Source organism: Callorhinus ursinus, unplaced genomic scaffold (genome assembly GCF_003265705.2).
Source record: "Callorhinus ursinus isolate GAN/ISIS: 27379988/994484 unplaced genomic scaffold, GSC_fseal_2.0 scaffold8, whole genome shotgun sequence".
Lineage (NCBI taxonomy): Eukaryota > Metazoa > Chordata > Mammalia > Carnivora > Otariidae > Callorhinus > Callorhinus ursinus.
In genome coordinates this window covers 1,429,908-1,501,696 of record NW_027397070.1, presented here as the reverse complement: position 1 = coordinate 1,501,696, position 71,789 = coordinate 1,429,908, and the positions used below count along the sequence as shown (strand labels likewise).

The following is a 71,789-nucleotide window of genomic DNA, read 5'->3' as shown; positions in this document are numbered from 1 at the left end:
TATGCTCGGGTAAACATTTAGAATGTACAGAAGCTCTATTGCTTCTCAAGATTACCTGAAAATGTGATGCCTCTCATTCGTGTTTAGATTAATAAGAGAGAGAGAGAGAGAGAGAGAGAAAATCTATGAGAGAAAAGCACAACTCTTACAAATCAAAAAAGAATAAGTTAAATAATGTGTTCGCAAATAAAAATTCCTAAGAGGGGGTTTGGTAGTCAAGGTTCTTAAGGATCTGTTCTGAAATGGTATACCCGTGTTCTTCTCTCATAACATTTTCTCGTGGGCTCTAGATACAACAGATTCTTTACAATATCTTAGTTCTATTTTATGCATCTGTGCTTCTGCACGTGACATTCTTTCAGTGCGGAATTATCAGCCTTTCAAGTCCTATTTATCCTTTAAGTCTCCCCTCAAGAAGTGCTATCATTTTTATGAAACCTCTTCTGAATGAATGATTCTTTCCTCTGTATCCCTCATAATTTTATTATATCTCGTTTGATTTTTATTGAATTTCATAGTTGTTTTTCATTTGTTGCTCACTAAGTCAAAAATTTCTTTTTTTTTTTTTTAGAGATTTTATTTACTTATTTGACAGAGAAAGAGAGACAGCGAGAGAGGGAACACAAGCAGGGGGAGCTGGAGCCGGAGAAGCAGACTCCCCGCTGAGCAGGGAGCCCGATGCGGGGCTCGATCCCAGGACCCTGGGACCATGACCCGAGAGGAAAGCAGACGCCCAACGACTGAGCCACCCAGGTGCCCCAGAGTCAAAAAATTTCTTTACTAATTTGTATTTTATACAGCACTTAGAACAAGTTTCCTGATGGGACACACGGGGGGCTCAGTCGTTAAGTGTCTGCCTTCGGCTGGGGTCATGATCTCAGGGTCCTGGGATCCAGCCCCGCATCGGGCTCCCTGCTCAGCGGGGAGTCTGCTTCTCCCTCTCCCGCTTGTGTTCCCTCTCTCGCTGTCTCTCTCTCTCTGTCAAATAAATAAATAAAACCTTAAAAAAAAGAACAAGTTTTCTGAGGTAATCAGCTTCAATAAACATTTACTGAATGAGTGATTAACACCTCAAACACCTGAGAAATGGATGGTGGTGGTGTTTGACACAGAAGAGGTTGAGGACATGTCATTTAAGTCATACTTCCTAGGGGCCAGCAACCTTGCAGAGTCATATGCCAAGTAGTCTTAAATTGGCCCATGTGAAGAGAGTTTGCTTTTCCTCATGAGAAGGTGGAGGTGTCTGCCCACAAACATTCTCTAAGGGGACATTCTCCATCTGTGAGATCATCTGGATTTTGAGCTGGTTAAGTAGAGTTCTGGCTGGGTCTGCCAAAGGGCTCCCAGCAGCAAAAGCCCCCAAACCTTAAAAATGTCTCTCTTTTAAAGTCAGCATCCCCGGGATTCCTGGGTGGCTCAGTCGGTTAAGCGTCTGCCTGCAGCTCAGGTCATGATCCCAGGGTTCTGGGATCGAGTCCCACGTCGGGCTCCCTGCTCAGTGGGGAGTCTGCTTCTCCCTCTGCCTGCCGCTCCCCCTGCTTGTGCTCTCTCTCTCTCTCTGACAAATAAATGAATAAAATCTTTAAAGAAAAAAATAAAAAATAAAAGTCAGCATCCCCCAGGGGTGCTTGGCTGGCTCAGTCTGTAGAGTGTGATTTCAGGGTTGTGGGTTTGAGCCCCGTGTTGGGTGTAGAGATTACTTAAAAATAAAAATATTAAAAAAAAAGTCAGCATTCCTGGAAGTTTCCTTCCTTAAACATTATCAATGACAATGAATCATGGAACACTACATCAAAAACTAATGATGTACTATATGGTGACTAACATAACATAAAAAAAAAATTATCAACTACAACCTTAATCATCTTGCAGAGCTGTAGCAAGAATTATTTGCCAGTCACTGGAGAATAAGATTGGGACCCATGTTAGGTACTTGGAATGAAGGAAATGCTAGGGGATACTAATAGAGAGGATGAACTGGTAAACTGTATACACTTTCCTTTTTTTATGGTTTTATCTTCTTTTTAGCACAGGCCACACCATTCATTCTACAAACTACCACTATATCTAACATTTGTTCACAGTTCTTAACAAAAAATAGTTGATCAGCCTCTGGGATATAATGAGGGCAATTCCCCAGTGTTATTCTTACGCTTTACATTGTTTAGATTCTCAGCCACTTGAAAAAGAGGCTTTTGAGGAGCCTGGGTGGCTCAGTTGGTTAAGTGTTCGACTCTCGATCTCAGGGTTGTGCGTTCAAGCCCCGAGTTGGGCTTCATGCTGGATGTGGAGCCTACTTAAAAAAAAGAGAGAGAGAGAGAGGTCTCTGAGGTTCAAAGGTGAACCCAGTAGCTAAGAAACTTACCCAGCTGTTCTGGAATAGAAGCAGGATCCAACATAAATGTGATACCTGGAAACACCATCAGGAGCTAACAGAATGAATGCTTTTTAGGAGAAGTCCTGGTGGGACACAATGGAGGAAAGATGGACTAGAGACTAAGATGAGGAAAAGTTGAATGGGAGTGGGAGGGGAGATCAAAGCCCTGGCTTTATACTGAATCATAATCCTAGCACAGACAAACCATGAAAACACCTGGTGATCAGCCCAAGGATATAGCACATAGATAGCGCTGCTGATAATCTTCTGGCTTTTTTCCTATTTCAAACCAGAAGTCAACATCTGGGGTGGGGGGAGTCCAGATACAAAGGGAAACAGACCACTTCCTGAATTCCAGGCATTTCCCCTGTTATCCTATACGCTTGTTGAATGAAGGGGAGACTTGCCTGGCAGCCTATGAGCCTGAACATGCCTCACCATCTAACTAGACCATTCACTGTTTTAAGCGTCAGTTATGCAGTGCCTAGTGGGGAAGTCTGTGGATGCCCTGGAGGTTTGTCCTGCTATGCTGGAATTGCATCATCTCTGGACAGTTCTGGTTCATTTAGAAGGAGGGTGAGATCCTCTTCTTCTAAGGAAAAGCATTGAAAGTTTCACCCAGACTCCATAATGTCCAGAGCTTTGGGTTTTCCAAGGGCCAGTTACATAGTGTACAAGGTGGGACAAGCAAAATTCCTCAATGCAAATGAGCAACTGAATGAGTAAACATCGGCTTGCCTAGCTTTGACCTGGATGGTGGGGCTAAAGTTACACCATGTGTGTGTTTGATGTGCCAATCTTATAAAGGAATATAAGAACAAAGTGCACGGAATAGGAAGGTTGAAGAAGCCACTCTGTAGTGCCAAGGTGATTACCCCACAGGTCCAGGTCAGGTGTCTAGTAGCCCTCTGGGGAAGTCCCAATCAAGCCATGCCAAGTACACTACTCACAGGATTGTAGAAGATACCTGGTTCTCATAGGTATTTCTTGAGGTTGCAACATTGTCTATGACTCTACATGTAGATCGTATGCTGTTAGTGTGAGATCTTCATCTCTCATGAATTTGATGGCATTCTCTAAGAACACCTACCTTTTCCCAAAGCATCTCAAATGGTCAGCGGGCATTCCCTGGGTAGGAGAATGGTTTCCTTGAACTTTGTCTCCTTTCAGGTCACAGGATCTGCTGAGCACAGAATGTTGAAATCTTTCATTTTCAGCAAGCTCATCCTGGGGGAAGCCTTGGAAAAATATAGTTATCATTTGGTGCATTCCTCCTTCATCCTCCTCTTAGATTAATGGGGGTGATTTTGACTGATAGAGACTTTTATTACATCTTCACATTGGCTCAGTCTCTATGAGATGATATTTCTTCTGTGGACAATGGGGCTCTAGGGATGAGTGGGTGAGCTATTCCTGGAACAAACACATCTCTTTGTGGAGGTGACATCAGGGTTGAAAGATTTGGGTTGCATCTTTGTTTTCCTAAGGGATGTACTCTTCTCCAAAGTTTGATGGGGTTTGGGATCCCCAGATAATTAGTATAATGAGCCTCCCTCAGCCTCTTCCCAACTCTCTTGGCTGTTACTTACCACAACTTTGCAAACAAAAGTTTCTGTTGTTTGTTCAGATCAAGAATAACAGTCACTTTTAGTTAAAGTAATATATCTAATTATACCTCTGAAATTGGGGGCTCCTGTCTAATATGAGGCAGTCCTATTGTTACAGGGATGTAAGGAGCCTACAAAAGTAATATAAAACCTTGGTTAATCCTATCCTGACTCCTACCTTACGGGGGCTGGGAGATGGGGAAGATGGGGTCCTGGAGGGGAGGAACAACAGGGAAGGAAATGAAAAAGTTAGGATTTAAAATTTTCCCCAGGTTTACTGAGGTATAATTAACAAAAAAAAGTGGTATCAATTTAAAGTGTACAATGTGATGATTTGATATACCATACAGTGTGAAATGATTACTACAGTAAGGTTAATTAACATGTCCTCATCTCAAAGAATTACCATTGGTGTGTGTGTTGATAACACTTAAAATTTTACCACTTTGCAGGGAAACTGGATGGCTCAGTCAGTTAAGAGTTTGCCTTCTGCTCAGGTCGCCGAGTTGGGCTCCCTGCTCAGCAGGGAGTCTGCTTCTCCCTCTGCTCCGCAGCACCCCTGTGCTCTCTCTCTCTCTCGCTTGCTCATTCTCTCAAATAAATAAAATCTTAAATTTTTTTTACCACATTGTAATACACAAGTGTTTCAAATCAGCATGTTGTACATCTTAAACTGGCACAAAGTCGTATGTCAGTTATATTTCAATAAAAATATAAAACTTTTCAATTTGGAGAAAGATGATTTATTCTCTCAGCAAATTTCAAGTGTACAATGTAGTATTATTAACTACAGACACCATGCTGTACCTTACAATGAATAAGTACAGAACTTACTCATATTATGGTTAGAAGTTTGTACTCTTTGACCAACATCTCCCCATTTCCTCCACTCTCCAGTCCCTGACAACCACCGTTCTGCCCTCTGTTTCTGAGTTTGACTTTTTATTTGTTTGTTTGTTTAGATTCCACATATAAACGATACCATATAGTATTTGTCTTTGTCTGGCTTATTTCATTTAGCATAATGCCCTCCAGTTTCATCCATGTTGTCGCAAATCGCAAGATTTCCTTCTTTTTTATGGTTGAATTAATTATATTCCATTGTTTACATATATACACCACAACTTCTTTATCCGTTCATCCAATGATAGACCCTTAGGTTGTTTCCATGTCTTAGGTATTGTGAGTAATGCTTCTATGAACATGGGAGTGCAACATTCCTTTGAGACACTGATTTTCTTTCCTTTGAGTATATACCGCAAAGTGGGGCTGCTGGATCATATGGTAGTTTTAGTCTTAAAATTTTTAGAGGAACCTCCATACTCTTTCTGTAATGGCTTTACCAGTTTCCATTCCCACAAACAGTGTACAGGGTTCCCTTTTCTTTTTCTTTTTCTCTCTCTTTTTTTTATTATGTTATGTTTTTTTTTAGTACTATCTTTTTAAAAAAATTTTTTATTGTTATATTAATCACCATGCATTACATCATTAGTTTTGGATGCAGTGTTCCATGATTCATTGTTTGTGCATAACACCCAGTGCTCCACGCAGAACGTGCCCTCTTTAATACCCATCACCAGGCTAACCCATCCCCCCACCCCCTCCCCTCTAGAACCCTCAGTTTGTTTTTCAGAGTCCATTGTCTCCCATGGTTGGTTTCCCCCTCCAATTTCCCCCCCTTCATTCTTCCCCTCCTGCTATCTTCTTCTTCTTCTTTTTTTTCTTAACATATATTGCATTATTTGTTTCAGAGGTACAGAACTGTGATTCAACAGTCTTGCACAATTCACAGCGCTCACCGTAGCACATACCCTCCCCAATGTCTATCACCCAGCCACCCCATCTCTCCCACCCCATGCCCACTCCAGCAACCCTCAGTTTGTTTCCTGAGATTAAGAATTCCTCATATCAGTGAGGTCATATGATACATGTCTTTCTCTGATTGACTTATTTCACTCAGCATAACACCCTCCAGTTCCATCCACGTCGTTGCAAATGGCAAGATTTCATCCCTTTTGATGGCTGCATAATATTCCATTGTGTATATATACCACATCTTCTTTATCCATCCATCTGTCGATGGACATCTTGGCTCTTTCCACAGTTTGGCTCTTGTGGACATTCCTGCTATAAACATTGGGGTGCACGTACCCCTTCGGATCCCTACATTTGTATCCTTGTGGTAAATCAGGGTTCCCTTTTCTTAACATCCTCATGAACACTTGTTATTTCTTGTCTTTTCTCTAATAGCCATTCTAATAGTGTGAAGTGATATCTAATTATGATTTTGATTTGCATTTTCCTGATGATTAATGATGTTGAGCACCTTTCTATATACCTGTCGTCTATTTGCATAGAATAGATGGAAATAGACCTGGAAAAAATGTCTATTCAGGTTCTTTGCCCATTTTTTAATGCACTTATTTGATTTCTTGCTGTTGAGTTGATTTTTCATGAGCCCAGGTGTCTTTCTTGAACTTCAGCACCTTCTATCCAACTATTAACTGAAGATCTCTACATGGATGTCTTAAGGCCAATGTGTTAAAAGTGACTGGAGGAATATACCAGAGCCCAACAAAAGTGATACTTGTTGCAGGTGGTAGTTTGGGGTGGATAGTGATAGGGTTGACAATATGATTGATAACCATGTATCTTGTATATATTAAAAAATTTGAACCAAGTGAATTTTTAAAAGTAAAATGATTGATGAGTGAAAAAATGTGAATGTATCATCTCCCTTTCTCCCCCAATCTACTTCTGCCCAAACTTGCCCTTCTCGTGTATTCCTATTGATTTGAAATGGTATCATCATTTACTTGGTCACCCAACCCAGAATTTGGGGCATTATACTAGACTCTGTCCTCTCCATTACCCTCTTAGCCCATTGTGTGTAATTTTGCCCCCAGCATACCTTGTGAATGAATTTCCTCTTTTTTCGTTCCTACTGCCATTGCCTTTGTTTGGGCTCTTTTATCGGGATTTTAATATCCTTCTCACTTTAGTTCTTTGCTAGAGTGATCTTTTATTTTTTTAAATTTATTTACTTTTTAAATTATTTTTTAAAGATTTTATTTATTTATTTGACAGAGAGAGACAGTGAGAGCAGGAACACAAGCAGGGGGAGTGGGAGAGGGAGAAGCAGGCTTCCCGCAGAGCAGGGAGCCCGATGCGGGGCTGGATCCCAGGACCCTGGGACCATGACCCGAGCCGAAGGCAGACGCTTAACGGCTGAGCCACCCAGGTGCCCCTAGAGTGATATTTTAAAAACGCAAAGGAGATTATAATATTTTCCAGCTTAAAGTCATTTGCTGTCTCCAGATAACCTTCAGAATCAGATGTAAGCTTCCCAGTACAGCATCCTTTTGGTCTTGGGCCTACCTACTGCTCTCATTTTCTTCTCCCATTCTTCTTACATCACTTAATCTCTAAGCAAACCGGCTGCCCCTCTTGAAAGTATCCTGTTCCCTCTGGCCTCTGTGCCTTTGTATATGATGCTCTTCCTACTTGAAATGCCTTTCCAACCTTGGCAAAAATCAGATCCACTTTTCCATGGGAGAACTTTTCTGAATAGTTCCCCTCTTCCCCATGCCCAGCCACATTCCTCTCATCTAGAAATATAAACTCCAATATTGCACAAAATGCAGTATTATCACGGTTGGATTTTTCCTCTGTATCCCCCTACGAACTGTGTGACCCTGGACAAATCCTGATACCAGGCACTGAACTGTATTTTTTTCTTTGTATATCCAGGATCTGGCTCAGTACCCATGGAGAAATATCCCATTTTTCAAATCTTATCTCTTATGTTTTATGTGTATTTCTTATCCCTCCTAGCTACTTATTCTTCTCATTTGGGTAAGGAGACTGGGAAAGAAATGTTATTGCAGAAGGCAGAGTAAAGCCTTTTCAAGTTTAGGACTCAGGGCCTAGAAAAAACCTGATGAGTCAGTGCATGGCTTCTCACTTCGTGAGATTCTGCATCACAGGGGAGAGAGGAGACTGTTGTTGAAGAAAGGACAGCTCAGAGCTGGCTTGTCCATGGGAAGGAACATTGTACTCTGCCCTCCCAACCCCAGACTGAGTCCAAGAGGGGAGATGGCAGAACCCCATATAGGGTTGTGAATCTGCAAACAGAGAGCACTTGCGACTTGCTTTCTGGGAAGGGTTTGGGCCAGTGATAATACCACAGAAAAGAGGCTGCAAAAGGTTTCTAGGAAGGTGGGACCTTCTAGAGCATCAAAAAGTTTCGTACATTCAGAGATGTGCAGAAATAGAGTAATAATGTCAGTGAGCCCGAGGGAGAGCTGCTCAACCCTCGAGGGCGTCACTGGTGGGAATGAGATGTGTCAGCTATCTGTGGATTGGTGACCTGGGGCAGGATGGGAGGGTCCAGAGGACAGATGGGCATGGGGCTGGATGCTTCCTTGCCTCCTCTTATTCTCCTCAAAACTCAGACACAACACTGAAGCATGCTTGTGGGAGAACCCAGAATTGACTGAGATTTAATTTCCACTATCAGGTTAATGGGGCATCTAGGGAAATTAAGCTGAGTTTTAAAAAAATTAAATTTGGTGTACTCATGAGTTTGCCAACTGAGATTAATATTTGCTTTACCTGGCATCAGACAGTCTTATAAATCAGTTAATTAAATATGTATGTAAAATGTACAAAGGAGTAGAAGTACATATATCAAATTGCTCTAAGTAAACTTTGCAATCTAAATAGATTCTTTCTCAGTAAAAATGTGGCAGAGTTCCTCTGCTCTAGGGGCTAGTGACTCTTGGTCTATTAACTATGTGGTAGAGTGAAAAGGTCATTGACCTTAGAGTCAGATAAACATGGATGTAGATTACAGTTCTGCAGTCTGCTAGCAGGTGACACTTATTCTCTGAGTCTCATTTTCCTCATAGGAAATAGGTACTCAATACACATTAGTTTCCTTCCTTTTTTTTTTTTAAAGATTTATTTATTTATCTTAGAGAGGGTGGGGTAGAGGGAGAGGGGGAGAGAGAGAATCCCAAGCGACTCCCCACTGAGCATGGAGCCCAGCAAATAAGTTGATCATTTTTGTTTTAAATTCGTCTATTTTTTATATCTATAACTCCTGAATAACACATTTAACTGCTCTTTTTTTATTTATCCACTTTAAGCAACATTATTTATTCCCTTCTGTGAAAGGTGAATAGTTTTGTTCACTTACAGTAACCCCCTCTATTCTCAAATGTCTCCTCACAATTTTATTCTTAGTTTTAGTTCTTCTATACTTTTATATCTTTAAGTGACATAAATCTCTATTTTTTGACTCATTGTCTCTGGACAGCATTTCTAGGCTTTCCAGGGAGAGGAAGAAATCTTTATCCTCCCTTTTTTCCACCTCTCCAAGATCCCCTCGATGATGAGCTTTAGTGGTATTTTATTGAGACTTCCTTTGTGATTTTACCAGGGATATGGTAATGGAGACCACTGTTTCTCATAAGTCTTATAGGATCTTGTGACTTTTCAGAAATGTGCATATGTATAACTTAAAGAATATAAACTTTTTAAAAACATGATAACTAATAAATTTCTATTTTATTTTTTGTAAAAGCATACTGGATCCCAAGCAGTGTAAATAAAAATAAATCCTCCCCAGGCCTGTCACAGTAAAACTACAAGTCATTAAAAATAAGAGGCACTGGAGGGCGCCTGGGTGGCTCAGTCGTTAAGCGTCTGCCTTCATCTCAGGTCATGATCCCAGGGTCCTCAAAAGGACCCTGCAATCGGGCTCAAAAGCTGAAGGGGCCCTAGCTGTTACTGGCTTCTTGAACTTAGAATATGGGATATTTAGGAAATTTTGTAGTCAGCTTTTTTTTTTCCCACAATTCTGAGACAATAGGAAAGATTTCACTGGACATCCTATTACACAACTAATAACAATCTATTATAAACTAATCTAAGCCAAAAGATTATTCAAAGACTATATATTAGTCACCCATTGCTGCATAACAACCCAAAACTTAGTATCTTAAAACAAATACTTCTCACAGTTTCTGTAGTCAGAAATTCAGGCGTGACTTAACTGGATGGTTCTGGGTCAGGGTGTTTTATGAGGTTGCCGTCAAGATGTTGGCTGTGGCTACCATCATCTGGAAGTCTGACTGGGGCTGGAGGATGTGCTTCCAAGAAGGCTCACTCACATGCCTGGCAAGATGGTGTTGGATGTTGGCAAGTAGCCTCAGTTCCTCTTCAGGGAGGGCTCAAAGCAACTACTTACCCAGTGTGAGTAGTCCTAGAGAGAGCAAGGCAGGAGTTGTAATGACTTTCATGACCTAGCCTCGAAAGTTATATATCATCACTTCTGCAATATTCTATCAATTACAGGGGCAAGCCCTATTCAGTATGGTAGGGGACTGCACAAGGACATGAATACCAGGGGAAAGAAGCACTGGGGGCCTTCTGGGGACTGGCTACCACAAGGTACCAGATAGCTTCTGGATCTCAAGGGTAAGAGGTGTACTTAGTTTCACAAAAGGCCTAAAAACTGGACTCTAGGGGCATAAAAAGCCGGCTTGCCTTCCTGCTTTTTTCCTCTCTGTCTCTACATCTCTGTCTCTCTCTCTCTGTCTTTCTCTCTCCCTCTCTCCATTGATTTCCTGGTCCATTGTCTCAGCATCTGCATTTTCTTTCCTGTATGTGAACTGGTTTTCACTGCCTTGGCTGCATCTCAGCAAACATGGCTGCCCACAATGGCAGCCTCATTCTCTGAGTTTTCAATCCATGTAATGAAGTGAACAGCATGGAATAACTAGAATCAATGAATCCCAATTTCAAATTCTCAGGCGAGAGCATCTGTTGTCTAGATTAACTGGGGGAAGGAGGTCAAGAGGAATAAAATAAAGACATGATCACAGCTTCCCAAAGAATGGGGGATGGATGTGGACTGGCAAACACATCTAGTATCTCTCTCTCTTTTTTTAAAATTTTATTTATTTGACAGAGAGAGAGACAGTGAGAGAGAGGGAACACAAGCAGGGGGAGTGGGAGAGGGAGAAGCGGGCTTCCAGCTGAGCAGGGAGCCCGACGTGGGGCTCGATCCCAGGACGCTGGGATCATGACCTGAGCCAAAGGCAGATGCTTAGCGACTGAGCCACCCAGGCGCCCCACATCTAGTAGCTTTTGTTGTGATCATAGACCACAGTTATATCTTCTTAGAAGAACAAAACTGAATTGCATCATAGTAAACACCTTCAAGGATTCAGCTCTTACCGGGGCTACTTTACTATAAAGTTCTTAAAATCCTGTGTGAAAGGTAGGTCTTTCAAACAAGATTTTTAAAAACACAGAAACTTAGGATTTCACTCATTGCTCAGTTATGTTTTGCATAAATTCTATTTTTCAAACCAACTTCTATAAAATTTGTTTTGTGTTTATCTCTAAAATTCTCCAAGATATTAGTCATATACTTCATGCTTTGAGAACATTCTGAAAGAGTTGACCTCTGAAATGTCAACAGCCTGCTAGAAGTAATTTTAGAGAGAGAGAAATGTTAAGTCGTCTCCTGGGAATATCTCTTATTAGGACACTTGCCTGCTGTAGGTTGGGGCATTCTACCTTGCTGTAACATCATAATTTATAAGAGGTTTTCAATTTTGGTTAACAGATTGATAGATGGAACAGAGAAAACCGCTTAATGACAAAACATCGGAAAATAGACTGCTTTCACTTCAGTGAAGTCCCAGTTTTCCTTCCACAGTGTGTTCTGCTGCTGGGTATGTTGAAATAAACATGTGACTTGAGATGTTTATCTTCTGCATAGTACAAAATTTATTATTCTGACATTTGGCAGCAGGATAAAATGATGGTTAAGACCTGGAGTTAAATCACTCTGTAAGCCTCAATTTCCTCATTTGCAAATGGGGTGTTCTGGTTACAGTTGCTATATATAGCAAACCACCTTAAACTTAGTAGGGTAAAACATGGGTCAGGGTGTCAAAAAGGGCATGGCTGGGAAATTCTCACTTCGAGGGTCTCTCATGCATTTGCAGTCAGATACCAACTGAAACTGCAGTCATCTGAAGGCTCCATGAGGCTGGACGTCCAAGATGGCCCCCTCCCATGGCTGGCAATGAAGGCTGGCACTACTGATTAGAAATACCTACATGTGGCCTCACCGGCATAGCATGACGGCCCACCTGCAATAGGATTTCTTAAGTTGTGTCTGGTTTCCCCCAGAAGGAACATTCCAAAAGAGCTTGATGGAAGTTGCAAAGCCTTTGCTGACCTAGCCTTGGAAGTTATATGACCTAATTCTGCCATACTCAATAGTTCAAATCCTGCCCTGGTTCAAAGAGAGGGTACCTAGGGCCCAAACTGTTGCTGGGAAGATTGGCAAGATTACACGGTAGAAAAGCATTTCAGATGGGAGATACGGTGGTAGCCATATTTAGAAAATATAATCTGCTGCACATAGATAATAATAATTGCAACTTCATAAGGTTTTGTGAGTACTGAATGAAAAGAATATGTAATACAGTACCGAATCAGCACTTAAGTACTGATTTCATTACTTAATTAAGTGCTTAAGTGCTTAACCAACACTTAACCAGTACTTAATATATTGCCTGGCACACTGGAAAATCTCAGGAATTGTTACCATTATTATTACTCCTACATTACCTTTTGGAGAATTTTTCAGTTTGGGGTAAACCCTATTTTGGTTCTCAGATAAATCTGATTGAGATGAGACAGGTCAAGGCCAAAAAATACAAGTGAGATTGGATGGAAATGTATTGTGGTTACCTTTGAAGTGTCTTCTTGTCACTTTATAAAAATTATGAAGTGTACAGCAACCTTTACTTAGAAGTAAAATGTCCCAGATCAGGGGAAAATGCTCTGTGACCCTCTCCCTTTGCTTTTAGATAATGAAAACACTTTGGATGGGAACTTGCACTAGGGCATAAGCACCTTATTTCTTTTGCCTTTGTTTTCTTAACGTTAAATCTGTTGTAATGTTGAAGTCAATGTAAACTTCCTTATCAAGGTTTGCAGGTCTGTTCTTTATGATTGGAAAAGTCACAGATTTTCAGATGTTACAAAATGTAGCAGCACTAACTTTACCTTCCCCAAGTGATTTGAAAAAAGCATCCCAGACAATGAACCCATCTCTGACAAACTCAGCTTGTACTTTGTTGTCAGTTGTGATGATTTAGATTCTCCTCTCCTTGGCTCAGAAATTAATGTCCCAGCTGCGCTAGGTACTGGGCAAATGATGTTAGTTTCATCTGCCGTTAGCAATGAAATTGTGTTCGTCTTATCGCTGTGAGTCGAAGGACATCTTTGTACTTGAACACTTTGACTTGACGGTGATGTCAAACAGATTTTGCCTCAAATAAATATTCGGTTGGGCAAAGAATTACAAAAAGAATCTTGTGACCTTGTTACAATAAGGAGAAATGTGGAATGAATTAAGGAAAAATGTATTAAGAGAACAGTTTTGGATTTTTTTTCTACTACAAAATAATTTATATTCCTCATAGGAAATTTTAGAAAATCCAAGCAAAAAGTGAAAAACAAAAATCACCCACATTCTTATCACTTAGAGGCAATAATTAATTCACATTTTACAACAAACATCTTGTGCATACATACATTCATACACACCAGAAATGTCTTCTAAAGTTTTTATTTACTTCTTTGAGATAGAGAGTAAGAGAGAGAGATCACAAACAGGGCGAAGGGTAGAGGGAGAAACACTCCCTGCTGAGCAGGGAGCCTGATGTGGGACTCGATCCCAGGACCCTGAGATCAAGACCTGAGCCAAAGCCAGATGCTTAACTGACTGAGCCACCCAGGTGCCCCCACGACAAATTTTTTAAAAAATGGATCATGATGTACATGTTATTTAGCACCTGGATTTTTTTAAATTAAAAAACTCGATATAGTGTGGGAATCTTTTCATGTCAGTAAATACATAAAATTGATTTAAATTATTTCAGTCGGTTTCCTATTCATCTCTCTGTAGGTATTTAGATTGTTTCCAGTTCCCACAATTATAGACAACATTAGAAAGAATATCTTTTGCACACATATTTTAAAAACTTCTTTAAAAAATTATAGAAGTAGTGAACAAATAAAAAAATTCAAACATTATAGAAGGTCATAAAATGAAAAGTAAACTTTCTTTCCTCTTCCCCTAGTTCCGTTCACCACAAGCATCTAAAAGTACTTTCTGATTGGGATTATTCTCATGATTATTATTTTATCTTTAATTAATATTCCTTAACTATATATTTAATATTTCTGTCTTTAGTAATATTTCTGCCTTTTTTTTGGTTTATCATCTTTTGACAGTGTCCACGGCTATATTCTGAAAGATGAGGAATTTATTGCTTCTACAGCGCCTCCCACTTTCCCTAATTCCTCCAGCTCCAGATGGTGGTAGTTACATTTTTGTTCAGGTAATTTAAAAAAAAATTTAGTTGAATCTCTATTCTTATTGTCCTAATATTTTTAGCTATATTGTAATTTTATATTGATTGCCAAGATTTATAACATTCCTATTCTGTTCTATAACTCCAATTAAATATTTGTATCTTGTCTGTAGGCTAATTTTAGAAATGGAAAACCAGTAGACATTATTTTTCTATTTATTGGATAAATATTATTATAGTTTGATTCCACCCAAGGAAGGAAATGTAATTCATGTCATTAAATGTTTGTTGCTTAGAGAAAAATCTTCCAAATACTAAGGTCTAATCAAGGATGGATCCAGGTTTTGTAGGTCTTGAATCTTATACAATTTGGGGGGGTCATCTTCAAGAGAAAAAAATACAAAATTACAAATAGAAACGGGTAGAGCTCATCCCTTGGACTTGGAAAGGTCTGAAGTGTGTGAGGAGCCCTGAGGCTTATTTTCATTAGTTTCATAGTCAATCTGCCTCTGGATCTAACAAATCCCCCTCAACTTTTTTTGGTTTCTTTCAACTTCTTATTGGTCACATTCAGCTGCTGCCATGTATCTGGTGTCCTATGTGTTCTCTTTCTTGGTTCCCTTTTCATTTTGCTGAAATCCTTCTCCAGCATTTTATTTTACAAAAACCCCATTGGTACTCTCTACTCTGAGTGCTTGTGTGTGTCATATGCATTGATTTTTCCCAAACTTGATCTATTTGACTTGATTTGAGTTGTTTAGACATCTAATTTCAGGAATGCCTGGGTGGTTCAGTAGGTTAAGTGTCTACTTCGGCTCAGGTCGTGATCCCAGGGTCCTGGGATTGAGTCCCTCTTAAGGGCTCCTTGCTCAGCGGGGAGACTGCTTCTCCCTCTGCCTGATGCTCCCCCTGCTTGAGCTCTCACTCTCTGACAAAACAAACAAACAAACAAACAAAAAACAACTTAAGTTCAGGGGTGCCTGGATGGCTCAGTCGGTTAAGCGTCTGTCTTTGGCTCAGGTCATGATCCCGGGGTCCTGGGATTGAGCCCCGCATAGGGGTCCCCGCTCAGCCAGCAGTCTGCTTCTCCTTCTCGCTCTGCCCCCTCCCCAACTTGTGCTCTCTCTCTCACTTGCTTTCTCAAATAAATAAATAAAATCTTAAAAAAAAGGAAATCTAAGTTCAAAACCATTTTCTTAACTTTGAGAGTAAAGAAGAAACTAATAGAAATGGTTATTCCTTGGCATGAAGGAAATACAAATCAAAACCACAATGAGATACCACCTCACACCAGTCAGAATGGCTAAAATTAACAAGTCAGGAAAAAACAAATGTTGGTGAGGATGCAGAGAAAGGGGAACCCTCTTACACTGTTGGTGGGAATGCAAGTTGGTACAGATACTCTGGAAAACAGTATGGAGATTCCTCAAAAAGTTAAAAATAAAGCTACCCTACGACCCAGCAATTGCACTACCCCAAAGGTACAAATGTCGTGATCCAAAGGGGCATGATGATTGATGTTTAAAGCACCCCAATGTTTATAGCAGCAAGGTCCACAATAGCTAAACTATAGAAAGAGCCTAGATGTCCATCGACAGATGAATGGATAAAGAAGATGTGGTATATATGTATACAGTGGAATATTACTCAGCCATCAAAAAATGAAATCTTGCCATTTGCAATGGCGTGGTTGGAACTAGAGGGTATTATGCTAGATGAAATAAGTCAATCAGAGAAAGACAATTATATGATTTCACCCATATGTGGAATTTAAGAAACAAAACAGAAGATCATAGGGGAAGGGAGGGAAAGATAAAATAAGATGAAATCAGAGAGGGAGACAAACCATAAGAGACTCTTAATCATAGGAAACAAACTGAGGGTTGACGGAGGGGAGGTGGGTGGGGGGATGGGATAACTGGGTGATGGGCATGAAGGAGGGCAGGTGATGTGATGAGCACTCGGTGTTATATGCAACTGATGAATCACTGAACTCTACCTCTGAAACTAATAATATACTATATGTTAATTAACTGAATTTAAATAAAATAAAATTAAAAAAAGAGTGATAAGAACCATTAAAAAAAAGAAATGGTTATTACCTTTGGAGGCAGGTGAGTGGAGAATGGGGCGAATGGGGGAGGGCAGGAGGGATGCTCTGAACATTTTTAATGCAGTTTCATTCTTTTGTCAAGTAAAAGTATTATTATTATTTAAAAATTAATTGGGGCACCTGGCAGGCTCAATTGGTAGAGCCTGTAACTTTAGGTATCTGGGTTGTAAGTTTGAGCCCCATGTTGGGTGTAGAGATTACTTAAAAACACAATCTTTAAGAAAAAATTCTTAAATTAAAAAAATAATTAAATAAGTAAAATTACACAAACCACTTCCTAGGCATAAAAGCTTGAAAATATTGTTCCATTGTTTTTGAGCATGAAACGTTGTTGATGAGAAGTTTGATGCCATTTGTATCCTTGTTTCTCGGGTAACCTGTGTTTCCCTCTCCTTCTCTGGGAGTTTTCAGGATTTTCTCTACCCTGGGGATTCTGAAATTTCATTACATTAAGTCTAGGAGTCAGTCTTTTTAAAATTAATTTTGTTTGCCTCAACCTAGATAACTTCAGAATGAAAACTCATGAGATTTGGGACAATCTTCAGCTATTTCTCTGAATATTTCTTTTCTGCCATTGTCTCAGTTTGGAACTACCTTTTTTTTTTTAAGATTTATTTATTTATTTTAGAGAGAAAGAGAGGTGGGGGAGGGGCAGAGGGGGAGGAAGAGAATCCCAGGCTGACTTTGCACAGAGCCCAATGCAGGGCTTGATCCCACAACCCTGAGATCACGAGCTGAAACCAAGAGTTGGACGCTTAAGTGACTGTGCCACCCAGGCACGCCTGGAACTACTTTTAGACAGATATTTGACTTCTGGATCCATCTTCCATGTGTCTTAAATTTATTTTTATATTTTTGAATTATTTAATTTCCAGTCTCTATTATAGGAGATTAAACTTAATTCTGATTTCTGATTAAGTCTTCATGTTCATTTTATTATTCAGACAGCCAATGCAATTTTTTGACATTTATATTTTTAATGTCCAAGGACATTTTTGTTCTCTGATTGCTTCTTTTTCCTCACAGACTGTATGCTTTTATGCATACCATATCTACTCAATTACTTTGAGTATTGTATACATTTTTTATAAATTTAGTTCCCTGGGGCGCCTGGGTGGCTCAGTTGGTTAAGCATCTGCCTTTGGCTCAGGTCATGATCTTGGGGTCCTGGGATCAAGCCCCATGTCGGGCTCCCTGCTCTGCGGGGAGCCTGCTTCTCCCTCTCCCTCTGCCTGCAGCTCCCCCTTCTTGTGCTCTCTCTCTCTGTTAAATAAATGAATAAAATCTTTAAAAAAGTTTTAGTTCCCTAATCATCTCAGATTTCTGCAATGCTAGTTGCTTATTTATTCATCTTTGTACATCTTCCTTCACACTATTGATTTGTATTTGATAATTTGATGTTACTCAAGTATCCAATTATATTTATGAATAAAGTCTTTGTTAAACAAAGGTAGATGGTATGGATTTTTCTCCCTAATTGGGTAGGTCTAGTTCCTTGAAAGGGCCATCCCCTGAATGAGAGGGCCAGACTTTGGCTCTCTGTTAGTTGGCTGTATTTGTCAAGAGGTAGATTTTTCGCTAGGGTAACAGGATGTGAATTAGGCAGGCCATTGATCTACACATTATGTTTGCCAAAGCGAAGTAGTCTTTATTCTGGTGGTGATATCCTTCTGCACATTTCACCCTCTGAGTGGGCTGCTTCTGTGTTGTCTTAATGTTTTATTGTGTGTTTTGGAACTCAACTGTTACCTAAACAGGATACTGCTCTTCTTTCAGGTCTCAGTATCCTCCCTAGGAGCCCCTTCTAGATCATCCATAGGTGACCCATTCTTTAGAGAACAGGTCTCCACCTTTACTCTGAGAGCAACGGCCCTGGCGATTAGAGCTGTTCCTTGAGGTGAAGGGAGGAATCCACTGCTCCACCTATTCCCAAGGCCCGTTATTTACACATCTACCGAGGATTTAGGGGACTGTGGGCAGGTGGTCTCTCCTACAACAGGGTGTGTTTGGGCAATAGTCAGTTGCCATCACATATAGACAGTGAGAGTAAATATTTTTAATTTGTTTATTGTCCATTTGTATTTCTTTTTTCTATAAATTACCCATGTTTGATCATTGCTCATTTTTATTGTGGTATTCACCTGGTTGAAAAGTATTTTGTTTTAATCCGTATATAAGACTAGGAATCAGAAATAAGATAAAACTACAAATTTAAGATAATTTAAAAGAATTATAAGAGCTTACATGGAATGCTGTGGCAAAAACATAAAGTCATGACTTAAAAAAATTTTTTTTGCACAATATTAATGATGAGTAATGGACACCAAGATGTGCAGCCTAAACAGACCAATTAAATACTGGAGACTGGAGAGGTGACTAAAGATTTAATAATAAAAAGGGAGCAGAGCCAGCTAGATTCACAGCTATATTTTGTTTGATATTTCAAGACCAGACAATTTCAATGTTATTTCAACTATTGTAGGTCATAAAAAAAGATAGAAATCTCCATGATTCCTTTTATGAAGCCAAAATAACTTCAACATAAGACCTAGAAATAGAAGAAAGGCAGATAGGGCGCCTGGGTGGCTCAGTCATTAAGCGTCTGCCTTCGGCTCAGGTCAAGATCTCAGGGTCCTGGGATCGAGTCCCACATCGGGCTCCTTGCTCGACAGGAAGCCTGCTTCTCCCTCTCCCACTCCCCCCCCGCTTGTGTTTCCTCTCTCGCTGCGTCTCTGTCAAATAAATAAAATCTTAAAAAAAAGAAGAAGAAAGGGATATAGAACAAGTCTGCTTTAGCTATAGGAAGAAAATTCTTAAATTAAATATTAGTAAATAAAATCTAGTTTTTATCAAAAGGATAATAAATCATGACCCAGAAAAGTTTATTCCAGGAATACAAGTGTGTTCAATGTCAGGAAATCTACTGACATAATCTATGACAATAACAAATTAAATAAAAAATAATATGATCATATCAACAGATGCTGAAGTCATTTGATAAAATTTAGTAGCCGTTCTTAATTTTAAAACTCTGTAAAAATAGGGATAGAGCAGACTTCTTAAATATAACAAAAACAAATTACCAAACACACCAGTAAAGCTAATTGATATATGATTTCAATTAAAATTAGGAACCAGATAAGGATGCTGCTATGGACATTATTTGATATTATCTTGTAAGCTTTTTAGCAAATACAGTCTTGTGAGATGAAATAGCCGGCTGAGACATTGGGAAAGAAGAGATAAACACATTTCTTCAAGCTGGTAATATGATTGTATAAAACCCAAGAGATTTAGTAAAATATCACTAGAGTTAGGTAGGAATAAGCAAATGGGAAAATAATGTATTCACAACAAAGACTATTAAATGCTGTTTCAAACAAGACACATCTTTGTGAAGAAAATTATTTTATACAAAACCTGAACTAATGGAAAGACATACTGTGCTCTTGGGGAGTCTTAATATTAAAGAAGTTAATTCTTTCCAAAGTAAATTATAATTAGAGTACTAATGTGTGTGTGTGAATAAAACAAACTGAGGGTTTACATAAAAGATTAAGTGTCTCAGAGTAGGCAAGGAACATTTCTTCTGTGGGAACATTAAAAACTGGCAACGATGTGGTTGCCTTCCCACGTATTACAATGTACTTTGAAGCTATATAGCAAATCGGGTTGACAGTGACATAAAAATAGCAAGTAGATTGGTAGAATAGAATGGAGGATCCAAAATAGATTCCGTTATGTATGAGAACTTAATATACATGAAAAGGCGTATTGCAATCAAATGGGAAAATGAGGAGCCTTTTAATTCCACCTGGAATATGTAAATTTCTTTTGTGTAAAACAAGGCTTTGTAGCTCTATTAAGACAGTTTCCCAGGGGCCTGGCTGGCTCAGTTGGTGGAGCATCTGACCCTTCTTGATCTTGGGGCGAGTTTGAGCCCCACGTTGGGTGTAGAGTTTACTTAAATAAATAAGTAAATTTTAAAAGAAAAAAGACAGGTTTTTTTTGTTTTTAGTTGAGACTGTTGGAAATGAGACTTAGTTTTATTTTCTTGTAGCTTTTTATTTTGACATAATGTCCAGTTTACAGAAAAGTTGTAAGGATAGTACAAAGGATTCCCATATATCTTTCACCCAGATTCTCCGTATGTTAACGTTGTAACCACATTTACTTTATCTTTTTCTCTCTTGACATATTTCTCTTAACATAGGTGATTTTCATGTTTTTAACTCCAAAATATAGTTCCTTTAAACATAAATGGGATCATGCTATCCACGCATTTGGCAACTGATATTTTCAATCAACGGTTTACATATGTATGTATACACATATACATATTTTCTTTTTAACATCATAAATGTATATATATTTTTTAATTAAACCATTATTACATGAAATGACATATGAATCTCTTCTGTCTGATAAAATCCTTATCTTGTTTTTTTTTTAAAGATTTTATTTATTTATTTGACAGAGAGAGACACAGCGAGAGAGGGAACACAAGCAGGGGGAGGGGGAGAGGGAGAAGCAGGCTCCCCGTTGAGCAGGGAGCCCGATGAGGGGCTCAATCCTAGGACCCTGGGATCGTGACCTGAGCCGAAGGCAGACGCTTAATGACTGAGCCACCCAGGTGCCCCTCTAAAAGACTTTCTTTTTTTTTTTTAAAGGTTTTATTTATTTATTTATTTATTTATTTATTTGAGACAGAGTGTATGAGTAGGGGGAGGAGCAGAGGGAGAGGGAATCCATGCTGAGCACTGACCCGACATAGGGCTCAATCTCATGACCCTGAGATCCTGACCTGAGCTGAAACCAAGACTCGGATGCTTAACCAACTGAGCCACCCAGGTGCCCCTATATCTGCTATTTTAATATATACTTCTTGGATTACTAGTAAATTTGCGTGTATTTTCATACATTAATTGGTACTTTGTTTTTCTTTTTCTTCGAATTGCCAATTCCCATTTTTTCCCTACCAAGGTGATTAGCATGAAAAATAAATCTTCCTACCATGTTTTCCCCCAGACACCCAGTTCTACTCTCCAGAGACGTTTGCAGTTAGCACTTTTTTTGGTGTGTACTCTAGAGATATTCAATGCTTGTATAAACATACATATTCTTTTTTATTTAGTAAACATTACTGAGGTATGATTTACATTCAATAAAGTCCAACTATTTTAAGCATACAGTTCAATAAGTTTTGACAAATGTATACAGCTGCATAACCACCATGATAATCAATACATAGGATATTTCCATCACTCTGGAAAGTTGTCTCAGGCCCCTTTTCATCAACCCCATGGCTTCTCCCTTTTCCTCTCCCTGCCCCCACCCCATACCTGTCCATCCCTGGGCCCAGGCAACCAGGGATCTGCTTCTCTTCCCTGTGGATTACCTTTGCCTATTCTAGAATATCATATAAATAGAATCATAGAATATGTACTCTCCTCTGTCTACTTCTTTTGCTAACTGTAAGCTTTTGAGATTGCGTCTGTGTTGTATCAGCAGTTCATTCTGTTTTATTGTTGAATAGTATTCCATTGCATGTATATACCACAATTTGTGCACCTATTTACCTGTGGATGGAAATTTACATTGTTTCTAGTTTTTGGCTACTATGAATAAAATGACTATGAACATTCAGGTACAAGTCTGTTGGTAGACATTTTTTTTTTGTTTCTCTTAGGTAATACCTAGGGTTGGAATCGCTGGATGGTATGGTAAGTAAGTGTATGTTTAACTTTAGAAGAAACTGACAGTGTTCTCAAGTGGTTGTACTGGTTATACACCAGTAATGTGTGATAATTCCAGTTCTTCATATCTTCATCATCTCTTGCTATTATATGTCTTTTCCATTTTAGCTGTTCTAGTGAGTTGTGGTGATATCTTTTTTTTTTAAAGATTTTATTTATTTATTCATGAAAGACAGAGAGAGAGAGAGAGGCAGAGGGAGAAGCAGGCTCCCAAGGAGCAAGGGGCCCGACGCGGGACTCGATCACAGGACTCCGGGACCATGACCTGAGCCGAAGGCAGACGCTTAACCATCTGAGCCACCCAGGCGCCCAGTTGTGGTGATATCTTATTGTGGTTTTACTTTATTTTTTATTTTTTAAAAGATTTTATTAAAAAAATAAAAATAAAATAAAAGATTTTATTTATTTATTTGAGAGAGAGTGAGAGAGAGCACGAGGGTGGGGTGGTCAGAGGGAGAAGCAGACTCCCTCCTGAGCAGGTAGCTTGATGTGGGGCTCAATCCCAGGACTCTGGGATCATGACCTGAGCTGAAGGCAGACGCTTAACTCACTGAGCCACCCAGGCGCCCCTCATTGTGGTTTTTAATGAGTATTTCTTTGATGACTTATTTGCCATCTGTAACTTTTTGCATGTTAAATGTCTATCCTTATTGTTTGCCCATTTTACATAATGAGTTGTCTTTTTATTATTGAGCTTTAAGAGCTCTTTATATATATAAAGCTTTTTTTCTGAAAAAAGCAGAAGTTTTAAATTTTGATGAAGTCTGACTTATAATTTTTTCTATTATGGCTCATGTTTTTCAGGTTCTATCCAAGAAATCTTTGCCTAACCTAAGATCACAAAGATTGTCTCCTACATTTTCTTTTGGAAATGTTATGGTTTAAGCTTTTAAGTTTAAATCTATAATCTATTTTAAGTTAATACTTTTGTTTGGTATAAGGTAATGATTGAGGATCATTGAAAAAATACTTATATCCAATTGTTCCAACACTGTTAAAAAAACTATTCTTCCCACACTGAATTACCTTTGCATCTTTGTGGAAAGTCAGTGGGCCATATAAAGGTGAGTGTATTTCTAGGCTCTATCCTGTTCCTTTGAATTATATGTCTATCTTTCTGCCAATGACAAACTGCATTGGTTACTGTTGCTTTATAATAAGTCTTAAAATCAGATAGTGTAAGTCCTGAAACTTTGAAACATATATACCCTTGGCATATAAACAAAATTGTATGTTGTGTTTGGGTTTAGAAACCATTAGTCGTGCTTTTATATTTAACTTAAGCTTCTTTTTCTTGTAAAACCTTTTACAATAGAAACATTTTGTCATAAACAAAAGTAGAGAAAATAGTATGATGAAAAGATGCTCAACATCACTCATCATTAGGGAAATACAAATCCAAAGCTACCATGAGATATCACCTCACACCCGTCAGAATGGTAAAATCAACAACACAAGAACAAGAGGTGTTGGCGAGGATGTGGAGAAAGGGGAACCCTTTTGCACTGTTGGTGGGAATGCAAACTGGTGCAGCCACTCTGAAAATAGTATGGAGGTTCCGCAAAAAGTTAAGAATAGAACTACCCTTCGATCCAGCAATCACATTAGTAGGTATTTAATACAAGAATACTAATTCAAAGGGATACATCCACCCCAATGTTTATAGCAGCATTATCCACAGTAGTCAAATTATGGTGTGTGTGTGTGTGTGTGTGTGTGTGTGTTGGAATATTACTCAGCCACAAAAAAGAATGAAGTCTTGCCATTTGCAACATGGATGGAGCTAGAGAGTATTATGCTAAGTGAAGTAAGTCAGAGAAAGACAAATACCATATAATTTCATTCATATGTGGAATTTAAGAAACAAAACAAATGAGCAAAAGGGGAAAGGAAGAGAGAGAGAGAGGGGCAAACCAAGAAACAGACTCTTAACTCTAGAGAATAAACTGATGGTCACCAGAGGGGAGGTGGGTGGGGATGGGTGAAATAGGGGATGGGGATGAAGGAGTGCACTTGTGATGATTACTGGGTATAGTATGGAAGTGTTGAATCACTATATTATACACCTGAAACTAATCTTACACTGTATGTTAACTAACTGGAATTTAAATAAAAACTTTAAAAAAATAGTATGATGAATGTCCATGTACCCCAAAATGATAAATTTTCTAAACTTGTTTCATCTAGATTTTTCTCCCCCACTGGATTGTTTTGATGCATATACCAGACATCATATAATTCCGTCTATATATATTCAATGTGTATCTCTAAAAGCTAAGAACTATTTTTCCAAAATCACAATCGTAACAGCATTTATGACTCTGAAATTTAACAATTTAACGTTTATATTAATAATGTGTATATTAATATATGATAATACATATAATATAGCATAATAAGCTTAGTATATTAAATAGCCTTTCATATTTCATATCCGTATTTCCCTGATTATTTTGAAAAATTTTTTAACAGTTTGGATGAAAATCCAAACATGAACCATGCTTTGTAACTTGTTGATGTTCCCCTAAGACTTTGAAAATCTAGATCCTCACTCTGTCCATATTCTCTCTCTTTTCCTTACAATTTATTGGTTGAGTGAACCCAGACATTTGTCCTTTAGCACGCCCATGGTCTCTGCTTATGGTGTGCGTCCTCATGGTATTGTGCAATGTGTTCCTCTGCCCTTCTGTATTCCCTGAAGACTGTAGAGGCCTTATCAGATTCAGGTTTGGTTTTCTTTGCAAGGATATTTCACAATGGTTGCCTTCAGTTATTTCTTACCTTCTTTATTTAGTAGCTGGAATACTTCTATAAGGAAAATGTTTATCAACTCTTTGGTTATCCTGTCAAGATTGTTTTCAATTTTTGCAGAAAGGAGTCAATGAGTTCTGGTTCCCAGCTCATCAGTTAAAAGCCATTCAAGCCTTTATTGGTTGTGAAGAACCGTATCTGAACTCCAAGCAGAAATCTTTAGGGAGTTCATTGGAAGATCATATTTATTAGAAATGATTCAGAAATATCATTCATGAACTAAAATTATCTCCTTCACTTAGTTGTGTTTCATGATTTCTCATATTTAAATACAGTTCATAATTCCTGAAAAACTTTAAGGTATTCATTTAAAATGTATAATGAAATAATTTAACAGTGAGAAAAATCACATGAACTTATTTATTTATTTTTACACTGAATAGCAAGAAAACAGAAATCTGTCACTTTTGTTTGAGAACACAGTTAAATATATTCTCATTTGAGTCTTTTACCCTGGTTGATTAATCAACTGTGTTTAATTTGAAAACTTATAAAATTAAATTTCTTATCAGCACAGAACAAGGCATTTTATAACACAGCATCTGAATTTAAAAGTGTTTCAGGTCTGAGATTACTTTTACAGTATCTTTTCACTAGAGCTGACTTTCTACGCCTAAAAACTTCATTTCCAAGACTGCATCATAACTAGAATTCTGGATGAAACTTAGATTTTGTTTTTTTGTTTTTTTTTAAAGATTTTATTTATTTATTTGAGAGAGCGAGAATGAGAGAGAGAGAGAGAGAGAGAGCACATGAGAGGGGGGAGGGTCAGAGGGAGAAGCAGACTCCCTGCCGAGCAGGGAGCCCGATGTGGGACTCAATCCCAGGACTCCAGGATCATGACCTGAGCCGAAGGCAGTCACTTAACCGACTGAGCCACTCAGGCGCCCTGAAATTTAGATTTTGTACATGCAGGAAATTGTATCTGAGACTGTGTTATATGGGGAGAGCTGGAGGGTATGAGATAGCACGTAGGGCATGTTCCAACATAGTTCATGGCGGGCAATGTGATTTTGGGACAGCCTCTTCCTGATTCAGCAGCTTCCTACAGCAGAAATGGGATTATGTCTTATCACAGCAGAGGTATTCTGGGTTCCTGGAAGTTCTGCTTAGACTCCATTCTTCCAGCCCTTCCACTGACTTTGTGAACCACGAGAAACCACCTTCTTCTTATACCAATTTGAGTAATTTCCATTATCTCCAACCCATTTCTCACTAACAAGATGACAGATTTTTGTATATCATTTTTGTACTCAGCCATCATACTCTATTTATTGGTTATTACAGTTTTTCAGATAATTTTGGAATGCTTCTATTAAAAATTGTATAATTTTCATCTCTTCTTTGCTAATTTCTTCATCATTTCTCTTGAATATTTGTGTAGGTGCAGGTGATAACACTTTTGTGTTTTTCTAACTTTAATGCAAAAGCTTCTAGTCTTTCCCCATTGAGAATAATTCTAGCTTTGGAGATTAGAGATATGTAATGTTAAGAAGGTATTCATCTTTGGGGTGCCTGGGTGGCTCAGTCGGTTAAGCATCTGACTTTGGCTCAGGTCATGATCTCAGGGTCCTGGGATTAGGCTCTCAGCTCAGTGGGGAGTCTGCCTGTCTCTCTCCCTCTGCCCCTCCCCCTGCTTGTGCTCTCTCTCTCTCAAATAAATAAACTCTTTTTTTTTAAAAAAAGAAGATATTCATCTTCTTTACTAGGCGCCCCTTATTAATAGCTTTCTTTTTTTAAAAAAAAAATTAAGAATGAGGGCGCCTGGGTGGCTCAGTGGTTAAGCGTCTGCCTTCAGCTCAGGTCGTGATCTCAGGGTCCTGGGATCGAGCCCCGCATCGGGCTCCCTGCTCCGCGGGAAGCCAATTCTCCCTCTCCCAAGCCCCCTGCTTGTGTTCCCTCTCTTGCTGTCTCTCTCTCTCTGTCAAATAAATAAATAAAATCTTAAAAAAAATTAAGAATGGAATTTGGTTGTTGTCAAAAAGTTTGTTTAAACATCCATGGGAATGACCATAGATTTTTAAAATCTATTCATATGATAAATTATATTAGATTTTCTTTTTTTTTCTCTTTTTAAAAAGATTTATTTATTTGAGAGAGAGAGCATGAGAGACAGAGAGAGAGCACTAGCCAGGTGGAAGGGCAGAGGAAGAGGGAGAAGCAGACTCCCCACTGAGCAGGGAGCCTGATGTGGGACTCCATCCCAGGACCTGGGATCATGATCTGGGCCAAAGGCAGATGCTTAACCAATGGAGCCACTCAGGCGCCCCAGTTTTCCTTTTTTTTAAAAACAGATTTTCCTAATATCAAATCATCTTGCACCCCTTGAAAAACCCCACTTGGTCATGGTATATTATCTTTTAAATGCTTTACTGGATTCTCATTAATATTTTATTATTTTTGCATTGATATTCATAAATGGGTAGTTTCCCTTTTGGTACTACTTTTGCTATTTTGTACTACATTTCTTCTTAATATAATGCTTGCTTTATGAAAAGAATTAGAAAATTTTCATTATTATTATGTTGTTGTTGTCAGTTCCGTGAAATTATCTGGGTCTGGTGATTTGGGGATGGTTGTACAGAGGGTACACACTTTGACAACTTTCTTTCTTCTATGCCACTTCTGTGCTACTTGGTATATTTAACTTTTCCATCTTTTCTAGGGTCAGTTTTGGTCTATTTCATACAAGTTTTCAAATATATTTTTGGATAGATGTGAGCAAAACAACAACAACACACATGCTTATGTAAATAATTTCTGCTATATCCGGTCATTTCTTCCTTTCCTATTTGGTGTGTTGTGCTTTCTCTTTAAAAAAAAAAAAACAACAGACTTTCTAGTTAATCTATTTAGTTGATTTTCAAAAATCCATTCTTGTATTTTCTCTTTTTTAAAAGCTTTATTTTTTTATTTTTGGAGGGGAAAGGGGGGCAGAGGGAGAGGGAGCGAGAGAAACTCAAGCAGATTCCTCAATGAGCTGGGAGCCCGAGGCGGGGCTTGATCTCACGACCCTGAGATCATGACCTGAGCCGCAACCAAGAGTCAGATGCTTAACTGACTGTACGACCCAGGTGCCCCTGTATTTGCTCTTTCTAGTTACAAAAATTCCTTACTTTCTGTTTTCTCTTTATTAATTCCTTCCTCCTAATTTCCTTAGGTTTATCTTATTTTTCTTCCTAGTTTACTGCCTTGTATCCTAATTCATATATTTTTATCATTTTTTCTTTATTAATATAAGCATCTTAGGCTATGAGATTTTCCCTGGGCATTCATTTAACTATATTTTCCATATATGAGGCAATAACAATGACAGTGGTGAAAAATCAGCCTTTCATGAAAATAGAGTTTACAACTTTAAGTGAACACACAGTGTTCTGAAAATAAACATTTTAAACACATGTGATTCCCTATAACAAATGTATTTAATTTCATTGTTATAAGACAATTATCTTTGGAACATTTTTAAAAATCTTTTAATAATGTAAGCAAGTGCTTTGGTCTTTTTAGTTGGCTGATTTAGACAAATGCTCAATTCTGTAAGCAAAAGATACAGAAAAGATAGAGATTTAACTAAATTTTTGAGTAACTGGTATCTAACTATTTTCTTATCTATCTCATAAGGTGAAGTGGTATAGGGCTTTCTTTTCTTTTCTTTTTTTTTAAAGATTTTATTTATTTATTTGAGAGAGAATATGAGAGGGGAGAGAGTCAGAGAGAGAAGCAGACTCCCCGCTGAGCAGGGAGTCTGATGTGGGACTCGATCCCGGGACTCCAGGATCATGACCTGAGCTGAAGGCAGTTGCTTAACCAACTGAGCCACCCAGGCACCCCTAGGGCTTTGTTTTCTTAAAGCATCTATGTCAATGGTCTCCCTTTCTTTCAAGTCACCTCATTAAATTGTTAACTAAGGCTTTAGTCTTCAGTTACAATTTGTTTTTTTAAAGATTTTATTTATTTATTTGACAGAGAGAGACACAGAGAGAGAGGGAACACAAGCAGGGGGAGTGGGAGAGGGAGAAGCAGGCTTCCCGCCGAGCAGGGAGCCCGATGCAGGGCTCGATCCCCGGACCCTGGGATCATGACCTGAGCCGAAGGCAGTCGCCCAATGACTGAGCCACCCAGGCGCCCCATTCAGTTACAATTTCTAACTAAGATCAAATTAATGTATATGGAGCTTATATTTTTCTGATTTCAAAGTTAAAATTATTCTAATATTTCACCATTGAGTATAATCATTAGTTAGGTTTTTTGTGAATATTTGAAATTCCTTCCTATGCTTAAACATTTGGTCTATCCGTAGAAACATAGATGCTTACTAAGAGATTAAAAAATCAGATCAGGTGGTTGGGTTTTGGTGCTCATTGTACTATTCTTTATGCTTTTTTCTACATTTGAACATTTTCATAATAAAAAGTTAGAAAAATCAGGTCTATCTATATAATTACAAGAGACATCTAGGAATACTACAGAAGCAATAGCCAAACGGGAAGGAGCTGAGATGCCCTTCAACAGACGAATGGATAAAGAAGATGTGGTTCATATACACAATGGAATATTACTCAGCCATCAGAAAGGATGAATACCCAACTTTTACATCAACATGGATGGGACTGGAGGAGGTTATGCTAAGTGAAATAAGTCAAGCAGAGAAAGTCAATTATCATATGGTTTCACTTATTTGTGGACCATAAGGAATAGAACGGAGGACGTTAGGAGAAGGAAGGGAAAAATGGAGGGGAGGAATTTGGAGGGAGAGATGAACCATGAGAGACTGTGGACTCTGAGAAACAAACTGAGGGTTTTAGAGGGAAAGGGGGTGGCGGATGGGTTAGCCCGGTGATGGGTATTAAGGAGGGCACGTACTGCATGGAGCACTGGGTGTTATATGCAAACAATGAATCATGGAACACTACATCGAAAACTAATGATGCACTGTATGGTGACTAACATAACATAATAAAATTAAATTAAAAAAAAGAAATGATAGAAGAAGAAAGAGGGAGTCAGTCATGGGAAGGGACTAGTGACTGTGTAAATTATAAGCAGACAGTTGATACCCTCTGTTGTTTTTCCTCATGGAGAGCAGAAATGCTCAGGAATGTGTCCGGAAATATTTAGGTTAGATATAACAAGGGATGTCCTTCTGTAGGAGACCAGCAGCTGCTCTGCCTTGGTTGTCTTTAAGAGCTCCAGAGATATTCTCTGTCTAGCAAGGCGGAGGCCATGTACGGGGGTGAGAGAGCTCCTCCTTTGATTGGAGAGAGGAGGCTGTGGAATGGTTCTTCAAACAGACCTGGAGGCAGCTGCAACTCCTATGTCTGAATAGAGTTAGCAGGATGGTGTCCAGCTGCCCTGAAAAGAGTGGGAAGGCACCAGGCAGGGATGCAGATTAGGTTCTGCCTCAGTAGACCTGCTGGGGTCCACAGGTTCCCTCTGTGGATCAGCCTGTGTCTTGCGTCTCACCCTGAACAGTTCCACGAGAACACTGAGCAAAAGGCAGGGAGGTACCCTGGAGTACACGGAGCCCAGCTCTTTACTCTTCTGGGAATGAAGAATTCATACTAAACTGGCATTCACAAAAGCATGGGATTTTCCAAGGGAAATAATCTTCATGACATTGGCCAGGCAAAATGCCCTGACAGTAAAAAGTCATTCATGCAAAACATTAGTTGGTGCCCACTATATTCAGAGCCATACTGATTATATTCAGGCTACTGGATAGTTCCCAGAGTTCCATGCACGTAACACCTAGGAGTACAGGTTCCAGATTGTGAGCTGGATTTAAATCCTGACTCTTCTATTAACTAGCTATGGAACTTTGGAAGCAAGTGCTTTATTAGTCTCTGTGCCTCAGATCCCTGCGTGGATTGGGTATCATAATAACAGCACCTAGCTCATAGGATTAGAGATGACATATGTAAAGTGCTTGGACTGTCACATAGTAAGTGCTCTGTAAGTGTTAACTATTATTATTTAGCATGGTCATGTTGTATCCTCTTTGACTAGCCCCATGCTCCTCATTCCAACAACCCAGCTACCTTAAATGGACCCCAAGTTACCTCAGGGCTGAGAAGCAGCTATTCTTAGATTTTCCTGGTCACCCAACTGGAGGGGGTGCCCAGGTTCTCAGGAGCTTCCTACCTTTCTAGCCTCATCAAAACATTAAATTCTTAGGTGAGAGGACTCTGACCCTTGGTGTTGGGTTCTGTGGGTGATGGAGCAAGTGAATCATCTTATGGAAATGGCCTTGGTGTCTCTTTTTTTGTTCTCTCTTCTTAGCTAACGGTGTAACTGTGGGTAATGAGATTCATTTAGCTCAACCATAGGCAATCCCAGGAGCCGGCTGGATTATCCTTCATCTACATTCTGGAGTAATATCCCTAGGTATCCCAAGGACTTGGTATAAGCCATTCTGGGGAGACTTTGTGGCTCTGTGTGCATCTAGTACAGGCCAGGTGTAGGTGGATTGTGTCCCAGTTTCTATGGAATTTTGAAACTTGGAGTCCCAACTACAGATCCACTGAGAGAAGTTTTCCCCTCTCTAGAGAGAAGTGTCGGGCTTCTTCAGAGACTCATTACAACACAGTGATAATAAGGCTCCAGCCACTTCAAATCCCTTGGCTCTTGATTGCTCTAATTTTAAAAATGGAAGTTTAGGGGCGCCTGGTTGGCTCAGTCGGTGGAGCATATGACTCTTGATCTGAGGTTGTGAGTTGGATCTCTACACTGGGCTGAGAAATTAGTTAAAAAAAACTGGAGCGAAATAAGTCAGTCAGAGAAAAATACCATATGATTTCACTTATATGTGGAATTTAAGAAACAAAACAAATGAACATAGAGGGGAAAAAAGAGAGGCAAACCAAGAAATAGATTCTTGACTATAGAGAACAAACAGGGTTACTGGCAGGGAGGTGGGGGGGATGGGTTAAATGGGTGATGGGGATTAAGGCGGGCACTTCTTTTGATGGGCATTGGGTGTTGTATATAAGTGATGAATCACTAAATTCTACACCTGAAATTGATATTGCACTGTGTGTTAACTAGCTGGAATTTTTTTTTTTTTTTACTAGCTGGAATTTAAATAAAAACTTGGGAAAAAACCCTGGAGGTTTGCTCTTTTTCCGCATTTGCAGAGCATAAGAAATTTGGAAAATTTAATGAGTCTGGTTGAGGGAGTGAGGGGGAAAATGGCAGGTAAGCCCTTTCCAAGGGATGGACCAGTGGGTTATGACCATGTGCATTGTATGGCTGTGGTGCATGGGTGTGGACCAGGAGCTGCAGGATAATTCCTCCTCTGTTCCTTTCTTAGGGGTCTCTGCCTGCCCCTTGACCTCTTCAACCCCCAGGCTCACTGAGCTTGCTCGAGCCATGGTGGCCTTCTTGTTCTTCAACCACACTCACATCTATCTCGGGGCTTGGGCCCCACATCTTGTGGCATCTGCTCAGTGTCACCTCTTTAGATGGGCTTTTTTGGTCTATCTAATGTAAAATAGATGCCTCCTTGTCATTCCCTGTCCCCTTACCCTGCTTATTTACTTTTATTCATAAAACTACCTGCTATTCTATTTACATATTTATTTTTGTCTGTTTTTCCAACTAGAGGGAAAACTATGAGGATAGGGCCTGACCTGTTCATTACTATATCTGCTATGCTTAGAACAGTGCTTGTCATAAAGTAGGTGCTGAATAAATATTTTTTGTGTGTGAAACTGAGAAAGCAACACACCTCTTGCCCAGAGGAATTTTTGCATGGAACAGAATAACTCTGGGGTATGGGCAGAAGGGGAGGCATGAGCACTCTTTGCAGCATTTTGCAGGGTTTTGGGCATAACATGCCTTTTGAGAAGGGGATGTGAGGCATGAGAAAACCAAAGGTGAATCACTTAGGCTAATTCATGTCCTCTTGGGATGATTGGTCTCTCTCTTTTTTTTTTTTTTAAAGGTTTTATTTATTTATTCATTAGAGACAGAGGGAGAGAGAGAGAGAGAGAGAGAGAAGCAGAGGGAGAAGCAGGCTCCCAAGGAGCAGGGAGCCCGATGCAGGACTCGATCCCAGGACCCCGGGATCATGACCTGAGCCGAAGGCAAACGCTTAACCATCTGAGCCACCCAGGTGCCCGATTGGTCTCTCTCTTAAACCTAGCACCAGTTAACTCAAGATGTCTTCAGCACCTTTGATTCCTCCACTGAGACCACTTTAATACGTTCTCATCTCTGGGCCTCAAGAATGGACCTACAGTGATAAGAAATGTAGAGGATGGATACTCAAGAATATAGACTTGCTTCCAGCCAGACAGGACCATTCCTTGTTTAAAGCATACCTTACAACTTCATGCTTTGGCTCCTGCCATTTCTCCTAACAGGAGTTCTCTCCCCACTCCTCCCACTTTCCAGTTACTACCCCCTCTTCAAGACCCAGCTCAGGGCGCCTGGGTGGCTCAGTTGGTTAAGCAACTGCCTTCGGCTCAGGTCATGATCCTGGAGTCCCGGGATCGAGTCCCACATCGGGCTCCCTGCTCGGCAGGGAGTCTGCTTCTCCCTCTGACTCTCCCCCTCTCATGGTCTCTCTCTATCACCCTCTCTCTCAATAAATCAATAAAAATCTTAAAAAAAAAAAAGACCTAGCTCAAATTCTTTTGTGAAGCCTTCCCAGCCATCATGGGCAAGAACACCTTTTCTTTCCTCTGAACTCCTTTAAGTCTTACTGCTCATACATTCATAATCTAGCTATGAACAAATGGGGCAACTCAAGTAACTAACTCAGAAGTCTTTTTTCTTTGGCTTCTGCAGTCTTCAAATGTCATCTTTCCCTTTGGTGTTTAAAGTCACAAGAAACCAAGCCTGGATCCTGATGAACAACCTGAAAGTTCAGTAGCCTACTGGATGCCGTCCCACATAATTCCCATAATTCCCAGAGGATGTTTCCATTTTCTGCCAATCCCTGCTGGTTCTGTAGGTCAACTGGTCTTCTGGCCATCTTGTGACCACCTTCTCCAACTGCTACTCTTTTCCCAGACCTCCCCATCCACATGCAAACAAAGGCCCCTCTGTCATCTGTCCAAGTGCATGAGAGACCAGCTGTATCAACTACCAAAACTTCACAGAAAGCTTTGGGATAATAGGAGGAAATTCTAGTGCAGAAAAGGGATGGGGGGAGGATCCCATAGAACAAGGTACCAAGAACAAGAGGAAATTATTATTCTTAGAGTCCACTAACCATAAATCTACACAGGTGTTTTTTTTTAATTATTTTTCTTTTATACTTTCCTCATCCCTCATTCTGCTGCCACATTGCTACAAAACCTGCCTTCAGCCATGTAGTGCCCTCCCCATATCTCTCTTGCTCCATTCAGCCCTGCGTGCAGGGTCCTGATCTCTGAGGGCCAGTGGGAATTGAAAACCCCATTTGGGCCCAAGGATGCGATCTGATCTGCAGAGATGGATTTCTTTCCCCAGTGTAAGCCATCTCACTGTCATGAGGAGCAGTATAGCTCAGCATGGTCTTAACCCTTTTGAGGACATTATTTTGGCTTTACTGCCATAAAGCCATTAAAGTGTTTTCCCCAAACAAACAAACTAACACACACAGTCTAGTCCCTAAGTTGAATCAGAAAATTGCTGGTAATTTTAAAATAACTTATTCTGGCTCCTGGACATTAGATATTTAAAAAAAAATATTGTGGTTCAAGCTATTAGTACACTCTGGCCCTTCCCCCCCCCCCCCCATCCCATGCTTTATATCTTACAGAACTCAACAGAATAGTAAAGCATCTGGGAAGAGAATGGTGGTGTCATCCAAATGAAGGCCAGGGGATCTGTCCCTCCCTTTTGAAGGCATAAGGTGTGTCTGGGCATGGGTGGGTCATGTTTGAGAGGGAGTCACACTAACAAAAATGTACTTGAATGATGAACATTTCAGAAAGACATTAATCTCTGTGAGAAATAAGACTGTGAGGCCAGAAATACTCTACCCAGTGCATTCACTCCCTTTGCCTTCTTCCTTATCTGAACCGCTCGTAGAGATCTCTTTGACCCTTCATAACAGAGAAGGGTGTTCTTCCATCGCCAGTCAGTGTATGTTTAAGACTGGAGAAGCCTAGGGAAGCAGGCAGTACATTAGAAAGAGATAAAAATTCCTTCCTAGTCATGCTGCCTGTCAGGGAGTAGACAGTGGTCTGCCTACTGGATGAGCCCCAAGGTATCCAAAATTTCAGGGGCAGTCACCCCCTGGATAAAATTATCCTTCCTGGGGCTGAGCCCCTGGTAACTGCGAGACAATGGCAATCGTGAGTTGTACTTCCCTCCTCTACCGCCAGGAGTCTGCCATGAGCTGGTGAGGAAGCGAGTCTGGAACACAGGAAAAGGTTAGAGACACCCAAGTGGTGCTGTAAGTGCTTGGGTACTTGCCAAGAGATGAGAAATGAAGGAAATGGAGGGTCCCAAATCACTAGTTTTTAACCTTTTTTGAGTCGCAAAGCCACTTGAGAATTTGACTCTTCCCACTTGCCTCTTAATCTACATAGACACGCTAGTTTGCTTGTAATGTAAGGGATTTCCCAGAACACCCTGAAGTTCATTTATGGGCCTTCTGCTCTAGACTATTAACTTTTGGAGGGCAAGGACTGGGCTTGTTCTCCGATGTGTGATCACCACATGTTAAAAGTGCCTGAGATATAAGCGATGTCAATAAATGTTTGTTGAGTGGAAAGGAGCAGAAGAACACACCATCTGGGCTGTGCAAATGCTAGTGGCATCAGCACCTCAAGAGCCTTGGTAGTGACTCCCTGTCCCTATTCTTTAAGATTTTTAAAAGATTTTTTAAAAATTTATTTATTTATTTATTTTGACAGAGAGAGACACAGCGAGAGAGGGAACACAAGCAGGGGGAGTGGGAGAGGGAGAAGCAGGCCTCCCGCCGAGCAGGGAGCCTGATGCGGGGCCCGATCCCATGACCCCGCGATCATGACCTGAGTTGAAGGCAGACGCTTAACGACTGAGTCACCCAGGCGCCCCTCCCTGTCCCTATTCTTGATATGAAAGTCGGTTAAAGCATCTGACTCTTGATTTCGGTTTGGGTCATGATCTTAGGGTCCCGGGATGGAGCCCTGAGAGTCCAGTGGAGAAAGTCAGGCTCCCTGCTCAGTGGGGAGTCTTCTTGTCTCCCTCTCCCTCTGTTCCTCCCCCCAACTCATGTGCACACGTGCTCTCTCTCTCTCTCTCAAATAAATGGATAAGTCTTTTTAAAAAATTTTAAACATCAGTTTCCGATGAGAAAAGTGATATTGTTTCCTTAGCCATCATGCTTTGAATTTAAAAAAACAGAGGCCTATTTGAGCTAGATGACTAAAGGTGCATGTGTGTGCATGTGTGTGCATGTGTGCATGTGCGTGTGTATGTGTATGGCGACGGAGATAAGTCACAAATAAAGTGGTTGATTTTCTCAAATATAAGGTTGAGCAAAAGATGTCAAACACAAAACAATACATGCTATATGATTCAATTTATATGAATTTCAAAGGCAAACAAAACTAACCCATGGTGTTCGAAATCAGGATAAAGGTTACCTTTGGGATGGAGGAGGGCATCTTGAGAGGGCTGGCTGGGGTGCTAGTGCAATTTTATCTCTTGATGTGGGTGGTGGGTGGTGGTCACGTGAGAGTGTCCCCTTTATGGTAATTCATTGAGCTTACGCTCTCTGTGCATTTCTGTACATGTGCTATATTTAAATAAAAAAAGATTAAAAACCCTCGAGTTCTACACTGTGGATTCCTGATTCCAAGTGCAAGAAAAGTACGTCTAGAGAGGGACAACCTGGCTTAGGCTTAAGCAGGAGGGACAAGAGCTGGGCTCTGGAAATGAGGTGTGCGAAGACTTTCCCAATGGTAGGACACACGGGGGCCCAGGGCCCGTTTGGGGCAGGGTGAAGATAATGGCTAGATTGAAGTAAATGATGTGTATGGAGTGTGTCAGGTGGGAGCTGAGGCTGGGAGGTAATTCTGGGGGAGTCCAGGAGTGGGGCTCTTGAGTGCCAGGATCAGCAGCTTGGATTTTTTCTTTTGCATAGTGGAAAATCACTTAACATTTGGCATATGGATAGCAGTACTTTAGGATGTTCGAGAAGAGGGTATTGGGGAGCATGGAGTGGTAGTTGGAAACAATTGTCATGATGGGGCTGGAGAGGGGGCAGATGGAGGACTACGCACTATGAGATTCTCTGAGTCTGGTCGTATTGATCTTGGCTAGTGTTCCTACTCTAGTGCTTGCTGGTGTACACATGTTTGGGTTTGCATTCTTTCCGAAATGGGGGGCAGGGGCATCAGGCTCAGGCAGTGGCAGTTTGGAGATAGCTTTGTAAATTGTGCCCCTGAAGACCCCCTATGATTGGATCCTTCTCAGGAAGTGCAAGCTCTTAGCTGAGCCAAACTTTCCCCCCGTGGGGTCCAAGCACGGAACCCAAACATGAGACCTTTCCGTAGTATTGCCCCTCTTGGCCCGGAGAGTGCAGAGTTGGCTTGTGGCAGTAGAAACCTCAGCATGAATGTCCCTAGCCTGGGAATGCCCTGTGGGCAGGACATGCTGGGGTCTTGCCAGTCTGCCTCTTTCAGGTGAATGTGAGTATTTCTGAGTTCTGACTGTGAGAGTTGCTCTGAGTATTGCTGACCCCTCTGTAGAATGCAGATGGTGGAGGACAGGGAGTTAATTTCTTTATTCCAGGAATCCTAGGCAAGTAGGGTTAAGCAAATTTCCCGGGTACAGAAGTATCTTCCCTTTGTCTTTACTTTTTGTAGTCAACTAGGTATGCTGTCCAAGGAGAAAACAATTGATTGAGGTAGCACCATGACCTGACAAGATCTATTAGTAGGTTGGGTGGGATGGTCAATATCTCAGTAGGGACAAGGAAAACAGAATCTCTTCTTTGCTAAAATTACAGAATAGCAGAGCTTCTAGAAATAACGACAACATCTTATGATTTTATAAGGCATGTCATATGAATTATTTTCCCTTTTGAATTTCTCAACCAGGCTATGAGAAAGATGAGGAAGATGGCATTATCCTTGATTATCATGTGAGGATTCATGTGCTTATGTCCAGAAAGGTGAGGTGATTTGTCTAGTCTCAAGGATGGTAAGAGGTAGGACTTGACACCAGGTCTCTTGGCTCCAAGTTCAGAGTTTTCTCTGTGCACTAGCTATATTGCCCCTTGACAGGATTCTACTTCCAGAAGAGGTTTAGCCCTAGGGACACTTGGCCTTCCAGTCTCTGAAGAGATCTGATGGGGAGGTGGTACATGTTGGATTGAGGGGACCCGGGAAGAGTAAATGAGAGAAGCAGAATGGTAATTGTTGTCCATCAGGTGAGTGCAGCATTCCTCTTCCCAAGAAGCAATGAAGACTGGGCTACAGGTATTGAACAGAAGACTGAGGGGGCAGGGAATATGGTAACAGGAGAGGGGACAAAGCACTATCCCGAGGGGCTCCTGGGTGGCTTGGTTGTTTAAGCCTCTGTCTTCGGCTCAGGTCATGATCTTGGGGTCCTGGGATAAAGCCCCGCTTTATCTGCTTCTCCGTCTGCCTCTCCCCTACTCATGCTTGCTCTCCCTCTCTCAGATAAATTAATAAAATCTTTTTTTAAAAAAAGAATATACCTGCTTTTAGTAATTGCCGTGTGTGTGTGTGTGTGTGTGTGTGTAAGCAAGTGTGTCGGCCATGCCTAGGAGGGTCAAGGCTTCTCCCTGGGGCCATGACCTTTCCTTCTGCCACATTCTTTCTTCAGGATCCTTGGCAATAATCCATGCTACAACATGGATGAGCCTTGAAAACATTAGGGTAATTGAAAGAAGCCAGACCATGTGTTATATGAGCCATTTATATGAAAATCCCTCAGACACAAAAAGTAAATTAATAGTTGTCAGAGGTTGGAGGGGGTTGATAATAAATGTTCTTAAATTGATTGTGGTGATGAATGCACAACTCTGAATGTACTAAAAGCTATTGATTTGCGTACTTTAAGTGGATGGATCGTATGGTATATAAATTATATCTCAATAAAGCTTTTAAAAAAGAAAAGATCCTTGTGCATAGTGAGTTAGCTGGAAAGACTGTCCATGTGACATGAGTGCACCGAGGTGGGGGCATGTCTTGGGGACAGATTCCGAGCAGGAGTGGCTGATAGAGAATTCTGGTTCAGTTGAGACGGGCAGAGGTTAATTCAGTCCTCAGGACTTTTGCTGTCTTTCCTTTATAGATGTATTCTGTTTTTCCTGTCCAGTCCACAGACCTCTTGGTCACTAGCAAGCACACGGTCCCTTCTAGCTAGTGTCCAGCCCAACCCACCAGGTTATCTGAGCCCTATTTGACTTTATGCCTGGACTCTACCCCTTTCCTTGGCATTTGGTTTGCTGTCAAGGCTAATGGTCCAGGGCAAATATCCTATGGAAGAAACTTTGCTCTCCCTTAATTTTTCCTGTTTCTGTGACTTCCCTGAACTCAGGTTCCTTCATTTGTCTTTAAGAGCAAGAGCTGTTCAAGGGCAAATGCTTTCCTGTCATCTCCAAAGACTCACATCAACTGTAGACCCTGCAAGATAGCCCGCTGTCATTATGTGCTTGCTCATATACATTTCCCCCCTACCCCTCAGAGCTACAATTAAATTACACATATGTATTCTTTTAGGATAACTCTAACTCAGCGTCCTACCATCAAGTAATAACCACTGTTGGGGCACCTGGGTGGTTCAGTCGGTTAGGTGGCCGACTCTCGATTTCGGCTTGGGTCATGATCTCGGGGTCCTGGAACTGAGCCCTGTGTCGGGCTCCCCACTCAGCAGGGAGTCTGCTTCAGCAGTCTCTCTTCCTCTGCCCCTCCTCACTGTTTGCTCATGTGCCATTCATGCAGAGGCATCCTATCTCTCTCTCTCTCTCTCTCATAAATAAACAAATCTTTAAAAAAATTACCATTGTTAATAGTTTGGCACATTCGGGGCGGCTGGGTGGCTCAGTTGGTTAAGCAACTGCCTTCAGCTCAGGTCATGATCCTGGAGTCCCGGGATCGAGTCCCACATCGGGCTTCCTGCTCGGCAGGGAGTTTGCTTCTCCCTCTGACCCTCTTTCCCTCTCGTGCTTTCTATCTCTCATTCTCTCTCTCTCTCTCAAATAAGTAAATAAAATCTTTAAAAAAATAGTTTGGCACATTCCCTATCTTCTTTACATACACATATGTTTATATTTTTTATTACCTTTTTAAATATAAATTTTGGCATACACCAAAGAATATACTCCACATGTCAGAAAGAAAACCACAGGCCCCAAATGGTGGTCATTTAGATGAAGTCCCCAGACCAGGGCTTGATATCTAATCTAAATGCAGTTTCAACCTCCCCCAGAAATGTAGTCTTACCTGGTCAGTCAGGAATTCTTCCGTGAGCACCAATGAGTCTGCCACATGGGCCCTCTCCATCCCCCTTAGGAAGATGAGGTAATCTGTATGACAAGACCCCTTGCTTGTCCCCAACAGGAAAAGCAGCCTTGCCTAGAACAATCCTTTTCTTTTGCTAATAACTTTCTTTCCTCACCTTCCTCTTATAAAAAAAATTCCGTTGTGTGCATTCCCTCAGACTCCTGTCTACTTGCTACTAGATTCACGAATTGTTTAATAAAGACAATTGGATCTTTAAAATTTACTCAGCTGAGGGGCGCCTGGGTGGCTCAGTCGTTGGGCGTCTGCCTTCGGTTCAGGTCGATCCCGGGGTCCTGGGATCCAGCCCCGCATCGGGCTCCCTGCTCCGCGGGAAGCCTGCTTCTCCCTCTCCCACTCCCCCTGCTTGTGTTCCCTCTCTCACTGTGTCTCTCTGTCAAATAAATAAAATCTTCAAAATAAATAAATAAATAAAATTTACTGAGTTGAATTTTTGTTATTTAACAAAATATTTATTAGAGTCTCAATTATAAAGCTTTATAATGTACGGAATGCCAATGAGCCCACTACCTGAATCCAAAACTAAGAATTACTAACATGGATTCCTCCTGAGCCTATGTCCTGCCTCCCACCCCAGAGATAACCACTGTTCAGAATTTTGTGTTTATCATTCCCTTCCTGACCATTCTGGGCTGACTGCCGCAGAGGTTGTAGATTGTTTTCCTTGCCTAGCTGCCTCAGAGTGTGTGGGCCAGAGTTCTGCTGTCATATGTGCTCTGGCTATTGGCCATTTCTGTATTCAGTGTCTCAGTTCTTATAGCACTGAAAGTTCTCAAAACATTTTAAAAAATTTAAGCTGAGGGACAATCCTCCCAAAGCGGACAGTGTAACGGATGATGAAAGGTGAGCTCAGGTGAATCACATTTAGTTGGGGGTTAGCAGGCCTGGAGTGGGAGCTGTCGAAGCTGAGGAGGTCTTGCGTGTGCTGAAGACACTGCTCCTTTGAGTGGACCTGAGCCCCCAGATTTAGACCCTTTGGCTGGTAGGGCCTGCGCTAGGGCATACCTGGTACCAGAGGCAGCTTACTGCTGTGGTACATCTCAGAGCAGTTAAGGCTCTGAGGCCCAGTCTCTCATGAGATTAAAGAGAACAGGTGTCTAGGGTCAGATTGGTGGAGAGAAGGAAACTAGGTCTCTCTGCTTCCCTGTAGGGCACACTGAGAGGGCCTCAGAATCACGTCCCCTCTGTAGAAAATTTCACCTAAAACATCTGGAGATTCATGATCTCTCAGTTGTCCTTCTTTCCTAGTTCCAGAAACTCTTTAAAACACTGACCAAAAGTTTCTGGGGTTGGATGTAAAAGTAGCAATGTTACAGTATTTTTTTCCATCAGTGCCTGCCATTCTTGGCCATGCCGCTTGGAAGAATGAAGAGGTAGACCAGACAGAGTGGTGGGCGGCAGAGCAAGGTTTGAGGGATAGCTAAGTGATAGTACAAAGCTCTCGAGGAGGGAGGGGACCCGAGAGGGTTGCCACTGGAGTTTCTAAGTCTAGGGGTTTTTATGGGCCTGTTGGTGGGCTGTTTTAATCTAATGACCCCCCCCCCCCGTGCCTGTCACCCAATCAGATTTTTGTCACCTATCTATCAGGTGGGAAAGGGTGGAGGACTCCTTCTAGGGCAGTGTAAAATCCTTTTAAGGGTGGTTTCCTCCTAGGGCAGGGCGGAGGGGTTGGGGGGAAGTGTGTGTGTGGGGGGCGGGGGGGCTTGTCGCTGCCTGCCTTTCTCCCAACTATCTTTCATCAGCAACATATTTCTAAGTCCCCACTGGGAACCATTAGCCAACCAGTTCCATTCTCAGCCCACTGGAAAACCTTCCTTCTTTTAGGCTTCTTCATCCTTTGTGGGTTTGGTGTGCTGGTCTGTCTTCCCCAAGAAACAGCAAATGCCACTAAGGGCAGAAGACTGGGTGTTGATATTTTGGGTCCCTGACCCTTTTTCTCCAGGAAACTACATTAATTTTTGTCCCACTAGCTATGCCCAATATATATTTATTAAATAAAGTAAAACTGTGTTCAGTTTAGCAAGTTCTTTTTTTTTTTTTTAAATGGAAATCTTAGCTTGGACTTGAGCCATTGGGTTGGGCCCAATTTAAAAAAAAAAATAAATAAACGGTGCCTGGGTGCCTCAGTCGGTTGAGCGTCTGACTTATGGTTCCAGCTCAGGTTCCCTGCCACCCCCAAAAACCTCTCCACAGAAGAAGAGAAAGAAAACAACTTGACTATTGAGTGAGCATGAAACCAGAATGTGATTGAAAGACGAGGACTTCTGCTGCCTCCATTTTGACCTCAAACTTTCTAGTTGGGCTCTTCTTTCCAGCTCGGCCCTTGGCTCAGATGGAAGACCCTGAGGGCAAAGCCACCCCTGAGGGGAAGGAAACTACTCCCTCAAGCAATAAGGACTGTCCTGAGCCAGCAAGATCCCACTTGTGATTGACTCCAAGACAAGGATCCATTTGACCTTCACTGCCCACCTGCACCTAGTCGCCCACCTTTGCCCCTCATCTTCCTTATATAAACCAGAAGTATTTTCGGCCCTTGGATACAGTCTTTGAGACACTTGTTCACTGTCTTCCTAGTGTTGGCCTCACTGAAATGAATTCCTTTCTTATTTTACCACCACCGTTTTTCTGCCTTTGGATTTTGTCAGTGGCAAGTGGCTGAACCTGGTCTGTTTGGGATCCCCGGAGCCAGGTGCCCTTGCACCCCTGCGCCGCCCCGGTTTCCATGCTGAGCATCCCAGGCAACCCTCTAAAGAGACGACAAAGAGAGAAAGAAATCCCACCCTATTCTACAGCCCAACAGGTACAAAGACTCGTATACATTTTGTCAAGATAAAGAACTAGTCCTCAGGTAAGAGGACTTGACAGCACCATTTGTCACACATAGTTCATCCCAAATTCACTCGGTAATTGGGATGACCATCTGTTAGCTAGTTGGCTTTAATAACAGTAGGTAGTTTGGGAGTGAAGGAGAGAAGGGTGCTGACTTTCCTGAAGATGACACTTCAAGGAGATGGTTTCCAGGTCCTTAAGAAAGACACTGTGAGTTATAAAAATGGCCAGAGGCTCATTTAGATTTCTAAAAGATTTATGGAATATATTTCAAAAAGACTGAGAAAGAACTTACAAATTTTTTTAAAGTAAATGTCTAAGAAAAGAGAGAGGGAAGAAGTCTATTTGTTTATTTTCAGCAGGGAAAATTAAGCCTCTTACTTTCTTTTTTTTTGCATTTGTCTTAATACAACCAGCCCTGGGAGCCCAGTCCCACAGTGCCCTTTGCTTCCATAATGCTTTGTCAACTCCAGGTATATATTTGTGCTAGATCATATAAGGCAAGGCAAACAGACCTGCTTCCTGCCTGAGGGAGCTCACCCCTGAAACTGACATCGTGAATGTAAATTGAAATTAGGATCACCTTTGCCTGGAGAGCTTTTTTTTTTTTTGTCTTTAATTATAAAAACACACACTCATTGCCAAATTTCAGCCAGTAACAGAAGTGTATAAAGTAAAACATGAGAATCTCACCAGCCAATTCCATCCACTCTGTAGCAGCAAAAATTGTTAAACTTATTTTATGCTTATAGGACATACACCTATGTATTCACACACAAGTAGCTTTTATTTTACAAAAAATGGAATGGTGTTACATGAATTGTCTACAACTTGATGTTTTAAAATATCTTTCCATGTCAGTACCTATAAAACCACCTAATATAATTTTAGATGTCACTTTTATAGCCAATGGACACTGAGATTGTTAATGGTGCTAACATTTATGGGCATAAATTCCTACTATTAGGACTCATGGCTCCTAGTGTATGCCATTTTTATCTTATCTATTTATTTATTTATTATTTTAAAAAGATGTTATTTATTTATTTGAGAGGGAGAGACACAGCGTGAGAGAGAGAGAGAGAGAGAGAGAACAAGCACAAGCAGGGAGGGGGGAGCGGGAAGAGGCAGAGGGAGAAGCAGACTCCCTGCCGAGCAGGGAGCCCAATGCAGGGCTCAATCCTAGGACCCTGAGATCATGACCTGAGCCAAAGGCAGACACTTAACTGACTGAACCACCCAGGCGCCGTTATTTTATTTATTTTTAAAAGATTTTTTAAAAAGTAATCTCTACACCCAACATGGGGCTCAAACTCACAACCCCAAGATCGAGAGTCACATGCTTTACCAACTGAGCCAGCCAGACACCCCAGTGTATTCACATTTTATTTTATTTTATTTTTTATTTTTAAAGATTTTATTTATTTATTTGAGAGAGAGAGAATGAGAGAGAGCACATGAGAGGGGGGAGGGTAGGAGGGAGAAGCAGACTCCCTGCTGAGCAGGGAGCCCGATGCGGGACTCGATCCGGGGACTCCAGGATCATGACCCGAGCCTGAAGGCAGTCGCTTAACCAACTGAGCCACCCAGGCGCCCCACATTTTAAATTTCAGTAGATTAAAAAAAAGGTAGTTAAATGAGAAAAAAAAGTTTAATGGAAAAATAAATAAGCAAATTTCAGTAGATACTTTCCTAGATTCTGCCAAATTGTCTATAAAACCATAGTAACAATTTCCTACCAACATTGTATGAAAATGTCCATTTTCTTCACCAATGGCATTACAAGAGACCGTCAATCTTTTTTTTTTTTAAGATTTTATTTATTTGACAGAGAGAGAAAGTGAGTGAGAGAGAGCGAGAGAGAGAGCGTGCACAAGCACGGGGGGAGCGGGAGAGGGAGAAGCAGGCTCCCCACTGAGCAGGGAGCCTGACGTGGGACTTAATCCCAGGACCCTGGGATTATGACCTGAGCTGAAGGCAGACGCTTAACTGACTGAGCCACTCAGGCACCAGATACTGTCAGTCTAAAAATTCTTCTGACAGTATTCATGTAAAAAATAGTATCTCATTATTATTTCATATTTACTGTATTACTAGAGAGGTTGACTATCTTTTCATATGTTCATTGGCTATCTGTATATCTTTTGTGAATTGCTTATTCATATTTTTTGTCCTATACATAAAGATAAAACATTTAGGAGCACCTGGGTGGCTCAGTCGGTTGTGTCTGCCTTCAGCTCAGGTCATGATCCCAGGGTCCTGGGATCAAGTCCCGCCTCGGGCTCCCTGCTCGGTGGGTAGTCTGCTTCTCCCTCTCCCCCTGCTGCTCCCTCTGTTTGTGCTCTCCCTTCTCTCCCTCTCTCTCTGTCAAATAAGGAAACAAAATCTCAAAAAAAAAAAAAAAAAAAGATAAGACATCTATTTTTCTGCTGGTGTTACAGGACTTTTTCCTTCAGTGCCCACAGTTCTTGGTCATGCTACTTTGAAGAATGAAGAGGTAGATCAGACAAAGAGTGGTGGGCAGCAAAGCAAAGTTTACTGAGCGATAGTAAAGTTTATTGAGTGACAGTACAAAGCTTCCAAAGAGGGAGGGGACCCGAGAGGGTTACTACCAGAGTTTCTAAGTCTAGGGGTTCTTATGGGCTTGTTGGTGGGCTGTTTTAATCTGATTAACTCTCCATCCATGAACCTGTCATCCATTCAGGTATTTGTCATCTATCGGGTGGGAAAGGGTGGAGGGCTCCTTCCAGGGTAGTGCAAAATCCTTCTAAGGGTGGTTTCCTCTTAGGGCGAGGGAGTGGGGGGCTTAACCATATCTGCCTTTCTTCCAACTATCCTTCAACACTGGGTTGCTTTCCCTTTTCTGATTGCATTGTGTAAACTATTTTTGGGCTTATCAAAAATCTTAATACTTTGCATACCCTTCAATTCTGCAATTTTCCATCTAGGGAAGGAAATCCTTGGTCAAATGAGCAAAAATGAATGTACAGGGTGCTTAACACATTGTTTATAATACAAAAACATTCAGAAGGAACTCAAAAATCCAACAATAGAGAATTGGATCAATGCATTGTGACAAATCTACACGAAAGAATACAATTAAAATAATGATATGTTTTTGGGCACCTGGGTGGCTCATTCAGTTGGGTGCCTGCCTTCGGCTCGGGTCGTGATCCTGGGGTCCTGGGATCGAGTCCCACATGGGGCTCCTTGCTCTGCGGGGAGCCTGTTTTTCCCTCTGCCTGCAGTTCCCCCTGCTTATGCTTGCTCTCTCCCCCACTTCTCTCTGTGTCAAATAAATAAATAAAATCTTAAAAAAATAAGGATATAGGGTCGCCTGGGTGGCTCAGTTGGTTAAACCGCTTTCTTCAGCCCAGGTCATGATCCCAGGGTCCTGGGATCGAGCCCCACATCGGGCTCCCTGCTCATGCAGGAAGCCTGCTTCTCCCTCTGCCTGCCGCTCCCCCTGCTTGTGCTCTCTCCCTCTCCCTTACTCTCTCTCGCTCTCTCTGTGTGTCAAATAAATAAATAAAATCTTTAAAAGAAAATAAGGATATATTTCTTATATGCTATATTTATTGATGTAGAGAGAGATTTCTAACAATGAAGTTAAGAAAACATCTCATAAAGCACTTTGTCAGTATGCTTTTATCCTGGTAAATATATATTTATATATGGTAATTGTGTGCATATGTGTGTCTATGTATCTGGAATATATATACACACATTTATGTATGAACATATATATATATACACACACTTATGTATAAACATATATATATATATTCCAAAATGTTTAATGTGGTTATTTCTGGGTAGTGTAAATAATTATGGATGGTTTTAAATTAATTAATTATTATTTTTAAAATATGGAATGCTACACAAATTTGCATAATCATCCTTGCCCAGGGGCCATGCTACTCTTCTCTGTATTGTTCCAATTTGAGTACGTGTGCTGCTGAAGCAAGCATTAGATGGTTTTTTTAAAGTTGTTTTTTTTTTCTATAGTAAAAATGCTTTGTTCACATAAAAAAGGCAAAATGTTCTCAGAATTGAACCTCCACTCAGATCGGGGAATAATGAAGTTTCTTAATTGAGTCTCCCCACGAATGCAGATCACATTTACCTCCCATTACATCACTGTTTTTGGCAGCTTCATCCTTTACTGCTTCAAACTGAGCATCCAGTCCACTAAAACCTTCATTTTGGTTTAATGTTTTCATACGAACTGTCCTTGCTTTACTTGTTTGGTTCATTTTTTAATGTAGGGAGATGTGACCTTCATCGCTGCTCACAGCTTGGTCATATCAGAAGACAGAGTATGCAGGTGCTTCCTGATTGGTGAAGCCCTCCTTCCTTCCTTGGCAGGATCTTTTGGGAGAAAACTACTAGAACTTCACATTTGAGAACTCGCTGTCCCTTTTGAGCCCCTTAGGTAATTTTCCTTGGGACATTTTAGGATCTGACTTCTCGAAATCCGTAAGAATTAGGTCTGGCCATCTTCCTTCAACATTCTAGCAAGTGAAATTGTTAGTGGGGCAAAAATTTACTAGGTGCTCTGCTTCCAGCAGAAGGGGCTGATGTCCTGATGCTTGCGACCTCTGGCACAGCTGTATCCCGCCTTAGATCACTTTTATGGTCTGAATTAAAAAAGCATCACCCATATCCTCTATGTATTTTAACATCTATTCTGTACTCCTGCCAGGTTTTATTTCCTGTTTGCTGCTTCTTTTATCTGCATCCAAATGCTTCTTTTCTTCAGAAGGTTTGTGATTTCCTTTTTGACATGTACCCCACTGTTGAAAACTGTAATTAGATCTACTTCCTCTGAGCAGTGTTATCTTTCCAGGGTCATCCACCAGTCATGAGCTCCATATACTCTATTTATTTTCTTGTGATAAAATTCAAGTTCCATCCCCATTCTGGTCTTCTATAATATAGCACTTCCCAGACTTTAGGATTTTACTAAAATTAATTAAAATTTTGAGGGGAAATATCCCCCAAATTAATGTTTGGCAACAAGAAATGACATTTCCTTCCACCCCCAAGCAATCTTAGAATATCATCATCTTTTCATAGAAGAACAATAATTTAATCCTGAGAAGGTTAGAAAGGACTTAATTTCAGAATTTAATAATATTGAAAAAAGTGTTATTTCACTGTAGACCTGAAATCCTTTGTCATGGACCAGCTCCAGTCCACAGACCCATGTGGGAAACCACACCTGGAATATATGGTTTTCCAGTTCTATTTGGACGCTTTTCCCTTTCATCCAAAATTTTAAGAGGTCCATGATGTCCAGGTTTTGTGTTAATTACCTTGTCATTTATCAGAGGCCCATAAATCTTCTGTCACAAGTCACAAGGGGTCCCCCAATCCTGGTCTGTGACACTATCTTAGTTGCCAGGTGTCCAGCCTCGTGCTCTTTTCCAAAGTCACTCTTTGAATTGGGGAGATGAAAATATCACTGCAACCACAAGTCCTTCAGAGTCCTCCACCGTAACCAAGATGTCCCAGGTTTCTTTCGCTTGTATAATTTGTTCTCATATGGATCAATTAAAATACGAGGTTGCCAAATTACAACAAGCTCTATCTCAGACCTCAGAATACACTTGAGGAAGGAACTTAATCATTAGCAAGGCCAGGTCTGGGCTCCTATCCCTTACAGAGTTACCAACTAAGAGAATGGGGTCTTGTCCTCCTGGGTTGGGGGGAGGCCTGTGTGCCTCTGTTGGCGTCAATGAATCCTCCTTGATACTCTACCTGAGGATGCATTATTCCCGTGAAATTGTCAGGTTGGGATTGTCTTTTCTCCTCAACCATACCAAAGAGTGATATTTAGTAGGATAAAGACAAAGACTTTTCTAGCATAATAAGGCTGAATTTATGCTACGAAAAACAGTCGACACTCACAGGAGAAAAGATGGTTTGTTTTGAGCTATTTCATCCGGATGGGGTTCAGTTCTGACACTCAAAATCTCATGTCTGGCTTGCTTCTGCAAGACAGACTAGGGCTTTGGGTGGGGGAGGCAAGGAGGGAGGGATACCAGAGAAATGACCTTCCAGACCCTATCCAGGGAGGACTCTGTATGAATTGAAAGGTCACATGATGAGAGGAGGGATGTTTTTCACTGTTCGTTAGACCTTGTGCTTGTTCTCAGCCGATAGGAGTATTTTCTATCTGGTCATGAACTGTACCTGCAGTCACGGGCTGATCGTGTGATAGGTCTGAACGAGAGAGGTATTCATCAAGATTTCACCATCTTTTTGGCAATGAAACCAGACTGCATTTTTAGCTCACATATTTTGGTGTCTGTCCCAAGAAGGAAGTTAAATTTAGCATATTTCCTGCTAGCCACTGAATAGTGCAGGACCTCGCCAGTCTTGGGTTACTCACAGTCCTCTGTGTCTGTCTGTGGAATCTCTCCTTGCAAACTGCTAGGCCTTTGAGGAACCCGAGTGTGTAGGGTGAACTGCTACCCCAAATCCTTAGAACCCACCAGAAAAGGTGTAGACCAATGGGATATTCATAGTGATTTCTTAGTCCCAGCCCTGAGAATGTTAGGAATGACCCAGTCAGATGGACTGTGTGTGGGGTGTGTGTGTGTGTGTGCGCACACATGCATTCATGTGTGTGGGCCTGGGAGTGTAAACAGGGTGCTCTGGGGGCCCTTCCTCAGACTCTTCTTGCATGTGGTCCTGAGGAATGTGTCTGCATTGTGTTGGGTTTGAGAAAATTAGATCAGCATGTTATGCAGGTTCCCAAAGAGAAGTGATTCTGGAGTGAGTAGAAAAATGGAACTTCCAGGGCCATAGGCCATCGTTCTCCACATAGGGCCTTCTGGGCCCAGTGTCAGAGACATGGGTTCCCTTAGATCAGTGCCTGCAGACAGGAGGCATCATAATCTCCCAGGGAATGTGTTTAAAGGCAGATGTCATGATTAGACTCCATCCAGATACACCGAGTCAAACTCTGGGGAATACAGCCCAGGAATCTATACGAAAAAAAAAAAAATTAGTGCAGGTTGTGTTGAGCGGGTTTGGTGACTACCGCCTCACTTGCTCAGTAGCATCAGTGTTCTCAAGTGCTTTTGATTTTCTCTCCGAAGCGTTTCTTGCAGCTTTCTCCTCGGTGCATCTGCTAGCTACTGGCGAAGTGCAAGCTACCAGCCTCGCTGGCTTGGACCGCTGCAGTAGCTTCAAGTTCCCCTGGTAGGGACCGTCCCACTCCAATCTGTTCCACAGAGCAGCGAGGGTGGCCGGTTCCAGTCACAAATTAGATTCTGTCACCTCCCCACTCCACCCTGACCCTCACTCCAGATCTTTCTTTCCGTTGCTCTTAGGGTGAGCACAACATTCTTCTGGAGGCTGGAGGACCCGGCTCCCTTGCCACCAGCCCAGCCTCATCTCAAGCATCATCCCTGCTCACAGGCCTCTGTTCTCTCCATAGAAGCTCCTTCCCCCTCTACTGCCCTGCCTTCAGGCTCAGCAGGGGTCCTCACCTTCTCAGGCCTTCCTACCCTCACAGTGCGGCCCTTTTCAGTTGCAATTTTATACTGATTCACATAATTAAGTGTGTGTCTCTCCAAGACGAGTGTGAAGTCCCATGAAGGCAGGCATCAGGCTTCTTCACTACTGCAGCCCACTGTTGAAGCCCTCGTGCTTGGCATACGGTAAGCTCGAAACACCTGCCCTCTCCTCCACACGGCAGGGGTTAGTCATCAAGCAATCTTCAGTCACAAAGACACCACATCATGGAATGTGTAATTACACCTAGGAGTTCCATTCATCCATTCATCTCCCCATTCATTCATTCATTCCTCACGACAAGAGTAGGATGATGTGCTGTTTGGAGCTGAGGAATTCTGAGCCTGGCTGGAGTTAGCCAGCACACAGCAGGCACTGTTGGTAATGATTTGAGCATATTTTTGAGCACTTGGCATACCTCACTTCTCTGGGCTCAATCAAGACAAACATTTATTGAACATTCACTAGGTGCCCAGAGGTGCTCCTTGTCCTTAAGTAGCTTCTGGTCCAGGAAGAAAGTGACACTGAACAAGTGACAAGTTCATCAGTCCTACAAGGAAGGAGTTGGGTACACCATGGAAACACAGAAGGGGGAGTCCAATTCTAGTGTGGGAGGTCAGTGGGGGGCTTCCCTGCATAAGAAATATTTGAGCTGAGATCCAGAGGAGGGGTAGGAAGTAGAACAGGCTGTAGGAACAGTCCAGATACAGGCCCATGTGGAGCGAACTTTGGAGGATGGGGCAATCTAATGGGCAGTGGGGAGCACCCAGTTCTCCCTAATTCTACTCCTGTGACCTGGGGCTTGGGTGACACAGCCTGGGCTGACCGGGCAAACGCTAGGCTAAACAGGAGAGGGGTGGCGTGGAAGCAGGTACCTCTCTGGCCCCCCTTCTCCGACTCAGGCACCACCCAGTACTCTTGTCAGAGCAACACCAAGCATCACTGCCACCAGTTTTTACTCATTTCTTTATTAATATAGAAAAGGAGCCCAAGGCAGCTGGACCAGTAGTACAAAGCACCAGGAGTTAATACTATTCTGGTGAAAGGGTTGGCTTTACAAAACTCAAGGAGCAGACAGAAGCTGCCCTAGTTCTGGGGCCAGGCCCAGCCCACCGCCCAGAACCTCAGAGCAGCACCTGGACCAGCCCCCAGGAGACAGTAACACGTAGGTCAGGGGTGGGAGGAGCTGAAGACCACGGCACAGATGGCAGGGATAGAGGGCCAGGCAGTGAGAACCATCCTGTGGCTCATGAGGACAGGGAACTGCTGGCTTGAGGCTCTCCATCAGACCATGGGCAGGGTAGAAAAACCCCGTGGATGCTAGTGGAAACAGGGAATCCAGACACAGCCCTGGGGTTGAAGGGCCTTTCCCCTATCTCTCCAGCAGGGGCCACCTTTGCTCTACCCTACAGGTGGGGCTTCAGGGCCCAAGGCACAGAGGGAGGCCAAGAGGCCTCCCAGTTGGGAGGATGACGGGGCAGGGAAGGAAGCACTTGAGTGTCCCCAGCTTAGGCAGCCAGGGCTGAGATACAGTGCCGGACAACAGCACCCGTGCACAATGGGGCTGGAATGTCGGACAGGGATGGGCTTACCCTCAGCCAGTGATCAGGACCAGCCTCATGGCAATGGTGCCGCCCTTGAACTTTAGCAAAATGGAGTCTGCAGTGACTACTGGGTGTCAGCAGACCTGGATTCTAGCCTTAGCTCTCCCGGAGCAGAGCTATATCACATCGGGCCAGCCCTGTCCTGCCCTGGCCTGTTCCTCATCCGTTAATGAGGGCTTTGGATTGGACTCCTTAGGTCGTGGGAGGGACTCCACTGGTCAAGGGCGATTCTGCGACCTGCTCTTGGTAGTTAAGAAGTCAGTAGTTAGTTGGTAGTTAGCTCCCAACCAGACTCTGGATAAAACTGGCATGGAATGGAGGCTAGGGGGTGATGGAGGAGGATGCTTTTGCTTGGAACCTACCCCCACAAACACTCCAGAACAGGGAAAGGCTGCCAGGAGCCTCTCCTTTGCCCAGGGGCAGAGGCCGCCCTCCCTCTGGCGCAGGGAGGGAATGCGGCTCAGTGTGATCCCTTCACAACCACCATCTGGGTAACACTTGGCATGGAGAGAATGGGTGGCACTATGCAACCCTTTATGTTCTTCCCCGGGGTGGGGTGCTCAAGTGCGGCTTCGGCCTCCAACCCTTCGCGTGGGCTCAGGAGGGCTCTTTTTCACTGTGGTCCTGCCCTGGGTACAGCCCAAGACTGCCTGGCTGGCACATGTTAGTCGGTGAGGAAAGGACACAGGGGCAAGTAAGCGGGCAGGGAGGTGAGAGCGACTCTCTGGCTTTCTCCTCTTCCTCTAGGGACAGCAGCTCAGTCAACTGAGTCGCAGATCTCCTCCACCACAGAATTGAAGATGTGTGGCTGGTCTGCGTAGACGTGGTGCGAAGCACCCTCAATCTCCTGTGGAGAGAGGAGGAACCCACCGGGGCTAGGAAGGCCCTTTATTCCACAGAAAGGAGAACCCCCTAATTACAGTAGCACAGAGGCCACCCTTTCAAATCCACCGCACAATCGGAATCCGCCCGTTTCTCTTTCCACCCGACTCTTCGCTCACCCTTCTCCACCCCGAGGCTCCTCTATGCCCGGGGTTCCTTGCTGTGTGCTGGCATTCACCACACACGTCTACCTCAGTCCTGCCCCTCGGCGGGCCAACAAACATACCATGTCTCGGACGTAGGAATCCGGCCGCTGCATCTTTACTTTCTTTCCCGTGCTGGTATCTATCCAGGTGTTGGCCCCATAGATCATGGTGATGGGCACATCTTTGCGAATCAAGTGAATCCGCTCCAGCATGGGGCGCCGCGCCCAGCCGAAGGACTCCATCATGGCTTTGAATGCTGTCTCCCCACTGAAGGAGCAAAACATGGTGAGGCCACGCACGGCATAAACCCCGCGGCATCCGGTGTCAATGTGCTGGGCTCTTCAGAGGCTGCGGCGGTACCTCTGTCACCTGTGCATTCCTCTCCAGACCCCGCACCCGGCTCATGAAGTACCGGGAAGAGGAGGACACAGGTCCGGAGCTGCGGAGGCCTCCCAGCACAGGAGACAGCTGGGGACACACCTGGGAAAACTCCTGACGCTGACAATTGTCCAAAGATGCAATGGGTTAACATTTACTCAACAGATATTCACATGTCGTGCCCCGGGCCGAGTGTGGAGACATCCGAGTCATACAGAGAAGGTGCCGGCCCTGCTGGCACTCACAACTCTCTCGCACTTTGGGGAGGTAGGCATTACGTAGCCGATTATTAAATATAAATAAATAGGGGGCGCCTCGGTGGCTCAACCGTTAAGCGTCTGCCTTCGGCTCAGGTCATGATCCCAGGGTCCTGGGATCGAGCCCCGATCGGGCTCCCTGCTCCGCGGGAAGCCTGCTTCTCCCTCTCCCACTCCCCCTGCTTGTGTTCCTGCTCTCACTGTCTCTGTCAAATAAATAAATAAAATCTTTAAATAAATAAACAAATAAATAAATAAATAAATAAGGGGCGCCTGGGTGGCTCAGTCAGTTGGGCATCCGACTCGTGGTTTTGGCTCAGGTTGTGATTTCAGGGTCCTGGGCTCGAGCCCTTCATTGGGCTTCGTGCTCAGTGGGGAGACTGCTTGAGATCCTTTCCCTCTCCCTCTGCCCTTCCCACTCATGCTCTCTCTCTAAAATAAATAAATATTTTAATAAATACATAGCTGATCATATGATTATTTAACTTCAGATTTCTCAACAATTATGGAAGGGTGGTGAACAGACAAGGGGGCTTAGTTGCTGAGGGTGGAGAGGGGAGAGGGGCTCATGTGAAGAGCAAATATGAGAGCAGTGCCAAGGGCTTCCTGACGAGACTCTGGAATGAAACACTGGTCTTATGAGGACCCAGGGGGAGCCGTACCAACTGAGGCCCATCGGATCTACTAAAGCCCATCTAATCTACTTTGCTCCCTGGCCATTTCCTTAGGCAGAGCTGACTGAGAAGTAGTGTGAGGGGTCTGCAAGGCTGGGATGAAAGCCGGCCTTCTGGGCTGCTCTGCAGCTTTTGCGGGAGGCAGGAGGTGGGGAGGTTTGGGAGACTGCTGTCTACCAGGCCCAGCCTGTTTGGATATTGTACCCCTGGCATGAAGGCGAGCCTGAGTTCTGCACAGACCACCAGAAACAGAGTCCTTCCCTACAGCATAGCAGCATGGTGGAAAATTACGGGCTCCGGAGTCAGAGAGACGTGGATTCAAATCCCGCCTGCTTTCTTAGCAAGCCATGTAACCAGAATACCCTTTAATTTTTTTATCTACAAGCTGGAGAATTATATCTTCTTTATTCTTTCACTGAGGAAAATGAAAATATGTACAAGGCCCCTAAGATGAGGTGAGGCAAAGTAGGTACCCCCAAATATTTTTCCCTGGCCAGATTTCGTGTTTTCCAAGGGATGGGTAAGAGTTACCGTGAGCGTGTCAGGGTTACAACTCGGAAACACTCAGGTGGTTATAAAATTGAGTGACAGCGTTGTGGGGAGAGGGCTGATGATCACTGGTGTCATCTCTGCTTCCCCCGGACACGAATGAGTTGCATGATTATACATTCTGAGACTGAAATCGGGAGGCCATTCATTCCACACAACTAGGTCTGGGACTGGGGAAAGTTCTGAGCAGAGAGCTGGGGTTGGGCCTCCAGTGGGTATGAGACTGGCACTGAGCCCAGTGGGGGCTGAGAGAGGGGTCGAGAGCAGGAAGCAGGGGGCTACCTGATTTGACTGCTGAGCTGAGTCTCAATACGGCTGCTGAAGCGGGGGCCCTTCAATTAGCTGAGCTCATGCGGAATGCCGGAGAGACGGTTCCCACGCGGCCCCAGAGCCGGCTGGGTTTGAGGCTGGTGCTCAGATGGCACTGCTGGAATGCAACCCCCCACTGTCTTCACAGCTTTGGGCTCACTACGGGTGACCTGGACAGGCCTGGAATGGGTGGGGCAGTGTTGCTGCTCCAGTGACCTGGACTTCCCCCAGATGCCTCACAGCAGGCTGGGTGAGGCTTCCACAGAGTATGCCACCAGCACAGCCCCCAACACAGCATTCCCTACCAGCCGCTCACAGGGCACTGCCTGAGGGGAAGATTAGCTCCTTGACTCTTAGCTGCCAAGACTGCAGATCAGGCAGGTTTGTGGGGCCTGCTGTGTGAATAGTCATAGACAGAAACTTCTCAAGATTTGGGGGACACCCCAAAATATCCAAAAGTGTGAAAGGAATTTCTGTCCCAACAGTAAGTATTTCAAGGTGCACATAATGAAATTTGAAAATGCATACTCTTTCCACCTGTAATTCTATTTGTAGGAAGGTATTCTAGATATAGTCGTGTGTGTGTGTGTGTGTGTGTGTGTGTGTGTGTGTGTAAAGGAAGATGTGCAAAGAGGTTCTCTGAAGCAATGTCACAGAATATCTCAGACTGGAAATAGCAAGGAAATTTGGGGAACTTCAGGCTGGGATGGAGAAGACTTTTTTTTCCCCTGACTTTTAAAAAATAAAATGTTTTCCAGACTCCTGCCTGCCAGGCTAACTGCCTATCTCCAGGGAAGAGTTAAGAGTCTTCCTCTAGAGATGGGCAGCATGTTTAAGCAATCTATTATCTTCTCCATCCCTTTGTGCCTCACCCTGGGGAGGTCTCTGGAAATAATCGAGCCTGCTAGTCCCCGTGAATAAGAGCTTTGTGCAAGAAGAAATACAGCAGAGAATGGTCCTGGGACAGCTCTGGAGTGTTTCCAGCAGCTGGAGCTTCATCTCCAAACCTGTGCAGTCCAAGCCGGCTCGGGGAGCCGCCCTCACCTGGGATTCTGTGCATTGCAGTGGTAGATATACTCAGATATAGTATCATCCTCAAAGAAGTCTGCAAACTTGCGCTTGAAGTCCGGCCGGAATCGCTGAACCAGGCCAGGCCCTGGGAGGGGAGAGAAAAACACAGGAGTGGCCAGTCTGGGGGGGCAGGGGTGGTGGTGGTGTGCAGGAAGACCCCTCCTGCAGGTGCATGTTTGAACAACTTAAACCAAATGTTATTTCTCTAGGGGTCTGTGTGCTCTGTACATTTAACTTTATAGTGGCAGACAGAGTGTGTGAGCTGTCGGGGAAGCCCCAGATGACTGCAAGTGAGAGTCAGCCGGTTACCAAAGAACGTGGACAGTCCAATGGAACCAACTTAGTTTCAGCTCAATCAAGTCTCAAGCTCTTCCTCCAAGGATCTCAAGCCCTGTAAGAGTCCCTAGCTGAGGGGTGCCTGGGTGGTTCAGTAGGCTGGGCGTCTGATTTTTGACGCTAGATTTCAGCTCAAGTCCTGATCTCGGGGTTGTGGGATTGGCCCCGTGTCGGGCTCTGTGCTCAGTAGGAGTGCTTGTATGTCCCCCCCACCACCCTCACTTGCAAGTACTTTCTCAATATATATATCTCTCAAATAAATAAATAAATAAATAAATGCAACCTTTAAAAAAAATTCAGGGCCGAGTTTTGTTTTTTTTTTTTTAAACAGTCTGAGCTATGTTCTTACTCCCTGAGACCCTTAGGACCCTTAGGCCCCCCGCTTTTTTTTTTTTTTTAAAGAAAAATATATACCTATACCTGATGTGGGTTTCGAACTCACAACCTTGAGATCAAGAGTTGCATGCTCAGGGCGCCTGGGTGGCTCAGTCGGTTAAGCGGCTGCCTTTGGTTCAGGTCACAATCCTGGAGTCCTGTGATCGAGCCACCACATCAGGCTCCCTGCTTAGCGGGGAGTCTGCTTCTCCCTCTGCCCCTCCCCCATGCTTGTGCTCTCTCTCTATCTCTCAAATAAATAAATAAAATCTTAAAAAAAAAAAAGAGTTGCATGCTCTACCGACTGAGTCAGCCAGGTGAGACCCTTAGGGCTTTTTAATCTTCTGAAGGTAACAGATGAAGCTCGACTACCTGCCAAGAGTCCTCTCAAGTTCAGGCCTGTAATGGGATACGAGTGGAGAGGTGAACTTAACTCTGGCATCTCAGACTTTGGGCCGCTGTTTGAGAGCAATCTGTTCCCTTCCCCTTCCTTCATAGCATACACACAAGCAGTAGGGCACCCACAACAGACTAGAAATTGGGCCTAATGGTCAACTTCTGATCTCTCTCCTGGTCTCTCTGTGTGTAAGGATCAAGGTGTGAGAGCGGGGCACAGCCGGGATCCCCTGGGCCCTGGCCCTCCTCCATGGCTGCCAGGCAGTTGCTCAACCATCCTGGCCCTGAGGTCCATGCGTGGATCAGGCCAGATGCAAGTCCAGAGAAGGGGAGAGTGGTTAGAGCAGGGCTTCTCCCTGGAAAGGACTAGAGGGTTGGCTGGAGTCCACAGCGCTGGGAACTCTAAGAAGGTCAGCTCTTTGATCATTTATTCTGCTTTGACACCTGTGTGTCTTGATAAACTTCCTTTCTTCCCAAACTCCTATCTTCTACTCAAATCCTCATTTTTCCTCTTCTATCCAGAGTCATTCTGTTTCTCTTGAAGGGCCTCGAGGGACAACTCTTATTCAGCCATCGGTTACTAACTTGCAATAATTGGCGACTGAACATCACTATGTACACGTAAGCCATCATTACAGGATAGGAGGTCACCAGTCTTTTCTACAGAGGGAATCTGCTTTTCACTTCGTCAGATTAAAAAGCACCCCCCAGAAAAGGCACCCAGAAAGGAAGAGTGCTGGCAGTATGGGGTCAGAAGGCCAAGACCTACTAATTTTATTTACTCTGGCTGGTTCCCCCCAACTTCCTTCCCTCCCCTCACCCACAGAATTTGCTGACAGCTCCTAAGTGGGGAAGATACAATACCTAACTGGAGTAGGGCACGGTTTAGAGGGGTTTGCCTGCCACTGTGGGTTATGTTGGAGGCTCTGGCTCCCACAGGTGCTGGGTGAGCTGCAGAGACAGGATCTGTTGGTGGGTGCCATGCTGAATCACCAACAGGCTGCCATAAACTCACACATGTAGCCTAAGACCTCAGCAGAGGAAGAGTCACTTCATGGCCCCTTTTTCTCTCTCTGGGGGTCTAGCCAAGGCACAAGAATGGTAGTTCTGCTCCATCTCTCCCCTGCATAGGAAAGCTTTCTGCATGTGGATGAAGGAAAAAAAAAAACCTCCTGAAACTGTAGACAAAGAGATCTGGTCCAGATTAAAAGCTTTAAATAACAGTGTTAGGCCTATTCCCACTTCTCGTGGACAAGCGGGCATAGTGGGAGTTTAGACATAGTGGGGCTTCTAGAATGGAAGGGCCTTGGTTTAAGGAGGTAGTTTCTTTATCTGCAGGCTACTCACCCCAGGGCCCAGCTACTCGAAGAACAGCCAGTGGATTGGAACGCCCTAGGACAGACACCACAGCCTTGAACCAGGTTGGGGGTGCACGGATCTCACTGGGGTCAGTTGGTCGAAGAGGAAAGCCCCATGGGTCCACCAGGATGAGGTGTTTAACTCTAAAGGAGGAAAAAGGAAAAGACAAGTTGTATGTGCTTGGAAGAACCATAGCTCTTAACTTGCCCAGGAAGAAGAGAACCACGGGGAACTAATATTGTAAGGTTCTCGGTGGGACAAGGAATTAGGTCATGAGCAAGAGGGGTGACTCCTCCTTACCTTTCAGGGTACTTGATAGAGTAAGAGGTGGCCAGGAATCCTCCCAAGCTATGCCCCAGGAGGATCATACTGGGGATCCCCATGGTCTCCCGCCACGTCTCTATGGATGTCACAAACTCGTCCTCCGCCCCCTCTGGGTCCCTGGGGAACGTTGGCCTCGAGCTTCGCCCAAAGCCAAGCAGATCAAAGGTGTGCAGAGTGCGACGGGCACTCAGTGAATCCATGTTGAGGATCCAGAGGCCCACGCCACCCCCGAAGCCGTGCACCATCACCAGGGGGGTACGATCCCTCAGCTCCGGACTCACGGTGACCGTCCAGATCTTGTTCTGGTTTGGGAGGGACACATATCGGGCCAGGAACTTGTTCTGGAGGCCTGGGGAGAGGGCAACGCAGGGCAGAGCAAGAAGACTGTTTTCTGACAGCACTGTCATGTGTCCTTCAGCTTCCTCTCTCCATTGCTAAACCCGTCCCGACTGTCCTCACCTCCTTCCTTTCACAACCCTCTGACCACATGCCCTAAGAGATCAACTCCAAGCATGATCTGTAGGCCATCTAGTCTCTAGTCTCTAGGTCATTAGAGGGGCCACCTCACTCCTGCAGATTGTGTGTCCGGCTCCCTTTGGGCCCAGCGTGGCAGTGACCCCATTGGCCTCACAGAGTTCCTGCATCCATTGCTCTTGTACCGTGTGTGCTTGGGGCTCGGCAGAGGGACAGACGCATCCACCCTGGGGGTGTCTGGGGGGGTAGCTTCTGACTGGAGCTGAGCCAGGTGGAGGGGGTAATGGCTATGGGCTGAGCCACAGGCTTATTCCTCTTGGAGACAGACAGTAGGCGGTGCTTGCTCCGCTGGCCTAACAGTCACGTGACAGAGCGGCTGGAGGGGAAGTTGCCTGGATCCCGGGAGGAGGCTTGGAAGCTGTGGCTGTTCTGCAGTTGCGAGTACACAGGCCCATAGGAAGAGAGGGGGTCCAAGGCTGTGGCAGTGGGTGCAGGGTGGGGAGGACTGTAAGGGAGACGAGTGCAGCCCCGGCCCAAGGGTCTGGTTTGAGCCTGCGGCTGCTGCCAATCATGGGATGCCCTGCCCCAACATAATACTGCCCAAGAAAGCTGGTCTGTGGGAATCCCAAACTACTGTAGTAACCGGGTAAGTGGTGGGCCTAACTGGATGGAATATATGCATAGCCATATTAGAGAGTATAGGACCGCTGCTGGGCCTCAGGTAGGAAGGTGGTAAATCTGAGAAGTGCTTATGTGTTTGGAAGAAGAGAGAGGGAGAGAAGGAAGATGGGAGGAGTGATGGAGAAGGAAGGAGGGAGAGAGAATGTGTAGGGGGGTGTGTGTGTTGTGTGTTGTGTGTTGATAGTTGGTACCGGGTTTGAAGTGAAGTTGTGGGGATGTGTCAGGAACTAGCACGATGGATAGGGTGGGAGCTGTCAAGAAACCACTATCGTATAATATGGTGCCCCCCGTGCAAATCTCTTCTCCCAAATCACTGACATCCTTTCTTTCCACCCCAAGCACTGCTGATCAGGAATCAGTGGGCTCAGTGTAGCAGGCTCTGGGGAGATCCTAGGTCCTCTTTGGGCCTCCTGATGAAGGTGGGATCAGCTATCCCTTCTACTTACACTGAAGGATCCTGGCTTCCACATTCTTCAGCTGAGACATGGAAGTGGGGCGCCAAGCAGGCAGCCAGCTGCTCAGCCAGCCTTGTGGCCTGGGACAAAGAAACACAGTGACACCCATTGGCAACATTGATGCTCTCAGCCTTGCTGACAGTTACAAGAGTTATCAGGGTGTTTCCCAGGCTCAGGAGACCTGCCACTATGGCAGTCAGCAATTCCCTGCTGCCTGATAGACTGTTACTCTCCCCCAGCATATGGCTATTAACAACATGCCCTTTGTTTCAACAGATATTCAGGGCACCAAGTGAATCCCACTTTACAGTTTGCAAAGCTCTTTCACATGTATTATCTCATTTGGGCTTTATAACTCCCCTTTGTTACTGGTTATCATAATGTTCAAGATCACAAGGGGAAAAAAAGCCAACTATTAACTAATGTTTCAGTTATCTTTCTCTTTTGCCATGCCCAGGACTGTATGTTTCTTTAGGGTAGGACAAATTCCCATGCCACCTGCCCTCCTGGCAGGGCCTTTGGGTTTGTGTGTGCCCTCTTCCAAGCCCCTGGAAGTACAGAGCGGGGTCAGTGCCCAGCCAGGCTCTCAGGCAATCAATCAGTCCAGCCTGGAACAACGAGATGGGACAGGAAGGGAGCAGGACACAGGAGACCTGGGTTCGAGACCTGTTGTGATTGCCTTGCCAGGCTGCCTCTGGCCTTGTTTTCCAGATTACAAAATGTGTACAGGGTGCCTAGGTGGCTCAGTTGGTTAAGCGTCTGCCTTCGGCTCAGGTCATGGTCCCGGAGTCCTGGGATCGAGCCCCGCATCGGGCTCCCAGCTCAGCGGGAAGCCTGCTTCTCCCTCTGACCCTCTCCCCTCTCATGCTGTTTCTCTCTCTCTCTCTCTCTCTCTCTAATAAATAAATAAAATCTTTTAAAAAAATGTGGACAAAGCTCACATATGTCCTCACCTCCAATGGCACGCAGTAAAATGAGGATAACCCATCCTGCTATCTCCTTTATTACCAAGAAAATCTAAGGTTACAGGGTAGAGGTTGAAAGCACCAGTTCTGTGTGTGGGGTGGGGAGACCCTCTGGTTCTGCATCACACTATCATCATTTACAAGCAGAATGGCTTTGGCTTGATAAGTAACCGGGCTTTGAGCATCTAGATATGTAAGGCACCCCAAAAGGTGCCTGGGACAAATTAGATGCTGAATGAGTTTATTATTCTTTTTCCATCATATATGATATTTCTCTTTTCTTGAACTCTGCCTGAATGAAGGGGATTACAGGATGGATACCACCAGCTACAGGAAGGGTCTGTGAACATCAGCATAGTCAGGCAGGGGCATTCTGTGGGGGGCAATGAGGAGAACCATTACCGATCCCTCTTGCCACACACTGGACATCCCGATACATCATTGGAAGCACAGGGTTTTCGATTAGGATGGTTCCTTAGGAATCATCTAGTCCAGCCTCTTTATTTCACAGATGAGAAAACTGACGCCCAAGGAGGTCATGTGGCTAGTTAGGAAAAGAAGCAGAACTAGAGCCCACATCTCAAATCCAGGTTTCTCTGTACCCTTCCTCTGGAAGTTCCAGCCTCAGCTTTTTCTTTTTTTCTTTTTCGAAGGAGAATTATTTCAAAAGTTTATTTATTGATTTACTTATTTTTAGGCAATATCTACACCCAGCGTGGGGCTCCAACTCACAACCCTGTGATCAAAAGCGACATGCCCAGGCGCCTGGGTAGCTCAGTTGGTTAAGCATCTGCCATGGGCTCAGGTCATGATCCCAGGGTCCTGGGATTGAGTCCTAGTCGGGCTCCCTGCTCATCAGGGAGTCTGCTTCTCCCTTTCCCTCTGCCTCTCCCTCCTGCTCATGCTCTCTCTCTCAAACAAATAAATAAAGTCTTCAAAAAAAAAAAAAAAATCACATGCTCTACCGACGGAGCTAGCCAGGCGCCCCCAGCCTCAGCTTTTCAAACTCTCCGTGTATAACCGCATTTTCACGCTGTCTCTGTTTTCTGAAAGGAAGTGCAAAATAAATCAGAAGGTCAGGGTTCTAATCCCCGACACTGCCACTTACCAGCAATGTGACCCTGGGCACATTATTTAGCCTCTCTGTGTCAATTTCCTCAACTTTAAGAGAAAGATAATAACAGTATCTACTTCATAGGGTTTGTATAAAGATTAAATGAGTTTATGTCCCTAACTCACATAGAATAATGCCTAGCATAAGATAAACTCCCAACAAATGTTCTTTTCCCCCAGCTAAGGCATAAGCTGCCTACATTCATTCAACTCTTCAATGACTGCAAGAAATCCTGAGGTTGCAGCTGAGAGTGGTGTATCAGTGACTTCAGCCAGATGAGAGTTGTCAGTCACAATCAATCCAATTCTATGGAGACTCTGAAGCCTTTTAATACTCTACTGGAATTCCTAACTGTAGGCTTGAAGCAAGACTGTAGAATTTCACCAGTCTTAAGACAAACTTTCTCTCTACATCAGAGACTGTGACAAGTCAGACCACGACATGTGGACCCCACCTTGCCTTGTATTTGCCCAAAGCAGCACTTAGGAGAAATGTCCGATGCCAACAGCACCATGGGCTGCTCAGCAGATATTCTTCAGGGAGGAGCTTTACTTTGCCTCTCTTCACCAAAAATGTGACAGCTAAAGCACTGGAAATAGTCGCTGGCACACTGTATCTACTCAGTACTACTGGGGAGGTGAGGGCTATGGTGGGAAATTGAGGCAAGAGGCAGAGAAGCCACTCAGCCATGAACTTAGGCTGGCCAGAGTGGTCTCTTCCTTCTAGAGGGTTTTTATCCTGGTGGTGGGTGAGGCAGAAGGGGTTCTGCGTTGGGTCAGAAGCCTGTTCTGGACCTCTGTGATTTGGGCAATCTCCTCTAACTTTTATGGGCGCTGGCTTCTTCATCTGTAAAAAGGAGCTGAAGTACCTGCATCTCTACCAGCTCTCATCCGTGTTTCCCTAAGTCATCGTAGCCGTTGTAAATTTCCTTTTGGGAAGGTCATCTTTAGAAATCAAAACTCTTCCTGAGCAGTTCCTTCAAGCCCAGGAATCTATTACCGTCATAAAGTTAGTGTTGCAAGCTGCCAGTTCTGCAGCTCTGAAGAGCAGGAACACAGGATCCAGGAAAGGCCCTGTTCTGCTGAAACCAAGGCTTGGCTGGGAGCTGAGTCATTCTTCTGGAAGCAACTTTTCCTTGCTTCTATCAGACTACGAACTGCTAGTCACACCACCTACAGGTGGCATCCCAAACCTGGTGCCCCTGAGACAGTGATAACAAATCCCAAAGACTGTAATTCTGAAACCACAGCATTAAGGATCTTGGCTGATTAAAAACGTTAGCAACTAGAATCGCAAGCGGCTGGCTAAGTGTCTCAGTGGGCAAGAGCTCAAGAAACTTGCGAGCCCATTACTCCACAGACAATCCCAGCGCGGGAGCCCTCTCTCTTTTCTTCCCATGCCCTCTCCCTGCCCGTCTAGGAGAGGCCGCTCCCACTCCCCCCACCCCCACCCCCCCGACCACCGTCCTGGGGAAAATCTCGACGAGCAGACCTGACTGCTGACTGCTACCCCCGCGCCTGCATCCCACGAACTGCCTCGGGGGATCTGGGCCATCACCACTAAGTCTAACCTCTCTGTACGGCGACCAGAGGAGGGAGGAGCGAGCGCGAAGACCACGGTGACAAGTCAGAGTCACTCGGCAGTAGGCAAGCTTATCTACCATCGCTCCCCGAGCTCTGCTGCCTCCTCTTCTGGGCAAAAGCAAAGCAAGCAAAGCAAGCAAAGCAAGCAAACGCAACCCCCGGCCCTCCCATGAAGCCGACCTGAAAAAGGAAAGGCGGGAAGGTGTCTACAACTGTTCCTCAGTCACCGACAGTCCCGGGATCAAGGCCCAGAAAGAGAGAGAGAAATAGAAATACACAGGATTAACTCACTGTTGCTCCAGATCATCAGCCATAGTAAACAAGCCCTGCCGGGTCGAGCTGAGCCAGCCCGTCCCTCCGCCTGACGCCGGCACCAGCTGACCCAGAGAAGGGTCGGATAACAAAGTGGGGCGTGGCCAGGGCCGCGGGGAGGAGGCGGGCTCTGAACCCGGCTGGTGGTCCAGCCGGGATCCGCCTGCCGACCCAGGGGGCGCTGGGGGCTCACCGAATAGGACGATAATCTGCTCACACGTTTGGGGGACAGTGAAGGAGACGGGCAGTTCTGAAAGAACAGGGTCTCTCACAGAACCTCCTTCAGCCCTCCATTCTGTCATACTTAAAAAGTGACAGAACTACCGCTGCACGGTCACACACACTCTTTGGGCTTCCCTGTATGGCTCGCTCCCCTCTGATAGCCTCCTGGTGTTTCTCGTAATGTGATGCTTATGATGCTTGTGGAAGACAATACTACTGGGAGAATGTTTCTTTCAAGGGGCTGGGGCCTGTACCCCAAGTAGATTGTCAGGTTTTGCAAATAAAAAACAAGATGCCAAAAGTTGAACTTCAGATAAACAACAAACTTTTTTTAGAATAAGCATATCCCGTGCAATATTTGGGACATAAGTGGGCATCCAATATTTTGTCTGGCAACCCTGAACCTTAGCGACATCTCTCAAGATGCAGTTCCTCTGCTCTGGAGATTTCCCAACCTAATTTCCAGGAAATATGTGCTCAATCCCAGGTGTCCCTGTTTGGAGGATCCCTGCCTCCATTGTCCTCAGGAGGGGCAATTGAAGGACTAACCTATAAGGCCGGGTCTGCTTTAGGTTGCTGGAGTGGGGTGTGGGGTGGCTGGCTTATCTCTTAGGTCTTGAGCATACTTCAGGCTTGCTCAGCAGAGGAGCCAAATCTTGAGGCTGGCTCCAGAACTTACCTGAACTGGTAAACAAGGCATGACGTCCTGGAGTTGTCAGGGTTCAGGTCATCCCCTTGGTTAGGTTAAAACCAAACTGTGGTAGAGGGTGGGTGGGAAAATCCTGGTGGGGAGGGCTTTGTCAAAGTGTTTTTCGTTAGCCCTCTTGAGGGTCTTAGATTCTGAGATTTCTTCTGTTTTGTAACACAGTGTTAAATTGATCTCATTATCATTTTAAGGGCTCAAAGTTTAAGAGAATGGGCATTTATAGAGTTTAGTGGCCTACAAATTTGCAGGATGTGGGGTAATGGAGTATAAATAGAGGATATGTGGGGCGCCTGGGTGGCTCAGTTGGTTTGGCGACTGCCTTCAGCTCAGGTCATGATCCTGGAGTCCCCGGATCGAGCCCCGCATCCATCGGGCTCCAGGCTTGGCGGGGAGTCTGCTTCTCCCTCTGAACCCTCCCCCCTCTTATGTGCTTTCTCTCCCTCTCAAATAAATAAATAAAATCTTAAAAAAAATAAATAGAGGATATGTCTCATTTCATTCTTTCAACAGAACACACTGATTCTAAACTTCAGTGTGCATAAAAATCATCTGGACGGCTTGTTAAAAATTCAGGTTTCTAATCCCTAAGCTCTGAGATTCTAATTTAGTTGGTTTGGCTTGATGCTAAAAACTGTATTTTTAAGAAGCCCTTCAAATGCTGGAGCTCAGTGAGACTCACTGGTTAATCAGAAGCATAGTTTCTGGGGTCAGAAGTCTGACTTAAGGGTAATCGTGGTTTTGCCACATACCCACTACATGCCCCTGGGTCAGTTATTTAGTGTCTCTTAATTTTCTTCCCCTGACTTGTTTGTGTCTTGTTGTGAGGATTTACCAAGATAATTCCAATAAACAGTACATTTATGCTAAAATGTATTATTATTATTATATACCTATTCAAAGCCAAGCATTACGTTAGGCTCTAAGAATACCATTATCAAAAGGAAAGGGATTAGCCTGCTCTAGTGGTAAACATAGACTTTCTATCTGCTGCTACTCTAGGCTATTTGTCCCTTTGCTGAGCTGGCAACTTTAGATTCCGAGTTCAGCTCAAACCTCCCCTCTTCTGAGGCCTCTCCTGACCACAGGGTCTAAAAGAGACCTCCAGTCACTCTATCACACGACTCTATTGTATTTTCTCCATAACACTTATCATCATCTGAAATTATTGTGCCTTTTTGTTTACTCATTTATTATCAGTTTCCCTCCACTAGATCTTAAGGTTCACAGGGGCCTTGTCTGTTTTGTTCTCTGCTCTGATGCCAGCACCTACAACAAGGTGTGACTCAGGGTTGTAGGTGTGGCTCAGAGTAGATACATGGGTCTACTTATTGGATGAATACATGGATACAAAGTCTAGCTAGGAGGCAGATGTGTAAACAATGACCTATAAACTCATATGCTAAGCCTCAAGGGCTTTGAAGCTGTATTCTGAATTGTACTGTAAAGAAAATTGTGGGCTACATCATTCCAAGATAGGGCAATAAAATCACTCCCTTTACTGAAAACCTGTAAGATGTAGAATTTTTTGAGGCCTGGCTGGAACTGGTTATATCTGTCTAGACCTCATCTCAGGAGGTAGTGTATTTTGTTTCTATGGGCTAAACCATCTTTACAAGAGAGGTTGCTTGGAAGTAGGAAATGTGTACATATGGAAAATCCCTTTACAACCAAAGTTAATAGATCCCTTAAGGTGTCCCCAGAGCTGGGATAATTTAGGATTGGGCTAGATCTGCTAGAATTATAGAGTGGAGAAAACTCTCAGCGCCTGCTCTAGGCAGGCCTCTGTGGAGAAATTTAAGGTACTTTTTTCTCCTTATCTTTAAGACAAGACACACTATGTGTAAGTACAAAAGTATATTTTCCTTCTACTGCCATTATGTGTGATTTTATGGGTGATTAAAGTATTAATATGGCTTTTATTGATGGAAACTAATCTTGACAAACCCTCTTTCCTGTACCTGTAAGTCACATTAAATATTCTATAAGTAGGTGGAGCTGATAACCTGATACGTTAGGCCTGGCAGGAATAGATCATTCTTCAGTTTCAAATGGGTGTCACTGCCTCTTGAATGAACTATGAATAAGATGTGACCTTTAAACATAGGAACTGAATGGAATAGTTCTAAAGTAGTTCTGTCCAACGTGATAGCCACTAATTACATGTGGCTACTTAGGTTTGTTAGAAAACAAAATTTAACCAAGTAAATGTTGAAGATCTAATTGCCTTTATTAAACAATTCATGAATCAGGCAGCATCTCATCTAGCAAAAAGAGGGGAATGCCAGGAGATTTACAAAATGGAAGGTTTTATAGAAAGAGGGTGAACAAGAAAGCTATTGGCAAAAGAACTGTTCAGGCCACTTTGCCTTAGTGGGGAAAGCAAGGGGTCTTATCTTCTTTTGGGGGAGGGAGAGGGCCCACGTGGCAGACTCACTGGCACTGATGGAAAAATTCTTGCTTAACCCATTAAGACTACATTTTTGGGAGAGGTTGAAATTGCAATTAGAATAGGTATTAAGGCTTGAGTTTGGGAATTTGGTCTAAGTGAAGCCGTTTTGGGCCTGTTTCTTTTTTTAAACTGATTTAAGTTAGTAAAAATGAAGCTTCTTAGTTACAACTGGCTATATTTGAAGTGCTCAATAGCCACATGTGTCTAGTGGCTGCCATACTGGACAGCAGAGAGACATTTACATCATCACAGAAAATTCTATTGGATGATGTTGCTCAAGTAGTGATGAGTTCAGTCCCGTGTCGTGGAGGGTGTTCTGTCCTTGCAAAGGACAATATGGTAGATTTTTGGGTGCTAGGGAGGAAGACTGAAAGGTTCTCTTTATGGGACTCCCAAAGATTATGTCAGGGAGGAAGAATTTCCTTTGGCCTTCTAGGTGGACAAAGAATCAAATTAACAGGAGAAAATCAAGTCCAGGTTTTCACCTGTGCTTCTGCCAACTGGCTACGAATTGGAGGTTCCCATGATCCCCTCCTCAGGTTCAGTAATTTGCTAGAATGGCTCATAGAACCTAGAAAAACAGTTTACTATATTACTGGTGTTAAAAAGAAACACAAGATCTAAAATGGAGTCACTTTTGCTAAAACCCCACCAAGACTTAACACCTAACCTAATTGCCTTGCTGCCTTTGTAACTTCCTGGTTAGCACTAGTGAGGTAATCTGCTTGAGACCCTGGGACTTCACCTATGGGAATGTAACCTTACCTGAAATAATCCTCTTTTAGTTTCCTGTCCCACTCTCCTCCTGCTTAAAAAACCTTCCATTTTTGTACAACTCCTTAGAGCTCACTTCTATTTGCTAGATGGGATGCTCCCTGATTCCAAAATTATTGTATAAAGTCAACTAGATCTTTAAATTTACTCAGTTGAGGGGGGTGCCTGGGTGGCTCAGTCGTTAAGCGTCTGCCTTCGGCTCAGGTCATGATCCCAGGGTCCTGGAATCGAGCCCCGCATCAGGCTCCCCGCTCGCAGGAAGCCTGCTTCTCCCTCTCCCACTCCCCATTTGTGTTCACTCTCTCGCTATCTCTCTGTCAAATAAATAAATAAAAAAATCTTAAAAAAAAAAGAAAAAATAAATTTACTCAGTTGAGGGGTGCCTGACTGGCTCAGTCAGTGGAGTGTGTGCCTCTTGACCTCAGAGTCATGAATTTAAGCCCATAGAGTTTACTTAATAAAAAATATATATATTTTAAATTCTCAGTTGAATTTTTTTTTAACACTGATTTGTTATAAAAGGATACAGCTTAAGCACAGCGATATGAAAGAGATGCACAGGGCAAGGTATGGGGGGGAAGGGGCACAGAGCCTCCATGTCCTCCCCAGTTGCACCACCCTCCCAGCACCTGGATGTGCTCAGCAACCCATAAATTCTCCAAACTTCTCTGGTTAGGTTTCCTTCCTTTCTTTCTTCCTTCCTTCCTTCCTTCCTTCCTTCCTTCCTTCCTTCCTTCCTTCCTTCCTTCCTTCCTTCCTCCCTCCCTCCCTCCCTCACTTCCTTCATCCCTCTCTCTCTCCCTCCCTTCCTCCCTCTCTCTCTCCCTCCCTTCCTCCTTCTCCCTTCCTTTTTTTTTTTTAATGGAAGCTTCATTACATAGGTATGATTGATTAAATAATTGCCCATTGGTGATTGAACTCAATCTCTAGCACCTCTCTCCTCTTGCGGTGGGGCTTACAGTTCCCAGCCTGGAATCAGAGTTGGTTCCCCAGGCAACCAGTCTCTACCCTTAAGGACTTTCCAAAAGTCACTTTAATAACTTAAATTCAAATGTGGTTGAAGGGGCTTGTTACAAATAACAAGACACTCCTTTCACCTTTATTGCTCTGGAGCTATTTCAGGAGCTGGGAACAAAACCAAATATGATAATAAAAGATGCTCCTAGTAATGAAGGATGGTTGGAAGAAAGGCAGGAAGTGACAAGTGGCACCCTCCCCCCACCAAGAGGAGACCACCCTTAAAAGGATTTTACACCACCCTGGAGGGAGCCCTCCACCCTTTCCCACCTGGTAGATAGATGACGAAAACCTTATTGGGTGACAGGTGCATGGATGGTTAATCAGATTAAAATAACCTGCCAACAAGTCCATAAAACTCTTCACACCTAGAAACCTGGGGCAACCCTCTCAGGTCCCCTTCCTCTTTGGGAGCTTTGCACTATTGCCCAATAAACTTTACTACGGCTCAATGAACTTTGCTCTGCTGCCCACCACTCTTTGTCTGGTCTACCTCTTCATTCTTTAAAGCAGCCTGACTGAGAACTGCGGGCACTGAAGGAAAAGAAATCCTGTTACACCAGTGCTCTTATCAACACTTAGGAAATTCCTAGGGTTTTAGGAGCCCTGTGCCAGGAAAAGGGATGAAGACTAAATACACATTTCTTACATTAAAAGATACAAGGAAAGGGGGTTTCATTTCTTACTGTAGAGACACTGTAAAGTTGTGGCCTTTGCTTGTAAGGGGACCCTCTTGCCCCTCTTTCTTATTGTTTTATGATGTTGAGTATTGAATAGCAGAACATGCCACCCCAAAATATGCCACTGTAGCATAAGCATTATTTTGAGCTGAAGGCAATTGAGAAGAAGCAGATACAAGAAAAGCTCTCTGCCCTCCTCCTATTTGCCTAAAAGTGGGACATAACTTTGTAGATGTGCCCTCCCCCATAAGGGAAGAACAGAAGAACTCTAGATTCTTATCAACCCAGAGAGGGCACCAGAAGAATCTACCTAACTTTATTTTATTAACTAAACATTATTTTTATTAATTCCCTCATACATTTTTACCTTCCCACAATTTGCAGCCCTAGAAACTCAAAGTCCTTTTTCTTTGTCTTGTCACTTCTCTAAAAGTGTATTCCTTTTTTCGTAAAATGCTGTTGTAACAAAGTAACAGGTCCCAAATGGAGTCACTTTATTAGGCCCCACATCACCAAACTTTACAGTTTTGGCTTTTCTAGAAATGGAATCAGTCAGGAATTGCCTAATTAGCATTAGTCAGGTAATGTACCTGATATATCCCTGTCATCCTCTAAAGGAAAATGACCTTGACATCACCAATCAGCTTTTTGTCTAGTATAACTTCCTAGTTCCTGCTCCCATCTGCCTATAAATGTCTTTCATTTTGTATAGCTTCTTGGAGCTCCTTTCTGTTAGACTGAATATGCTTAATTCATGAATTATTAAATAAAGCCAGTAAGATCTTTAAAATG

General features: G+C 43.3%; 1 protein-coding gene and 1 non-coding gene across 3 annotated transcripts; both read right to left on the bottom strand.

Moving 5' to 3' along the window:
• Positions 1-47,241: 47,241 nt before the first annotated feature.
• Positions 47,242-47,345, bottom strand: LOC112822925 (U6 spliceosomal RNA). The gene has a single exon (XR_003207892.2). It is a non-coding gene; the product is annotated as a U6 spliceosomal RNA (small nuclear RNA).
• A 4,512-nt stretch (positions 47,346-51,857) lies between these two features.
• ABHD4 (abhydrolase domain containing 4, N-acyl phospholipase B) lies at positions 51,858-65,234 on the bottom strand. Of its 2 annotated transcripts, none has more exons than XM_025870362.2 (7): positions 65,129-65,234; positions 61,167-61,255; positions 59,542-59,914; positions 59,230-59,384; positions 56,749-56,860; positions 53,618-53,804; positions 51,858-53,356 (listed from the first exon to the last, which is right to left on the bottom strand). In XM_025870362.2, the coding sequence occupies exons 1-7, from the start codon at positions 65,149-65,151 to the stop codon at positions 53,267-53,269; spliced, it is 1,029 nt and encodes a 342-aa protein (XP_025726147.1). In that variant the 5' UTR covers positions 65,152-65,234; the 3' UTR covers positions 51,858-53,266. The 2 variants fall into 2 exon arrangements, with proteins under 2 accessions (XP_025726147.1, XP_073751051.1); XM_073894950.1 differs by lacking the exon at positions 65,129-65,234 and adding an exon at positions 65,018-65,036.
• Positions 65,235-71,789: the final 6,555 nt, after the last annotated feature.

Bases quoted from the DNA above. Each gene is read 5' to 3' on its own strand.
- ABHD4 (XM_025870362.2), bottom strand. From the start codon at position 65,151: ATGGCTGATGATCTGGAGCAACA. The intron at 59,385-59,541 runs GTAAGGAGGAGT...TTCCTCCTTTAG, and splicing joins TCTATCAAGTACCCTGAAAG to AGTTAAACACCTCATCCTGG. The intron at 53,805-56,748 runs GTGAGGGCGGCT...TTGCTCCTTCAG, and splicing joins TGCAATGCACAGAATCCCAG to TGGGGAGACAGCATTCAAAG.